This window comes from Carcharodon carcharias (assembly GCF_017639515.1).
Source record: "Carcharodon carcharias isolate sCarCar2 chromosome 35 unlocalized genomic scaffold, sCarCar2.pri SUPER_35_unloc_14, whole genome shotgun sequence".
In the NCBI taxonomy this organism is placed as follows: domain Eukaryota; kingdom Metazoa; phylum Chordata; class Chondrichthyes; order Lamniformes; family Lamnidae; genus Carcharodon; species Carcharodon carcharias.
This window is the reverse complement of record NW_024470706.1, coordinates 150017-205905: the sequence shown is the minus strand read 5'-3', so window position 1 is coordinate 205905 and position 55889 is coordinate 150017. Positions and strand designations below refer to the sequence as shown.

At 49.5% G+C, this 55889-nt stretch overlaps 1 protein-coding gene across 2 annotated transcripts; it reads right to left on the bottom strand.

Annotated features, from left to right (window-relative positions):
* Positions 1 to 19028: 19028 nt before the first annotated feature.
* Positions 19029 to 49760, bottom strand: LOC121274194 (microphthalmia-associated transcription factor-like). 2 transcript variants are annotated; one of them, XM_041181390.1, is made up of 10 exons: positions 49272 to 49760; positions 44959 to 45075; positions 38505 to 38736; positions 33406 to 33630; positions 32811 to 32906; positions 31777 to 31891; positions 28758 to 28814; positions 23508 to 23583; positions 22591 to 22738; positions 19029 to 20891 (listed from the first exon to the last, which is right to left on the bottom strand). In XM_041181390.1, the coding sequence occupies exons 1-10, from the start codon at positions 49367 to 49369 to the stop codon at positions 20490 to 20492; spliced, it is 1566 nt and encodes a 521-aa protein (XP_041037324.1). In that variant the 5' UTR covers positions 49370 to 49760; the 3' UTR covers positions 19029 to 20489. The 2 variants fall into 2 exon arrangements, with proteins under 2 accessions (XP_041037324.1, XP_041037325.1); XM_041181391.1 differs by lacking the exons at positions 44959 to 45075; positions 49272 to 49760 and adding an exon at positions 42624 to 42727.
* Between the last annotated feature and the right edge of the window lie 6129 nt (positions 49761 to 55889).

Sequence of the window (55889 nt, the reverse complement as noted above, 5' to 3'; positions counted from 1 at the left end):
TGGTGTTGATACTAAGGGTGAGGGAGTGGTGTTGATGTTAAGGATGAGGGAGTGGTATTGATGCTGAGGGTGAGGGAGTGGCGTTGATGTTAAGCGTGAGGGAGTGGTGTTGATGTTAAGGATGAGGGAGTGCTGTTGATACTGAGGGTGAGGGAGTGGTGTTATTGTTAAGAATGAGGGAGTGGTGTTGATGTTAAGGATGAGGAAGTGGTGTTGATACTGAGGGTGAGGGAGTGGTGTTGATGTTAAGGATGAGGGACTGGTGTTGATACTGAGGGTGAGGGAGTGGTGTTGATACTGAGGGTGAGGGAGTGTTGTTGATACTGAGGGTGAGGGAGTGGTGTTGATACAGAGGGTGAGGGAGTGGTGTTGATGTTGAGGATGAGGGAGTGGTGTTGATACTGAGGGTGAGGGAGTGGTGTTGATACTGAGGGTGAGGGAGTGCTGTTGATACTGAGGGTGAGGGAGTGGTGTTGATACTGAGGGTGAGGGAGTGGTGTTGATGTTAAGAATGATGGAGTGGTGTTGATGTTAAGGATGAGGGAGTGCTGTTGATACAGAGGGTGAGGGAGTGGTGTTGGTACAGAGGGTGAGGGAGTGGTGTTGATACAGAGGGTGAGGGAGTGGTGTTGATACAGAGGGTGAGGTAGTGGTGTTGATACTGAGGGTGAGGGAGTGGTGTTGATACAGAGGGTGAGGGAGTGGTGTTGATGTTAAGGATGAGGGAGTGGTGTTGATACTGAGGGTGCGGGAGTGTTGTTGATACTGATGTTGAGGGAGTGGTGTTGATGTTAAGAATGAGGGAGTGGTGTTGATACTGAGGGTCAGGGTGTGGTGTTGATGTTAACGATGAGGGAGTGGTGTTGATGTTAAGGATGAGGGAGTGGTGTTGATTTTAAGGATGAGGGAGTGGTGTTCATACAGAGGGTGAGGGAGTGGTGTTGATACTGAGGGTGCGGGAGTGGTGTTGATACTGATGGTGAGGGAGTGGTGTTGATACTGAGGGTGCGGGAGTGGTGTTGATACTGATGGTGAGGGAGTGGTGTTGATGTTAAGGATGAGGGAGTGGTGTTGATGTTAAGGATGAGGGAGTGGTGTTGATGTTAAGGATGAGGGAGTGGTGTTGATGTTAAGGATGAGCGGGTGGTGTTGATGTTAAGGATGAGCGAGTGGTGTTGATACTGAGGGTGAGGGAGTCGTGTGGATGTTAAGGGTGAGGGAGTGGTGTTGATGTTAAGGATGAGGGAGTGCTGTTGATGTTAAGGATGAGGGAGTGGTGTTGATACTGAGGGTGAGGGAGTGGTGTTGATGTTAAGGGTGAGGGAGTGGTGTTGATGTTAATGATGAGGGAGTGGTGTTGATGTTCAGGATGAGGGAGTGGTGTTGATGTTCAGGATGAGGGAGTGGTGTTGATGTTAAGAATGAGGGAGTGGTGTTGATACTGAGGGTGAGGGAGTGGTGTTGATGTTAAGAATGAGGGAGTGGTGTTGATACTGAGGGTGAGGGAGTGGTGTTGATGTTAAGGATGAGGGAGTGGTGTTGATACTGAGCATTAGGGAGTCGTGTTAATGTTAAGAATGAGGGAGTGGTGTTGATGTTAAGGATGAGGGAGTGGTGTTGATGTTAAGGATGAGGGAGTGGTGTTGATACTGAGGGTGAGGGAGTGGTGTTGATACTGAGGGTGAGGGAGTGGTGTTGATGTTAAGGGTGAGGGAGTGGTGTTGATACTGAGGGTGAGGGAGTGGTGTTGATGTTAAGGGCAAGGGAGTGGTGTTGATGTTAAGGGTGAGGGAGTGGTGTTGATACTGAGGGTGAGGGAGAGGTGTTGATGTTAAGGATGAGGGAGTGGTGTTGATGTTAAGAATGAGGGAGTGGTGTTGATTTTAAGGAGGAGGGAGTGGTATTGATGCTGAGGGTGAGGGAGTGGTGTAGATGTTAAGGATGAGGGAGTGCTGTTGATACTGAGGGTGAGGGAGTGGTGTTATTGTTAAGAATGAGGGAGTGGTGTTGATGTTAAGGATGAGGGAGTGGTGTTGATACTGAGGGTGAGGGAGTGGTGTTGATACTGAGGGTGAGGGAGTGCTGTTGATACTGAGGGTGAGGGAGTGGTGTTGATACTGAGGGTGAGGGAGTGGTGTTGATGTTAAGAATGATGGAGTGGTGTTGATGTTAAGGATGAGGGAGTGGTGTTGATACAGAGGGTGAGGGAGTGCTGTTGATACAGAGGGTGAGGGAGTGGTGTTGATACAGAGGGTGAGGGAGTGGTGTTGATACAGAGGGTGAGGTAGTGGTGTTGATACTGAGGGTGAGGGAGTGGTGTTGATACTGAGGGTGAGGGAGTGGTGGTGATACTGAGGGTGAGGGAGTGGTGTTGATGTTAAGAATGAGGGAGTGGTGTTGATTTTAAGAATGAGGGAGTGGTGTTGATTTTAAGGATGAGGGAGTGGTATTGATGCTGAGGGTGAGGGATTGGTGTTGATACTGAGGGTGACGGAGTGGTGTTGACACTGAGGGTGAGGGAGTGGTGTTGAAACTGAGGGTGAGGGAGTGTTGTTGATACAGACGGTGAGGGAGTGGTGTTGATACAGAGGGTGAGGGAGTGGTGTTGATACTGAGCGTGAGGGAGTGGTGTTGATGTTAAGAATGAGGGAGTTGTGTTGATACTGAGGGTGAGTGAGTGGTGTTGATGTTAAGGATGAGGGAGTGGTGCTGATGTTAATGATGAGGGAGTGGTGTTGATGTTAAGGATGAGGGAGTGCTGTTGATACTGAGGGTGAGGGAGTGGTGTTGATGTTAAGGATGAGGGAGTGGTGTTGATGTTAAGGATGAGGGAGTGGTGTTGATACTGAGGGTGAGGGAGTGGTGTTGATACTGAGGGTGAGGGAGTGGTGTTAATGTTAAGAATGTGGGAGTGGTGTTGATTTTAAGGATGAGGGAGTGGTGTTGATACAGAGGGTGAGGGAGTGGTGTTGATACTGAGGGTGCGGGAGTGCTGTTGATACTGAGGTTGAGGGAGTGGTGTTGATGTTAAGAATGAGGGAGTGGTGTTGATACTGATGTTGAGGGAGTGGTGTTGATGTTAAGAATGAGGGAGTGGTGTTGATGTTAAGGGTTAGGGAGTGGTGTTGATGTTAAGGATGAGGGAGTGGTGTTGATACTGAGGGTCAGGGAGTGGTGTTGATGTTAAGGATGAGGGAGTGGTGTTGATGTTAACGATGAGGGAGTGGTGTTGATGTTAAGGATGAGGGAGTGGTGTTCATACAGAGGGTGAGGGAGTGGTGTTGATACTGAGGGTGCGGGAGTGGTGTTGATACTGATGGTGAGGGAGTGGTGTTGATACTGAGGGTGCGGGAGTGGTGTTGATACTGATGGTGAGGGAGTGGTGTTGATGTTAAGGATGAGGGAGTGGCGTTGATGTTAAGGATGAGCGAGTGGTGTTGATACTGAGGGTGAGGGAGTGGTGTGGATGTTAAGGGTGAGGGAGTGGTGTTGATGTTAAGGATGAGGGAGTGCTGTTGATGTTAAGGATGAGGGAGTGGTGTTGATACTGAGGGTGAGGGAGTGGTGTTGATGTTAAGGATGAGGGAGTGGTGTTGATGTTAAGGATGAGGGAGTGGTGTTGATGTTCAGGATGAGTGAGTGGTGTTGATACTGAGCATTAGGGAGTCGTGTTAATGTTAAGAATGAGGGAGTGGTGTTGATGTTAAGGATGAGGGAGTGGTGTTGATACTGAGGGTGAGGGAGAGGTGTTGATGTTAAGGATGAGGGAGTGGTGTTGATGTTAAGAATGAGGGAGTGGTGTTGATTTTAAGGAGGAGGGAGTGGTGTTGATACTAAGGGTGAGGGAGTGGTGTTGATGTTAATGGTGAGGGAGTGGTGTTGATGTTAAGGATGAGGGAGTGGTGTTGATACTGAGGGTGAGGGAGTGGTGTTATTGTTAAGAATGAGGGAGTGGTGTTGATGTTAAGGATGAGGGAGTGGTGTTGATACTGAGGGTGAGGGAGTGGTGTTGATACTGAGGGTGAGGGAGTGGTGTTATTGTTAAGAATGAGGGAGTGGTGTTCATGTTAAGGATGAGGAAGTGGTGTTGATACTGAGGGTGAGGGAGTGGTGTTGATGTTAAGGATGAGGGACTGGTGTTGATACTGAGGGTGAGGGAGTGGTGTTGATACTGAGGGTGAGGGAGTGGTGTTGATACTGAGGGTGAGGGAGTGGTGTTGATACAGAGGGTGAGGGAGTGGTGTTGATGTTGAGGATGAGGGAGTGGTGTTGATACTGAGGGTGAGGGAGTGGTGTTGATACTGAGGGTGAGGGAGTGCTGTTGATACTGAGGGTGAGGGAGTGGTGTTGATACTGAGGGTGAGGGAGTGGTGTTGATGTTAAGAATGAGGGAGTGCTGTTGATACAGAGGGTGAGGGAGTGCTGTTGATACAGAGGGTGAGGGAGTGGTGTTGATACAGAGGGTGAGGGAGTGGTGTTGATACAGAGGGTGAGGTAGTGGTGTTGATACTGAGGGTGAGGGAGTGGTGTTGATACTGAGGGTGAGGGAGTGGTGTTGATACTGAGCATGAGGGAGTGGTGGTGATACTGAGGGTGAGGGAGTGGTGTTGATGTTAAGAATGAGGGAGTGGTGTTGATTTTAAGAATGAGCGAGTGGTGTTGATTTTAAGGATGAGGGAGTGGTATTGATGCTGAGTGTGAGGGATTGGTGTTGATACTGAGGGTGACGGAGTGGTGTTGACACTGAGGGTGAGGGAGTGGTGTTGAAACTGAGGGTGAGGGAGTGTTGTTGATACAGACGGTGAGGGAGTGGTGTTGATACTGAGCGTGAGGGAGTGGTGTTGATGTTAAGAATGAGGGAGTGGTGTTGATACTGAGGGTGAGGGAGTGGTGTTGATGTTAAGGATGAGGGAGTGGTGCTGATGTTAATGATGAGGGAGTGGTGTTGATGTTAAGGGTGAGGGAGTGGTGTTGATGTTAAGGATGAGGGAGTGCTGTTGATACTGAGGGTGAGGGAGTGGTGTTGATGTTAAGGATGAGGGAGTGGTGTTGATGTTAAGGATGAGGGAGTGGTGTTGATACTGAGGGTGAGGGAGTGGTGTTGATGTTAAGGATGAGGGAGTGGTGTTGATGTTAAGGATGAGGGAGTGGTGTTGATACTGAGGGTGAGGGAATGGTGTTGATGTTAAGGATGAGGGAGTGGTGTTGATACTGGGGGTGAGGGAGTGGTGTTGATATTAAGGATGAGGGAGTGGTGTTGATGTTAAGGATGAGGGAGTGGTGTTGATACTGAGGGTGAGGGAGTGGTGTTGATGTTAAGGGTGAGGGAGTGGTGTTGATGTTAAGTATGAGGGAGTGGAGTTGATGTTAAGGATGAGGTAGTGGTGTTGATACAGAGGGTGAGGGAGTGGTGTTAATGTTAATAATGAGGGAGTGGTGTTGATGTTAAGGATGAGGGTGTGGTGTTGATACTGAGGGTGAGGGAGTGGTGTTGATGTTAAAGATGAGGGAGTGGTGTTGATGTTAAGGATGAGGGAGTGGTGTTGATACAGAAGGTGAGGGAGTGGTGTTGATACTGAGGGTGAGGGAGTGGTGTTGATACTGAGGGTGAGGGAGTGGTGTTGATACTGAGCGTGAGGGAGTGGTGTTGATACTGAGCGTGAGGGAGTGGTGTTGATACTGAGCATGACGGATTGATGTTGATACTAAGGGTGAGGGAGTGGTGTTGATACTGAGTGTGAGGGAGTGGTGTTGATACTGTGGGTGAGGGAGTGGTGTTGATACTGAGGCTGAGAGATTTATACTGATTCTGAGGGTGAGGGAGTGGTGAATGCTGAGGGTGAGGGAGTGGTGAATGCTGAGGGTGAGGGAGTGGCATTGATACTGTGGGTGAGGGAGTGGTGTTAATGTTGAGGGTAAGGGAATGGCGTTGATACTGAGGGTGAGGGAGTGGTGTTGATGTTAAGAATGAGGGAGTGGTGTTGATGTTAAGGATGAGGGAGTGGTGTTGATACTGAGGGTGAGGGAGTGGTGTTGATGTTAAGGATGAGGGAGTGGTGTTGATGTTAAGGATGAGGGAGTGGTGTTGATGTTAAGAATGAGGGAGTGGTGTTGATGTTAAGAATGAGGGAGTGGTGTTGATGTTAAGGATGAGGGAGTGGTGTTGATGTTAAGGATGAGGGAGTGGTGTTGATGTTAAGGATGAGGGAGTGGTGTTTATACTGAGGGTGAGGGAGTGGTGTTGATGTTAAGGGTGAGGGAGTGGTGTTGATGTTAAGGATGAGGGAGTTGTGTTGATACAGAGGGTGAGGGAGTGGTGTTGATGTTAAGAATGAGGGAGTGGTGTTGATGTTAAGGATGAGGGAGTGGTGTTGATACAGAGGGTGAGGGAGTGGTGTTAATGTTAAGAATGAGGGAGTGGTGTTGATGTTAAGGATGAGGGAGTGGTGTTGATACTGAGGGTGAGGGAGTGGTGTTGATGTTAAGGATGAGGGATTGGTGTTGATGTTAAGGATGAGGGAGTGGTGTTGATACAGAGGGTGAGGGAGTGGTGTTGATGTTAAGGATGAGGGAGTGGTGTTGATGTTAAGGATGAGGGAGTGGTGTTGATACTGAAGGTGAGGGAGTGGTGTTGATACTGAGCGTGAGGGAATGGTGTTGATCTGAGCATGAGTGATTGGTGTTGATACTAAGGGTGAGGGAGTGGTGTTGATACTGAGGGTGAGGGAGTGGTGTTGATACTGAGCGTGAGGGAGTGGTGTTGATACTGAGGCTGAGAGATTTATACTGATTCTGAGGGTGAGGGAGTGGTGAATGCTGAGGGTGAGGGAGTGGTGAATGCTGAGGGTGAGGGAGTGGTGTTGATACTGTGGGTGAGGGAGTGGTGTTGATACTGTGGGTGCGGGAGTGGTGTTAATGTTGAGGGTAAGGGAAAGGCCGTTGATACTGAGGGTGAGGGAGTGGTGTTGATGTTAAGGATGAGGGAGTGTTGTTGATGTTAAGGATGAGGGAGTGGTGTTGATACTGAGGGTGAGGGAGTGGTGTTGATGTTAAGAATGAGGGAGTGGTGTTGATTTTAAGGATGAGGGAGTGGTGTTGATTTTAAGGATGAGGGAGTGGTGTTGATGTTAAGGATGAGGGAGTGGTGTTGATTTTAAGGATGAGGGAGTGGTGTTGATTTTAAGGATGAGGGAGTGGTGTTGATTTTAAGGATGAGGGAGTGGTGTTGATGTTAAGGATGAGGGAGTGGTGTTGATTTTAAGGATGAGGGAGTGGTGTTGATTTTAAGGATGAGGGAGTGGTGTTGATGTTAAGGATGAGGGAGTGGTGTTGATTTTAAGGATGAGGGAGTGGTGTTGATTTTAAGGATGAGGGAGTGGTGTTGATACTGAGGGTGAGAGATTTATACTGATTCTGAGGGTGAGGGAGTGGTGAATGCTGAGGGTGAGGGAGTGGTGTTGATTCTGAAGGTGTGGTAGATATTGACCTTGCAATTTGTGGCGAGGTTTTGATACTCAGCATGAACGAGGAAGCTTGCTGGTGAGTACATGATAGTTTTTGATAGTGGGACTGAGAGAAGGGTGGTCTGTGATTATCTCTAACCCTGAAACACAGACTGGGTTCATCTTCTGCATTGACATCAAAGCACTGGTAATATTTCACAATCAGGAACACACAGGGCTTGATGAAATTGTCAGAGTTGTTTCGAAACTGTAATAATTTTCATAATGTTATTGTGGTTTATTGTGAAGCATTTTCATGGGGTGATTATGGATGATTCTGTCTGTGTGTGATTTAATTGAATTGGAGTCCGCTGGACCACAAGCTTGAAATTATTAAAAGGAATTGGGTGTTGAAGGGTACTTAAAATGCAAATCAGTAAACATGGATGTGTTCTTAGCATATAAAGGGTGAAGGAATTTTTCATGTTTAGATAAGTGAAGGAGTTGTTTGCATTTTAAAAGGATAGTAGGGTGTTTACAACTGGTAAGATTAGTAAGACCAAGCAGCTTGTTTACTTTTCCCAAAAGGAAGGAGATCATATTGGCAACAAGAAAGATTTTTATTTTATGGGAAATCAAAATTTGCAAAGAAATATGGAACAATAGAATTTACAGGTTAGGGAGAGAGAAACATATATAAGAGGGAGGGGCCAAGTAAGATCTAACAGGAGTATGTGAAACAGGCTTAATGAAGCCTCCAACCATGTTTGCAAAAGTCTGCTATGTGCAGTAACTAAAGTGGGAAAATAGCCTTTGGAATTCCACTGTCGATTGGGTGCTGAGGGAACTTTCTGGCTTGCTTTTTAAATTTAAAATCTAGTTTGAACTGTTGCATTAAAGGGGTGGTGTAGATGGGACTTAAGCTAACTAAGAATTTTGGTATTTGTTGTAGTGCTGAATAACTGTAACCTTGTTTATGTGTTTTTTTGTTAACAAATATTTTAGCTTAATTTTTCAAATCTCTAAAAGTCTAAGTGGACTCATTACTTCTGAATTCAATGCATACATTTTCTCATAATAAATACAAATTGCAAAACCGTTGTGATAGCTTGGCCAAGTTTCCCTTGTGGATTTGGTCCACCTGGCGCACATCACCTGCCATGTTATAACAACATTGCAGCTCTTTGTGGGATTTTTGAAATTCCTTATTGGCTTGGAATTTGTGAATCTTAAGGCTATGAATACGAGGACAACATTGAACTCAGGAGTTGGTGTTGATGGATTTTAAGGTGGTGAGACTGCAAAAATGGCATTATCCATGGGTAAAACCTTTCTGGGAGGAGAAGGCATAACTCTGATTAGTTTACAAATAGTACCTAAGGCTAAGTTAACAGAATTGGTTAACATATAAGTTAACAGAACTTGGAGTTGAGGTTAATTGTAGTGGAAAAAAAAACAGACATGATTGAAGTAATAGCACAGCATTAGATACCTGAAACCAGTGAGTCACTGCCGGAGGTAGGGAGACTACAATTCCAAATGAAGAAGCTTGAACATGAACAATCAATGGAAATGTAAAAACTGGAATTGAAAAGGTTAGAGGCAGAGGAAAGGGAAAGAGAAAGGGCATTTCAAAGGAAGCAAACAGAAAGGCAGGGCAGAGAAAGAAAACAGGAGAGCGAATTGGTGCTGGAGAAATTAACAAGGGGGGAAAGAAAGGAGAGGAAGAGGGAATAATAGATTAAAAAGCTGGAAGTTTAAAAAAAGATCTCAGATGCTGAGGAAGGTTCCATTGTGGAAATGATTACCTCCAGTCCAAAGCCCAGTGGGGAGATGTTTAAATTTGTACAAACTCTTCCAAAGTTTGAAGGTGACTTAGAGGCATTCTTTATTCCATTTGATAAGATAGCTAAGCAGATGAAATAGAAGAACAGTCTAGGTTAGTAGGTAGAGCTCATGGGACTTATGCTTCAGTTTCAGAAGATGTGTCAGTGGATTATGATATGATTTTTAAAAAGGGTGGTTCGAGTGCATACGGGTTGGTTCCTTGGGCATACATGCAGAAATTTAGGAACATAAGGAAACAGCTTGGTCAATCTTACATTGAGTTTGAGAGAGTAAAACAAAGTAATTTTGGATGGATGTGTGCATTAATGGTAGAGACAACATATGCCGCTCTTAGGGAAGTCATTCTTTTGGAAGAATTTGAAGATTCAATCCCTCTGGTAGTGAGAACACATATGGAGGAAAAGAGGGTTAAAACAACAAGACAAACAGTAGAGATAGCTGGTGATTGTGAGTTAGTTCATAGATCTAAATCTTTTCTCCTCACCTTTTTTAAATCAGAGAAGGGTAGAAAGTGGGAAGGTGAAAGGAAGGTGAGTAGGGAAGTGAAGGAGTAGGTGGATATTCCCAGGAAGGTTCTTCTCAGAATGAAAAGGAAGGTGCTGAGGGTAGAAGTGACACTTGAAAACAGAGGTATTTTCATGGTAAAAAGGCTGGGCACACAAAGTCAATGTGTCAGAGGTTGCAGAGAAACTGTTGAAGTAATTGGAAATCAGAAAAGTTCTGGAAATAAGAGTACTGTGGTTCTGATGTCTAGGCACAGGAAAAAAAAACAGTGGTTTGTGTACAGGAAAAGCAGGAAGAATCAGTGATAGTGATGAGGATACCCTCCACTACCACTGTGCTAAATGGGATAGATTTCGAACAGATCCAGCAACTCAAGACTGGGCATCCATGAGGTGCTGTGGGCCATCAGCAGCAGCAGAATTGTACTCGATCACAATCTGTAACCTCATGGCCTGGCATATCCCCCAGTCTACCATTATCACCCAGCCAGGGATCAACCCTGGTTCAATGAAGAGTGCAGGAGGACATGCCAGGAGCAACACCAGGCATACCTAAAATGAGGTGTCAACCTGGTGAAGCTATAACACAGGACTACTTGTGTGCCAAACAGCAAAAGCAGCAAGTGACAGACAGAGATAAGTGATCCCACAATAAACAGATCAGATCTAAGCTCTGCAGTCCTGTCACATCTAATTGTGAATGGTGGTGGAAAATTAAACAACTCACTGGAGCAGGAGGCTCCACAATATCCCCATTCTCAATGATGGGGGAGCCCAGCACATCAGTGCAAAAAATAAGGCTGAAGCATTCGCAACAATCTTCAGCCAGATGTAGTGAGTGAATAATTCATTTCAGCCTCCTCCGGAGGTCCCCAGCAACACAGATGCCAGTCTTCAGCCAATTCGATTCACGACATGTGATATCAAGAAATGGCTGAAAGCACTGGATACAGCAAAGGCTATGGGCCCTGATAATATTCCAGCAGTAGTGCTGAAGACTTGTGCTCCAGAAATCACCACACCCCTAGCCAAGCTGTTCCAGCACAGCTACAACACTGGCATCTACCCGGCTAGGTGGAAAATTGCCCAGAGTGTCCTATACAGTAAATGCAGGACAAATCCAACCCGGCCAATTATACCGCCCCATCTGTCTACTCTCCATCATCAGTAAAGTAATAGAAGGGGTCATCAACAGTGCTATCAAGCAGCATTTGCTTAGCAATAACCTGCTCACTGATGCCCAGGGCCACTCAGCTCCTGACCTCATTACAACCTTGGTTCAAACATGGACAAAAGAGCTGAACTCACGAGGTGAGGTGAGAGGGACTGCCCTTGACATCAAGGCAGCATTTGACCGAGTGTGGCATCAAGGAGCCCCAGCGAAACTGGAGTCAATAGGAATCAGGGGGAAAGCTCTCCGCTGGTTGAAGCATAAAGAAAGATGGCAGTGGTTGTTGGAGGTCAGTCATCTCAGCTCCAGGACATCACTGCAGGAGTTCCTCAGGGTAGTGTCCTCGGCCCAACCATCTTCAGCTGCTTCATCAATGACCTTCCTTCCATCATAAGGTCAGAAGTAGGGATGGTCACTGATGATTGCGCAATGTTCAGCACCATTCACAACTCCTCAGATACTGAAGCAGCCCATATCCAAATGCAGCAAGACCTGGACAATATCCAGACTTGGGCTGACAAGTGGCAAGTAACATTCACGCCACACAAGTGTCAGGCAAAGACCATCTCCAACAAGAGAGAATCCAACCATTGCCCCTTGATGTTCAATGGCATTACCATCACTGAATCCCCCATTATCAACATCCTGGGGGTTACCATTAACCAGAAACTGAACTGGACCAGCCATATAAATATTATGATTACAAGAGCAGGTCAGAGGCTAGGAATCGTGTCAAGAGTAAAGCCCCAAAGCCTGTCCACCATCTATAAGGCACAAGTCAGGAGTATGATGGAATACTCCCCACTTGCCTGGATGAGTGTAGATCCAACAACACTCAAGGAGCTTGTCACCAAAGCCGCCCTGCTTGATTGGCACCCCATCCACAAATAATCACTCCCTAAACCACAGATGCACAGTACCAGCAGTGTGTGTACCATCTACAAGATGCGCTGCAGGAATTAAACAGGACTCCTTCAACAGCACCTTCCAAACCCAGGATACTACCATCTAGAAGGACGAGGGCAGCAGATAGATGGGAATACTACCACCAGGGGGTTCCCTTCCAAGTAACTCCCGAGGTGAGGTGTGAGTGACTGCCCTTGACATCAAGGCAGCATTTGACCAAGTGTGGCATCAAGAAGCCCTAGAAAAACTGGAGTCAATGGGAATCGGGAGAAAGCTCTCCGCTGGTTGGAAATATATCATCATTCCTTCGCTGTCACTGGGTCAAAATCCTAGAACACCCTTCCTAAATGCACTGTGAGTGTACCTACACCACATTGACTGCAACATTTCAAGAAGGCAGCTCACCCCCTTCTCAAGGGCAACAAGGGATGGGCAATAAATGCTGCCCTAGCCAGTTATGCCCACATCCCATAAATGAATTTAAAAAAAGGAAGTGGGGATGTGTTGAAAACTAACACAAGGAATTTTTGAGGAGCAGGTTGTAGAAATATTTAAAGATTTTGAATGGGAAGGTAAAGTTTTTCCATGTGTACAGAGCGGAGCAGGCAAAGATATTAAAATTTTAAGAGACATGGGGGCTAGTCAATCCTTAATGTTATGGGATAGTGATATTTGTTGCTTAGAGGTAGTCTTGCAGGAAAAGGTATTAATAAGTGGGGTTCATGGAGATGCTAAACCTATTCCATAGTGGAAGATGATTTTAAAGAGTAAGTGGAAAACAGGAGAGGTGATTGTTGGAGTAGTGGAAAAATTACCCATTGTAGGGGTTTAATTGAACTTAGGTAATGAATGTAGCTAGGTCACAGATTTGGTGATGCCAGCTGTAGTTTATCAGCATGTGGAACTGCATTCAACAGAGGTGGTGCAGAAAGAGAATCTTGGATTGTTTCCAGATTGTGTAGTAATGGGATCACAAATTCACACGTAAAACAGGAAGAGGAGGAATTTAAAAGGCAGGGAAAAGGTGCTGATAGCTGATACTATCTTTGATAAGATTGTTCAGAGATAGGGATTGGAAGAGAATGAAGATGAAGTGTTTAGATCAAGGCAGTTGGTAGAGTTACAGCAGAAGGATCCATGAATACAGCAGTTATGTCAGACTGCTTATCACAGGAGCAGAGGCAGAATATATTCAGAATGTTATTACCTTAAAGGTAAACGTGTTGATGTGGAAGCGGAGGCTGTATCATATTTCAGCAGATGAAAAATGAATGGAAGTGCATCAGATCTGGATACGCAAATGAGATCTTGGAGTAGCTCATGAAATTCCAATAGGGGGACATTTAGGAATTAAGGAAACTCAGGCAAAAATACAAAAACATTTCTATTGGCCTGGATTACGTGGAGATGTAGTCACATTCTGTGGAACATGTCAAGTCACAGGAAAACCTCAAGCAGTGGTTAAACCGGTACCTTTAATTCAGATTCAAATGCTTGAGCAACCTTTTACTAGGGAACTGAACTTCCCTAAGAGTAAAAGGGAAATCAATACTTGTGGATGGTAATATTTGTCTCTACAAGGTTTCTGGAAGTGATGCCTTTGCGAAATATTTCAGTAAAGAGAATTGTGGAAGAGTTTTTTTTTATATTTGTTCATGGGATGTGAGCATCACTGGCTGCATTTATTTCCCATCCATAACTGCCCTTGTTCAGAGGGCATTTTAATAGTCAACCACATTGCTGTGGGTCTGGAGTCACGGGTAGGTCAGACCAGATAAGGACAGCAGATTTCCTTCCCTAAAGGACATTAGTGAACCAGATGGGCTTTTACAACCACCTAAAATGGTTTCATAGTTATCATCGGACTTCTAATTCCAGATTTTTATTGAATTTAAATTTTATCATTGCTGTGGTTGACACAAATCTTTACAAGATATGGTTTACCTAAAGAAATGCAATCAGATCAAAGTTCAAATTTCATGTTTAAGGAAGTAATGAACAGTTTAGGGATAAAACAATTTAAGTTAACACCTTACCATCCTAAATCATAAGGTGCTCTGGAAAGATGGCATCAAACTTAAAAACTATGATGAAGACTTATAGACAAGACTATTCACATGATTGGGATAGGGGAAATCCATTCTTGTTATTTGCCATTAGGCACGCTCCTAATGCAACGACAGGATTTAGTACTTTTGAATTAGTCAATGGGGTAAGGGGTCCACCTAAGTTGATTCAAGAGAAGCTAATGGATCAGAATTCAGAAACTCCTCCCCTGGATTATGTGACAAACTTCAGAGAAAATTTGAACAGAGCTAAGGAGCATTTAAAGATATCACAGCTGGTGATGAAGGTGAAGGCAGATAAGGGAGCCAAGCTTGTGGTTTTGTTGCTGGGGAAAAAGTGTTAGTTTTGTTAACAGTATAGGGTGAACCATTAAAGGCAAGGTTTAGTGGGCTTTACAGGGTTGAAAAGAAACCGAGTGAAGTAAATTATTTAATAAATACTCCAGGTAGGAGAAAGAAGCAGAGGTTGCGTCATGTAAATATGCTTAAAACATGCTTTAACAAGGAAGATGACCAAAAAGAGGCATGAGTGGTGGTAGATATGGAGAAAGAGGTAGAAATGGAGGATTCTGAAATTGATTTTCCTCTAATCAAATTGAACAATGAGGGAGTACTTAAAAAATTAAATGTAATATTGAGCTACTCCCAGACTAGTGCCAAAGTGATTTGGAGAAGCTATTTCAATCACACAAAGATACTTGTGGAAATAAACTAGGGAGAACAAATTTAGCTACACATGATGTAAATGTGAGTGATGCAGTTTCAATAAGGCAACATCCTTATAGATTAAGTCCAGCAAAATTATCACAAGCACAGAAAGAAATTGAATTCATGCTTCAAAATGACATCATTGCGTCTAGTTGCAGTGACTGGAGTTCACCTATGGTAATGGTATCAAAATTGAATGGAACACAAAGACTGAGTGTGGATCATCGAAAGCTGAATGCAAGGAAGAAAATGGATTTATATCCTGTATCACAGTTTGAAGATTGCATTGACAAAGTGGGACAATCAAAGTTTATCACAAAGATTAACTTGCTGAAAGGATATTGGTAAGCACTGTTATTGGAGAGAGCAAAGGAGACATCAGCTTTTGTAATGCCAGATGGACCATATCACTTTAAAGTTATCCCATTTGGTATGAAAAATGCACCCCCAACATTTCAAAGACTAACAAGCAAAGTAATTGCAGAGCTAAACAATTGTGCTGTTTATATTGATGACTCGATGGTTTTCAGTCAAATGTGCGAGGAGCATGACGTCTCAAACAACTGCTTAATCGACTTCAAGGAGCTAATTTGGTGGTGAACTTGGCCAGAAGTGAATTTGCAAAGGCACAAGTGAAATACCTGGTCCATACCACATCGGGCATGGTGAGGTGGCTTTGAGAGATGTGACAGTAAAAGCCATTGTGAATTTCCCCATGCCTACAACAAAATGAGAAGTCTTGAGATTTCTGGGCATGAGTGGATTTTACCAGAAGTTTGTACCAAATTTTAGCCACGTGGTTGCTCCATTAAAAATGAACAAGACGTTTCAATGGACACATGAGTATCAGAATGCACTTGACCAATTAAAAACTGTACTTACTACGACACCCGTTTTGGCAGCACTCAGTTATGCCAAGCAGTTTAAGTTGGCAGTTGATGCAAGTGACATAGGCAATGGGGCTGTATTGTTGCAAGATGAAACTGGAATTGAGGAACCAACAGGATAATTTTCATGAAAGCTGAATACGCATCGGAGAAGATATTCAACCATTGAGGAGAGGACTCTGGGTCTGGTGTTTGCATTGCAGCATTTCGAGGTTTATGTTTCAAACAATTCAACAGAAATAGTTGTTTATACAGACCACAATCCTTTAAAATTTCGGGATATATTTCGAGACTTAAGTGTGATACTGTTCAGATGGAGGTTATTACTGCAACCATTTCATTTACAGATTATACACATGACTGGATGGGAAAATCTAATTGCAGATGCATTGTCGAAAGTTTAAAGCTTAAAGGAAACTGGACATTTAAAATCTGGACACTGGACAGAAATGACCTCTGTTGATACAAAGAATTTGTATTTCTTGCTATGTTAATGCATGCACCAGATAATGTAATGCTCTGTGGATAGATAAGTAAGCAGTGTACGATGGGTTGAGGAAATGAAACTGTCTGAAAAATTATGACAGTTCATTTTTCTATAAAGATGGATGCATTACAAAACTAAAATAAATTTCATAATGTTATTGTGGGCTATTATAAAATGGGTTTTTAGGGGTGAGTATGGACGATTCTCTATGGGATCTAGAATTGGAGTCAGCTGGACTACAAGCTTGAAATGATCAAAAGGAGTGGCTTGTGACTGAGTACACGATGGGGTTTGATCCTGGGATTGACAGAAAGGGTTTGGTCCTCTGTGATTATCTCTAGCCCTCAAGCACAGACTGGGTCCATCTTCTGCATCGACGTCACAGCATTGGGAATACTTCACAATCTGGAACACACAGGAGCTGGTGAAACCATCAGAGTTGTTACAAAACTGTAATAACTTTCAGAATATTATTTTAGGTTATTGTAAAGTAGGTTCATGGGGTGAGTACAGATGATTCTGTCAGTGTGTGATTTAACTGACTAGACTGCAAGTTATCAAAAGGAGTTGGGTGTTGAAGGGTACTTGAAATGCTAATGAGTAAACATGGATGGGTTCTTAGCATATAATGTGTGAAGGAAATTTGCATTTTTAGATAGTGAAGGAATTGTTTGAATTTCAAAGGGATGTTAGGATGTTTACAACCGGTAAGATAAGCAGGGCCAAGCAGTGTGTTTACTTTTCCCAAAAGGAAAGAAGTCATTTTGGAAACATGAAAGGTTTTCATATTATGGGGAATGAAAATTTGCAAAGAGATAGGGAACAATGGAATTTACAGATTAAAGAGAGAGAAACATATATAATGGGAAATGAAAGACCATGTTGGGGGGCCAAGTAAGATCTAACAGGAGTGTGTGAAGGAGCCTCCAACCATTTTTGCAAAAGTCTGCTGTGTCCAGTGACTGAAGTTAGAGAAAGCCATTTGGAATTCCACTGTCGAGTGGGTGCTGTGGTAACTTGCTGGCTTATTTTTTAAATTTAAAATCTATTTTGGTCTGTTGCCTTAAAAGGGGCATGTATTTCAGAGTTAATTAAGAATTTTAGGATTTGCTGTAGTATTGAATATCTGTAATTTTATGTCCATGCTTGAAATCTTTTCTTTTGTTAATATTTTACTTTAATTTTTCAAATCGCGAAAAGGTCTTTGTGGGCTCATTACTTATGAATTAAGTGCACACATCTCCTTGTAATAAATACAAATTACAAAGCCATTGTGATAGCGTGGCCAAGTTTCCCTTGTGGATTTGGTCCAGCTGGCGCACATCACCTGCCACATTATAACAGAGTGCATAAAGCTTTCTTCAGGCCCCTGCTAAAATGAGACAAGGGCACACAGACACATGGCAACATGATATCATTGCTATAACAGAAACTTGCCTCAGGCGGGTCAAAAATGGCAGCGCAACATCCCTGGATGTAAAATTTTCAGACTGGGTAGGGAGGGGGATACAAAAAGCTGAGGGTGTAGCATTATGGGCTAAAGAATCAATTACAGCTGGGAGGAGGGGTGATATTCTAAATGAGGCATCAAATAAGGCCATGTGGGTTAAGCTGAGAAACAAACACACTGCTCGGAATGTACTATAGACCCGCAAATAGTGGAAGCGAGTTAGAAGAGCAAATATGCAGGCAGATTTCTGAGTGCAAAAACAATAGGACAGTAATCGTTGGGGACTTCAACTACCTGAATATCAATTGGGATATGGAGAGTGTGAAGGGCACAGCGGGTGCAAAATTCTTGAACTGCATTCAAGAGAACTTTTTTAGCCAGCAAGTAAAAAGCCCAATGAGAGGTGGTACAATTCTAGATTTAGTCTTAGGAAATGAAAGTGGGCAAGTGGATGAAGTACCATTTTGAAGATAGTGACCATAATAGTCAGATTTAGCATCATTATGGAAAAACACAAAAATAAAACAGGAGTGAAAGTAGCTGAGGGGCCAATTTACTAGGGGGCATAGATTTAAGGGGATTGGTAAAAGGATTAGAGAAAACATGAGGAAAAACTTTTTCACCCAGAGGGTGGTGGGCATCTGGAATTCACTGTCTAAATGCTCAACTCATTGAAAAGGTACTTGGATCTACATCTGAAGCACTGTAACCTGCAAGGCTACAGACCAGGTGCTGGAAAGCGTGATTAAAATGAGCGGCTAGTTTCTTTTTCGGGCCTGGACAGACATGATGGGCTGAATGGCCTCTTTCGGCACCGTAACTTTTCTATGGTTCTAAACATCATCACAGGGTGGGGCTGCATTGGGGCGAGGCTAACCTATAGTTGGGTCCCTGATAAAAATTCTTGTGCTGTGCTGCCTCTCTGCCCCATGTCAGTAACTAGTTAGCTTTAATAACAGGGTAATGAAATACAAAAGCCAGCACATTCTGCTAAACCTTTAGAAAACACTGGTTAGGTCCCAGCTGGAGTACTTAACGCATATAGGTAGGATGTCAGAAACATGATAAATGACTATAATAGGAATGTTTAAAACTGATTTTGGGAAAGGCCAGTGGAAGGGCCTTTTAAAAAGCATTTACAGCAAAACTCACAGGCCATTCTGCCCAACTGCTCTATGCTCCTGGTTTCTGCTCCACACTGACCTCCTTCCACCCCGACTCCATCTCGCCCATCACCATATCCTTCTATTTCTTTCTCCCTCATGCTTATCCAGCTTCCCTTTAAATGCATCTATACCATTCACATCAACCAATCCCTATGGTAGCCAGTTGCAAATTCTCACCATTCTCTGGATATAGTTTCTCCTGAAATCCTGATTGCATCTATTAGTGATCATCATATGATGCTGGACAGACTGAGCAAGTGGCTGCTGAGAGGGGACACGCAAGTGTGTACAGGCTTCCAGTGGATTAGTTTCCTCTCCTGCTTCAGTTACCCAGGAGTTACATTCCGCCTCTGCCTGCCTCCAACCAACCACAAGGGATCAGTAAGACTACAGGTTTTGGTTCGAGTATAAAAGTTTATTAAACGGATCTAGCTGAATAAACGTCATATTCAGGCATTGACATAATGAAAATGATTCTTTGCTCGTTAAAAGTAGAAATCCTCACTTACAGTCACTATATAATCCCCGCATCACTCATGCTGGTATAGCTGCAGTCCATGGGTCCAGTTGGTTAGTAAACACCGGTGGGGGGGAGGGGCAGGGAAAGGTTAGCAGACTTTTTCTGCCCCTCCCCCCACCACTCTAAAGCTGGGATACAAATTTCACTCACTCACCCGTGTGTCTCGTCTTCACGCCTAAGCCCCATTGAGTTCCAGGGTAAACAGGCACATTTTGGTCTCCTTACTTAGTGAGGGACATGCTTGCATTGGAAGCAATCCAGAGAAGATTCACTCAGCTGATTCCTGGAATGAATGGCTTGTCTTACGAAGAAAGTAAGTTGACCTTATGCCCAGTGGAATTTAGATGAGAGGTGACCTTATTGAATCATAGAAGATTCTGAGGGGACTGGATAGGGTGGATGCTGAGAGGTTGTTTCCCCACATGGGGCTATCTAGAACCAGGGGAGCAGAGTTTCAGAATAAGGGGTCTCCCACTGAAAACGCAGATGAGGAGGAATTTCTTCTTGGAGGGTCATTAGTCTGTGGAATTCTCTTCCTCAGGAAGCAGTGAAGGCTGGGTTATTGAAGGCTGAGTTAGGCAGACTTTTAATCAACATGGGAGTCGAGGGTTACTGCTGGCAGGCAGGGAAAGTGGAGTCGAAGTCACCATAGATCAGCCATGACTTAATTACTGAATAGCGGTTGGAGAGGGTTCAAGAGACTGAGTGGCCTAATCCTGCTCCTATTTCTTAAACTCTTATGACTTGAAGAGAAATCACAGCCCAGCCAGGACGTTCACTGGACACGGTTAAGAAGCAGGGACCCGGGGTGGTTGGGGTTCAGGAGAGACTGGTTGAGATCAGCTAACAGGCTGGGGGTGGAGCTGGTCCTTGCTGCTTCAGAATGTGTGGAGGAGGAGGAGCAGTTGGGTGGGTGGATGGGGGGCAGCTGGGAAGTTGCATGGTCAAGAAAGGGCCAGGCAGCCACCAAATGAAACCCTGCCGTGGGACGAGAGGATGGTCGCAGTGACGACATCGATCCAGAGTCACCCATCCCCAAACAGCACCAGCCAAAAAAATCATCATCATCAAGCACACTTTCCCTTTGAAAGATCATCTTAAGAGAGATCCTCTGTTTGTTTGACTTCGGGTTCGATTCCCGGTCTCTCCACAGATTCAAGTTCACTAGAATAAAAGTAAGATAAACAGGGGGAAAAAAAGCATTTTTAAAAAATAAAACCATTGAAAGGAGAGAAAAAGGTTGATGTTTTTATAAGTTTCTAGAAGGTCACTGAAAGCTCTGGAAGTCTCTAGAAGGTTGCTGACATGTCTGGAAGTTTCTAGAAGGTGGTCTCTTTAACATCCCGGTTCCTCCTCCATGCTGAAGCTGCTGCGACGACTACTGCCCTTCGAAGCACCGGGTGAGACCGAGGAGAGCAGCGGATCAGCGGCTCCCACTGGGGACAGCGAGTCGTCCATCAGGATGTCACCCAGGCCAGAGTCCAGCTTCAACGGGAAAGGCAAGTCAGCCAGGGAGTCAAAGGCAAGTGACTGGTCAATCAGCCCCAGGTCCAGGCCAAGGCCAAGGCCCAAGTTCGGGCCTGCTGCTTGGGGGAGGCTGGGCAGCTGCGAGGGCTCTCCACTCTGCAGGCTGGGCTGGGGCTCCTGTTTGATGACCTGGGCTGCCAGCTGGGCAGTGTTGAGGCCCGAGGGGGAACTAAGCGACAGGCCATGAACCCGGGCCTGGATCTCCAATTCCTGCCAGGAAAGGGGAGAAGAGAGGAAATGTTTACTGCTGTCAACACAAATGCTGAGAGATAGAGAGAATGGTTTCAAGTAGTGCGGAGTGCACAACCAGTTTTACTCAATTGACACATGAAGCAGCCAATGAAAGAACAGTTTCAGGTCATGTGCTGAAACCTCCTGAATTTTTTTCTTCTCTCATGGGGTGTGGGCTTCACTGGCTGGGCCCAGCATTTATTGCCCATCCCTAATTGCCCCTTGAGAAGGTGGTGGTGAGCTGCTTTCTTGAACCGCTGCAGTCCATGTGGTGTAGGTACACCCACTGTGCTGTTAGGGAGAGATCTCAGAATCTCTCAGTGCAGGGTCTGCACCGACACGTGAGAAACACCTGACCTACCTACCTAATCCCATTTACCAGCACTTGGCCCATAGCCTTGAATGTTATGATGTGCCAAGTGCTCATCCAGGTACTTTTTAAAGGATGTGAGGCAACCCGCCTCCACCACCCTCCCAGGCAGTACATTCCAGACCCTCACCATCCTCTGGGTAAACAGGTTTTCCCTCACATCCCCCCTAAACCTCCTGCCCCAGGATTCTGACCCAGCGACAGTGCAGGAACAGTGATATATTTCCAAGTCAGGATGCTGAGTGACTGGGAGGGGAACGTCCAGGTGCTGGTGTCCCCATGTGTCTGCTGCCCTTGTCCCTTTATGTGGCAGCTGTCACGGATTTGGAAGCTGCTGTTGAAGGAACCTTTGTGAGTTGCTGCAAGTGCATCTTGTAGATGGTACACACTGCTGCTACTGTGGCGGTGGTGGAGGGAGTGAATGTTTAAAGTGGTAGTTGGGGTACTAATCAAGCAGAATATTTTGCCCTGGATGGTTTTGAGCTTCAGGCATTGTTGGTGCCGCACTGATTCAGGCAAGTGGCAAGTATTCCATCATATATCACATCCTGGGGGTTACCATTGACCAGAAACTGAACTGAACCAGCCAAATAAACACTGTGGCTGCAAGAGCAGCTCAGAGGTTGGGAATCCTGCAGCAAGTAACTCACCTCCTGACTCTCCAAAGCCTGTCCACAAGGCACAAGTCAGGAGTGTGCTGGAATACTCTCCACTTGCACGGATGAGTGCAGCGCCCACAACACTCAAGAAGCTCAACACCGTCCAGGGCAAAGCAGCCTGTTTGACTGGCACCCCATCCACAAACATTCACTCCCTCCACCACTGACGCACAGTAACAGCAGTGTGGGCACCATCTACAAGATACACTGCAGGAACTCACCAAGGCTCCTCAGACAGCACTTTCCAAACCCACGACCACCACCATCTAGAAGGACAAGGGCAGCAGATACATGGGGACACCACCACCTGGAAGTTCCCCGCCAAGCCACTCACCATCCTGACTTGGAAATATATCGGCCGTTCCTTCATTGTCGCTGGGTCAAAATCCTGGAACTCTCTCCCTAACAGCACTGGGGGTGTACCTACACCACATGGACTGCAGCGGTTCAAAAAGGCAGCTCACCACCACCATCTTCTCAAGGGGCAATTAGGGATGGGCAATAAATGCTGGTCTAGCCAGCAAAGCCCACATTCCATGAATGAATTTAAAAAAAACACAGCCCAGCGAGAGGTTCCGATCCCAGTTGTGCCCAGTAACATGCAGCGCACTGTGCATGGATTCTGGGAGCAGGCCCCATAGGTTCACACCTGTATCCGCAGCAGTAAGTTCCGGTTCGCATGCTCCAATTTCTTCTGCCGGATCTCCAGTTCCTTTGAACGGTTGCTCTCCTTCTGCAGCTTCCGGATGTAGTCGACGGAAGCCTTCAGTATTGTGCCCTTGTTCCAGCGAGCCTCACTGGAAGAGGAAGGCAGAGCAAGTCAGCAAGACTCAGAGCAACCAGCTCACACTCTGTGGCTAAATCAAACTCCCCAAAAACAGCCGTCAAGGTGAAAGCGTTAAAAATAGAGGGATGTCCAGTCCTCACTGGTGGAAAAGTGACAACATGAACTCCTCCCTGGGACGATCTCACTCCTCGTGACCGAGGCCCTCCTCCTCCCACCCTTTCATGAGCACGGCCCATTCCCCAGCACCTACTTGAATAGAGCTGCACCTGTCCTGGGAGTGTTTGATGGAGACAGTGTAGAGGGAGCTTTACTCTGTATCTAACCCCGTGATGTACCTGTCCTGGGAGTGTTTGATGGGGACGGTGTAGAGGGAGCTTTACTCTGTATCTAACCCAATGCTGTAGCTGCCCTGGGAGGGTTTGATGGGGACAGTGTAGAGAGAGCTTTACTCTGTATCTAACCCCGTGCTGTACCTGTCCTGGGAGTGTTTGATGGAGACAGTGTAGATGAAGCTTTACTCTGTATCTAACCCCGTGCTGTACCTGTCCTGGGAGTGTTTGATGGGGACAGTGTAGGGTGTGATTTACTCTGTATCTAACCCCGTGCTGTACCTGTCCTCGGAGTGTTTGTTGGGGACAATGTAGAGCGTGTTAACTGTAGAACTGGCCTACCTTGAGCTAGTTAACTGACATTGCACAAGACCAGCTCCATGACGGGCCTCAGCACCCTAATTCCCAGAGTGTAGGTTGGCAGCCTCTGTCATTAATAAGGGAACTTACGGGTCATTGGATTTTGGTATCATGGCCCCCAGCTCTTTGATCCGATCATTGATATTGAATCTTCGTCTTCGCTCAACTAGTAAAGAAAAAAGAGAAAACCAGTGAGCACTAGACAGTCATATATCACCACAGAATTAGACCTGAGATTGGATTGGCCGCTCAGAGCAACAGAGCCCCACCACTCACTCAGTGACTGGGGCCTCCTCCTCTGTCCCCAGTGACCCCACCTCATTCTCTCCCTCCCCAATGACCCCACCTCACTCCCTGCCACCCCAGTGACAATCCCCCTCACTCCCTCCCACTTCAGTGACCCCACCTCGCTCGCTCCCTCCCTCCCTCCCCAGTGACCCCACCTCGCTCCCTCACACCCCCCCAGTGACACCCCCCTCATTCCCCCCAGTGACACCCCCCTCACTCCCCCCAGTGACACACCCTCACTCCCCCCAGTGACACCCCACTCACTCCCCATAGAGAATGCCCCTCACTCCCCACAGAGATCCCCCTCACTCCCCACAGAGACCCCCTCACTCCCCACAGATCCCTCTCACTCCCCACAGAGATCCCCCTCACTCCCCACAGAGACCCCCTCACTCCCCACAGAGACCCCCCTCACTCCACACAGAGATCCCCCTCACTCCCCACAGAGATCCCCCTCACTCCCCACAGAGATCACCCTCACTCCCCACAGAGATCCCCCTCACTCCCCACAGATCCCTCTCACTCCCCACAGAGATCCCCCTCACTCCCCACAGAGACCCCCCCTCACTCCCCACAGAGACCCCCCTCAGTCCCCACAGAGATCCCCCTCACTCCCCACAGAGATCCCCCTCACTCCCCACAGTGACCCTCCTCACTCCCCACAGAGACCCCCCTCAGTCCCCACAGAGACCCCTCTCACTCCCCACAGAGATCCCCCTCACTCCCCACAGAGATCCCCCTCACTCCCCACAGAGATCCCCCTCACTCCCCACAGAGATCCCCCTCACTGCCCACAGTGACCCCCCTCACTCCCCAGTGACCTCCCACACTCCCCACAGTGACCTCCCTCACTCCCCACAGAGACCCCCCTCAGTCCCCACAGTGACCCCTCTCACTCCCCACAGAGATCCCCCTCACTCCCCACAGATCCCTCTCACTCCCCACAGAGATCCCCCTCACTCCCCACAGATCCCTCTCACTCCCCACAGAGATCCCCCTCACTCCCCACAGATCCCTCTCACTCCCCACAGATCCCTCTCACTCCCCACAGAGATCCCCCTCACTCCCCACAGATCCCTCTCACTCCCCACAGAGATCCCCCTCACTCCCCACAGAGACCCCCCTCAGTCCCCACAGTGACCCCTCTCACTCCCCACAGAGATCCCCCTCACTCCCCACAGAGACCCCCCTCAGTCCCCACAGTGACCCCTCTCACTCCCCACAGAGATCCCCCTCACTCCCCACAGATCCCTCTCACTCCCCACAGAGATCCCCCTCACTCCCCACAGATCCCTCTCACTCCCCACAGATCCCTCTCACTCCCCACAGAGACCCCCCTCACTCCCCACAGAGATCCCCCTCACTCCCCACAGTGACCCCCCTCACTCCCCACAGAGATCCCCCTCACTCCCCACAGAGACCCCCCTCACTCCCCACAGTGACCCCCCTCACTCCCCAGTGACCTCCCACACTCCCCACAGTGACCTCCCTCACTCCCCAGTTACCTCCCACACTCCCCACAGTGACCTCCCTCACTCCCCACAGAGACCCCACCTCACTCCCCACAGAGACCCCCCTCACTCCCCACAGAGACCCCACCTCACTCCCCACAGAGACCCCCCTCACTCCCCACAGAGACCCCACCTCACTCCCCACAGAGATCCCCCTCACTCCCCACAGAGACCCCACCTCACTCCCCACAGAGATCCCCCTCACTCCCCACAGAGACCCCACCTCACTCCCCACAGAGACCCCACCTCACTCCCCACAGAGATCCCCCTCACTCCCCACAGAGACCCCACCTCACTCCCCACAGAGACCCCACCTCACTCCCCACAGAGATCCCCCTCACTCCCCACAGAGATCCCCCTCACTCCCCACAGAGATCCCCCTCACTCCCCACAGAGATCCCCCTCACTCCCCACAGAGATCCCCCTCACTCCCCACAGAGATCCCCCTCACTCCCCACAGATCCCCCTCACTCCCCACAGAGATCCCCCTCACTCCCCACAGAGATCCCCCTCACTCCCCACAGAGACCCCCCCTCACTCCCCACAGAGACCCCCCTCACTCCCCACAGAGATCCCCCTCACTCCCCACAGTGACCCTCCTCACTCCCCACAGTGACCCTCCTCACTCCCCACAGAGACCCCCCTCAGTCCCCACAGAGATCCCCCTCACTCCCCACAGAGATCCCCCTCACTCCCCACAGTGACCCTCCTCACTCCCCACAGAGACCCCCCTCAGTCCCCACAGAGACCCCTCTCACTCCCCACAGAGATCCCCCTCACTCCCCACAGAGATCCCCCTCACTCCCCACAGAGATCCCCCTCACTCCCCACAGAGATCCCCCTCACTCCCCACAGAGATCCCCCTCACTCCCCACAGAGATCCCCCTCACTCCCCACAGTGACCCCCCTCACTCCCCAGTGACCTCCCACACTCCCCACAGTGACCTCCCTCACTCCCCAGTTACCTCCCACACTCCCCACAGTGACCTCCCTCACTCCCCACAGAGACCCCCCTCAGTCCCCACAGTGACCCCTCTCACTCCCCACAGAGATCCCCCTCACTCCCCACAGAGATCCCCCTCACTCCCCACAGATCCCTCTCACTCCCCACAGAGATCCCCCTCACTCCCCAGTGACCTCCCACACTCCCCACAGTGACCCCCCTCACTCCCCACAGAGACCACCCTCACTCCCCACAGAGACCACCCTCACTCCCCACAGAGACCCCCCTCACTCCCCACAGAGACCCCCCCTCACTCCCCACAGAGATCCCCCTCACTCCTCACAGAGACCCCCCTCACTCCCCACAGAGATCCCCCTCACTCCCCACAGTGACCCCCCTCACTCCCCAGTGACCTCCCACACTCCCCACAGTGACCTCCCTCACTCCCCAGTTACCTCCCACACTCCCCACAGTGACCTCCCTCACTCCCCACAGAGACCCCACCTCACTCCCCACAGAGACCCCCCTCACTCCCCACAGAGACCCCACCTCACTCCCCACAGAGACCCCCCTCACTCCCCACAGAGACCCCACCTCACTCCCCACAGAGATCCCCCTCACTCCCCACAGAGACCCCACCTCACTCCCCACAGAGATCCCCCTCACTCCCCACAGAGACCTCCTCACTCCCCACAGAGATCCCCCTCACTCCCCACAGAGACCCCCTCACTCCCCACAGAGATCCCCCTCACTCCCCACAGAGACCCCCCCTCACTCCCCACAGAGATCCCCCTCACTCCCCACAGAGACCCCCCTCACTCCCCACAGTGACCCCCCTCACTCCCCAGTGACCTCCCACACTCCCCACAGTGACCTCCCTCACTCCCCAGTTACCTCCCACACTCCCCACAGTGACCTCCCTCACTCCCCACAGAGACCCCACCTCACTCCCCACAGAGACCCCCCTCACTCCCCACAGAGACCCCACCTCACTCCCCACAGAGATCCCCCTCACTCCCCACAGAGACCCCACCTCACTCCCCACAGAGACCCTCTCACTCCCCACAGAGATCCCCCTCACTCCCCACAGAGACCCCCTCACTCCCCACAGAGATCCCCCTCACTCCCCACAGAGATCCCCCTCACTCCCCACAGATCCCTCTCACTCCCCACAGAGACCCCCCTCACTCCCCAGTGACCTCCCACACTCCCCACAGTGACCTCCCTCACTCCCCACAGAGACCCCACCTCACTCCCCACAGAGACCCCCCTCACTCCCCACAGAGACCCCACCTCACTCCCCACAGAGATCCCCCTCACTCCCCACAGAGACCCCACCTCACTCCCCACAGAGACCCCCCTCACTCCCCACAGAGATCCCCCTCACTCCCCACAGTGACCCCCCTCACTCCCCAGTGACCTCCCACACTCCCCACAGTGACCTCCCTCACTCCCCACAGAGACCCCACCTCACTCCCCACAGAGACCCCCCTCACTCCCCACAGAGACCCCACCTCACTCCCCACAGAGATCCCCCTCACTCCCCACAGAGACCCTCTCACTCTCCACAGAGACCCCACCTCACTCCCCACAGAGATCCCCCTCACTTCCCACAGAGATCCCCCTCACTCCCCACAGAGACCCCACCTCACTCCCCACAGTGACCTCCCTCACTCCCCAGAGACCCCACCTCACTCCCCACAGAGACCCTCTCACTCCCCACAGAGACCCCACCTCACTCCCCACAGAGACCCCCTCCCTCTCCACAGAGATCCCCCTCACTCCCCACAGAGATCCCCCTCACTCCCCACAGAGACACCCCCCTCACTCCGTACAGGGCCTCCCCCCCGCCAACTCCCTTCTCCGCCTTGTGCCAAGGCAGAAGATCCTGGAATCTTTGTGTCACTGTCACTCGGAACCACACACACCCTCTGCCCTGGGGACTGACATCCTTCAACCCACGTGCCTGCCAGTCGACATTCTTCGTTGAACCCTGCCCATTCACCACAACCCTCCCCCGCAATGTGCTTTCTCTGGTAATCGGGGGGACTTGTTCACAACTCAAAGATCATTCATCCCCTCACGCATGCCATCTCAGAGTGTCCCAGGCCAGCCGCCGACTCCCCACCTTCACCTCTCACTGCCAGACCGGCTAGAGGGCATAGCTTGTTCCCCAAACCTGTTCTCTTAAATCCTCTGCACTTTCGTCTCTCGTTACTCATTAAGCTCCCACACCATACTGGAATCGAAACCCACTGAACCATCTCACACTCTATCCCCAAGAAACCTCAGAATCTACAGGACTCCGCCCTATTCTCAGCCCCACCAACATCTGACCGGTAACTTTCCCATCCTGAGCTTAGGGTCAACAAACCGACACCTCCAAGACCATTTCCCTCACTTTCCAAAATGGCTAAAAAAGATCCCTGCAAATTTGGGCTCTGTCTCTCTTGGGCTAGGCTACCCTGTGCCCCAGAAATATGCCAATCAAATGCCAACCACCAAACGTGGTGGGGAGGAGGTTATATTTAAATGCGGAAATGGGAATGAAGGAGGGACAGGAATGAGGGAGGAGCTGCAGCCCTGTTCAAAACTTACTGAGATTGTGATTGTCTTTCTTCTGTCGTTCTTTAATTAAAGCTTTGACATCAACATCTGTAACAGAGCAAGAGACAGACTGAGACACAATATGGGTAACAGGCTGACAGTTACTGCATGTCCTCCCACCAAAACACAATATCTCTGTTCTATTCATGCAGAATCTAATCCCCCCAGAAAGGAGACAAACAGCAAAGGTAACACCTCCTGGGTCCTGGACTTGGTCAAACAGAGGTAAGCGGCAGGAAATTACTCCTCCAAGCTGGCAACAAGGTCTGTAAGTAAGTTTAGACATCTCGCAGTTTCCAAGTGGCAAAACCTACAGTATCCTCACTCCATCACAGTCAGACCGGACCAGCGCAGGAGGCAATGAATTGAAGCTGCAATAGGACCAATGTCAAAGGATTGTTACTCTGTATCTAACCCCGTGCTGTACCTGTCCTGGGAGTGTTTGATGGGGATAGTGTAGAGGGAGCTTTACTCTGTATCTAACCCCGTGCTGTACCTGTCCTGGGAGTGTTTGATGGGGACAGTTTAGTGTGACCTTTACTCTGTATCTAACCCCGTACTGTACCTGTCCTGGGAGTGTTTGATGGGGATAGTGTAGAGGGAGCTTTACTCTGTATCTAACCCCGTGCTGTACCTGTCCTGGGAGTGTTTGATGGGGACGGTGTAGAGGGAGCTTTACTCTGTATCTAACCCCGTGCTGTACCTGTCCTGGGAGTGTTTGATGGGGATAGTGTAGAGGGAGCTTTACTCTGTATCTAACCCCGTGCTGTACCTGTCCTGGGAGTGTTTGATGGGGACGGTGTAGAGGGAGCTTTACTCTGTATCTAACCCCGTGCTGTACCTGTCCTGGGAGTGTTTGATGGGGACAGTGTAGAGGGAGCTTTACTCTGTATCTAACCCCGTGCTGTACCTGTCCTGGGAGTGTTTGATGCAGACAGTGTAGAGGGAGCTTTACTCTGTATCTAATCCCGTGCTGTACCTGTCCTGGGAGTGTTTGATGGGGACAGTGTAGAGGGAGGTTTACTCTGTATCTAACCCCATGCTGTACCTGTCCTGGGAGTGTTTGATGGGGACAGTGTAGAGGGAGGTTTACTCTGTATCTAACCCCATGCTGTACCTGTCCTGGGAGTGCTTGATGGGGACAGTGTAGAGGGAGCTTTACCAATTTGGGGAGGGTGGGGTTGGATATTGGGGAGAGGCCTTGCATTTCTTAAACACTTTTCACAGCTACACCATGCCCTAAAGCACTTCCCATCCAATGAAGTAAGCGTACTCACTGTTGTAATATATGCAGTCAATTTACATGCAGCAATGTGATAATAACGAGGTCATCTGTTTTTACAATGGTAACAGTGATAAATATTGGCTCCAGGTCACTGGAGATAAGACTCCTGCTTCTCTACAAAATAGGCCCATGGGATATTTTACATCCAGCAGGTCAGGCAGGTTGGGCCTCCATTTAAAATTTCAGCTGAAAGATGCCTCCTCTGACAGTGCATCAGTCTCTCACTCGAGTGTCAGCTTTGAGAGAGAGAGAGGGACAGAGAGGAGAGGGAAGGGGGAGGGAGAAGGTGAGGAGGAGGGGGGAGATGGTGAGGGAGGAGGGGGGGGAGATGGTGAGGGAGGAGGGGGGGAGAAGGTGAAGAGGAGGGGGGAGAAGGTGAGGGTGAGAGGTGAGGGAGGGGAGGGAAGGTGAGGGAGGGGAGGGAAGGTGAGGGAGGGGAGGGAAGGTGAGGGAGGGGAGGGAAGGTGAGGGAGGGGAGGGAAGGTGAGGGAGGGGAGGGAAGGTGAGGGAGGGGAGGGAAGGTAAGGGAGGGGAGGGAAGGTGAGGGAGGGGAGGGAAGGTGAGGGAGGTGAGGGAGGGGAGGGAGGGGAGGGAAGGGGAACGTGAGGGAGGGGGGAAGGTGAGGGAGGGGGGAAGGTGAGGGAGTGGGAAGATGAGGGAGTGGGAAGATGAGGGAGTGGGAAGATGAGGGAGTGGGAAGGTGAGGGAGTGGGAAGGTGAGGGAGTGGGAAGGTGAGGGAGTGGGAAGGTGAGCGGGTGGGAAGGTGAGGGAGTGGGAAGGTGAGGGAGTGGGAAGGTAAGGGAGTGGGAAGGTGAGGGAGTGGGAAGGTGAGGGAGTGGGAAGGTGAGGGAGTGGGAAGGTGAGGGAGGGGAGGGAAGGTGAGGGAGTGGGAAGGTGAGGGAGTGGGAAGGTGAGGGAGTGGGAAGGTGAGGGAGTGGGAAGGTGAGGGAGTGGGAAGGTGAGGGAGTGGGAAGGTGAGGGAGTGGGAAGGTGAGGGAGTGGGAAGGTGAGGGAGTGGGAGGGAAGGTGAGGGAGTGGGAGGGAAGGTGAGGGAGGGGAGGGAAGGTGAGGGAGTGGGAAGGTGAGGGAGTGAGAAGGTGAGGGAGTGGGAAGGTGAGGGAGTGGGAAGGTGAGGGAGTGGGAAGGTGAGGGAGTGGGAAGGTGAGGGAGGGGAGGGAAGTTGAGGGAGTGGGAAGGTGAGGGAGGGGAGGGAAGGTGAGGGAGTGGGAAGGTGAGGGAGTGGGAAGGTGAGGGAGTGGGAAGGTGAGGGAGTGGGAAGGTGAGGGAGGGGAGGGAAGGTGAGGGAGTGGGAAGGTGAGGGAGTGGGAAGGTGAGGGAGTTGGAAGGTGAGGGAGTCGGAAGGTGAGGGAGTGGGAAGGTGAGGGAGGGGGGAAGGTGAGGGAGTGGGAAGGTGAGAGAGTGGGAAGGTGAGGGAAGGTGAGGGAGTGGGAAGGTGAGGAAGTGGGAAGGTGAGGGAGTGGGAAGGTGAGGGAGTGGGAAGGTGAGGTGAGATGGTGAGGAGAGAGACGTCACTGAGCCACAGCTGCAACAATCCTTTGGTGGTGGGGGTGGGGCAGAAGAGCAAAGAGAGCGGGGTGTGAGAGGGAGAGAGAGAGAGAGACAGGCAGATCCTGAGTCGATAGATGGAGAGAGAAGTGGAACAAGAGATCACAAAATGGGAGGAGCTGTAACATGGGTTGTCTGAGCACCCTTGTGCCTGGTACCTGAGCTTTCTTTTCTGTTGGGCAGGTTGGCCGGACACGAGTTGCTGATGGTGACTGTCGCGTTAGTCAGATTTTGTGTAGTGTAGACGTTCAGCAAGTTCCCCGACACCGGTAACTGTGGAGGCAGAAGAAAGGTGGGCAAGGGGAAACAGATTGTTAGACTTTTGTCACCTAGTACAGAGATAGTGGAAGAGATACAGGAAACCAGGCAAAGTATCCGAGGTGCCATGTCATTCAGCAACTCAGTCAGGGTCAAAAGTAACATGAGTCAATGAGTAAAGTGAAGGCACAGATTCTGTTCAAAGAACAACCCAGTCTCAACAGCAGAAATCTCTCAGGCTTTCTGTCAATAAAGCCATACTTTCTGCTGGCATCTTGTGATCAAATTCATATGCATGTTGCGAGATAATGTGAACTGCTTTAATAAACCAATCTCCCAGCTTGTCATGGGAGAGACTGCAGTAACTCCATACTCTCACCGGCAGCAATGTTACAAACACTACATCCCATCAAGGGCTACAGCTTCAATATCTTCCTGTAACTGAGGCTGCAGCACAGCCCACCCCTCCCACCAGGGGGCGGCACCACAAGCCCATCCCTCCCACCAGGGGGCGGCACCACAGACCCATCCCTCCCGCCAGGGGGCAGCACCACAAGCCCATCCCTCCCACCAGGGGGCGGCACCACAGACCCATCCCTCCCGCCAGGGGGCAGCACCACAAGCCCATCCCTCCCGCCAGGGGGCGGCACTACAGACCCACCCCTCCCACCAGGTGGTGGCACCACAGGCCCACACCCACACCGCCAGGGGGGGCGATACCACAGTCCCCCCACCCCCACACCGCCAGGGTGCGGCACCACGCATTCATGTGTGTGTGAGAGAGGCTCAGCATTACATCATGTGAGGCCAGCTCATGACCAATCATCTCAGCAAGGACCAGCCTATTATTCCATGGCTTCCGGGCTTGCTCAGCCCATTAAAACACTCTCCACCGCAGTGGTAACAGTGAAGAAACAGGGGGAGGGAGACTCACGGTATTGGGCATCTGGAGGACCGAGTCGACCAATCCCATCATGTCATCATTGTAGCTCGATTCCAAGCTGATGATCTCATCAATGACATCATCCATCTGTGGACAGACACACAGCACGTTCTGTCACATCCGATTGGATAACAGCCGCAATTCATAAACGCCAGCCAAGCCCCTTGTGAAATATCCCTCAAAACCAAGACATGCTCTGAACCCACACTGAAATATCCCACAATACCCCAAGCCCTCAAACACCCCAAAATTGAATAATTACCACTTGAGCCCATAAAATACACCCCAAAACCTCACCCCCACCCGGTCTCTTCCAAAATACCCCCAGAACCTTGTAAATACTGAGTAAATACAGTTAATCCTCTTTAAATAACCTCTGAACCATTAAATAATTGAATAAATGCCCCCCAAAACCTCCTGAAATAACCCCTTGAATACCCCCGAAAGCCTGAGTAAATATCAGCAATTAAATCACCCGGATCTGGTCCTTTAATTCTCCCAAACCGCATCTCCCAACTAAATACCTCTCACCCACCTTCCCCCCTCCCCCCCCCCACCAAACTCAAACCACGCCAAAGGATCTCACCTCCTTCTCTGGGTTGGAGCCGATTTTGAGCAGTGCCATGGGACTGTTTGGGGTACTGCCCGCTGCACGAGGCACTGCCTGCTCCCCAGGCCCTGGGGAGTGCGACCCAGCCAGAGCCTGGCTGGCAGCCTTGCCTCCCATAGTGGTCGATAGGTACTGTTTCACCTGTTGCCGCTGAGACTGCTGGATGTGGTACTTGGTAGGGTTCTCCAAATGGGTCTGCACCTGCCGGAAGAAATTCAGCCAGGTCAGCTTCACTTTACAAATGGGCTTTTGGATGAGGCATTAAACCACAGCCCCGTCTGCACTCTCTCAGCTGAGTGTAAAACGTCCCACAGTCACTATAAAGCCAATGTTTTTTTACTCCTTACAAGTAAACAGGAGATGTGTGACATCTTCAACGCAGTTAAGAAAATCTTACAAGATATAATGAGCACAAACATGTTTTGACCATCAATTCAAAAAATTATTTCAACTGAGCATTCACGTGGGGTAATCTTGGGACTTTAACACCACCAAGGCCATATCTGTGGAAAGAGTGTGGATACAGTGATAAGAAAGTAGAGGAAAGCTTTGTTGAGTCATCGCTCTGTAACTGTGTCCAGTTTAATGATTTAATTAATGCTTCAGAGCATAAAGAGAAAACATAACAAATTAAAACAGAAAACACTGGAAATACTCAGGTCAGGTAGGGTCTGTGGGGCGATAAACAGAGATAATATTTCAAGTCCGTGACCTTTGCTCAGGACAGTTCTGATGAAAGCTCACTGATCTGAAACGTGAACTCTGCTTCCCTCTCCACACACACACTTTGACCCGCTGAGGATTTCCAGTATTTTCCATTTTTATTTCAGATTTCCAATTTTGCATTTTGCTTTGGAAGCAAGAATAAAGTTTGGCAAACTACACTCAATAATATTAAAGTTATTACTAAGGGAAGCAAAATGCCATGGATGCTGGAGATCTGAAATGAAAACAGAAAGTGCTGAAAAATCTCAGCATCCACAGGGAAAGAAGCAGAGTTAACGTTTTGAGTCCAGTATGAAGGGCGGGTTTGCAAAGGAGATTGGGAAACTACATTACTTTTAATGAGGGTAGACGAGCAATGGCTAGCATTTGAATTAATATATAATTTACAAAAAATCCCTTTAAGACAAAAAATTCCTACTTAAAAAGTGGTCCAACTGAACCTAAAAAGAGGGACAAAGGTAGTATTTGATCAAAGGAAGAGGTGTTGACAAAAACATAGCAAGCCTAAGGATTGGGAGGATTTTAGAATTCAGCAAAGGAAGGCCAAGAAATTGATAAGGAAAGAAAGTAGACTAGCAAAGAACATAAAAACAGATTCTAAACATTTTTACAGGTATGCAGATAGAAAGAGATTGGTGAAGGTAAATGTGGGCCCAATAGCGACAGGTAAAAGCATAACAGGGAACAAGAAAATGGCGCAGATATTAAACAAATTCCTTGTATCTGTCTTCACGGTAGAAAACATTCTTAAAAATCCAGAATAAAAGGGGGTTAAAGGGTCTAGCGAGAAGGAGCAACTTGAAGAAATCATGTCTGTAAAGAATTAATACTGGGGAAATTAATGGTACGAAAGGGCAACAAATCCCCGGAACTGATAACCTGCATCCTCAGGTATAAAAGAGGTGGTTGTGGAGATAGTGGGTGCATTCATTTTGATCTTTCAGAATTCCTTAGACTCAAACAGTTTCCAAGGATTGGAAGATAGCAAACATAACCCTACTCTTAAAGAAAGGAGGAACATGAGTATTGCTTATAAAAAAGAGACATATGTAAATTTTTCATCTTACACTCAGAGCACTTCGCAAGAATACCAATATAAGGGAAAACAACAATTTATACTGTATGTGAAGAGAGTGCTGATTGGTTAGCAAATGGCATTGCCATGAAGAATGCACCAGTTAACTGCCAAGCATTGTTTGAAATTTAATCCAAACAGTTTGACCCTAATTAGTCAAGGAATTGTCCTAAGGAATGAGTCAGCGAATGGCTGTCACTTATTTTGTTTTGCAATGAGTGTACATGTTCTTTCTGTCTGCAAAGAACAAGGCCCTGTGTATTAACATACGTAGCTTCCAGTACACGCAAATGCGCCACATTGGGAGCCCAACTGACAATCTTAAAATAGTTGTCAGCGTAATTGTTAGCATACTGAGGATTATTTAGCAAATGTTGTCCAATTGCGGAATCACATCTAATGTTGGATACTATGTTTTGAGTTTTGCGAGCACGGGGCTTGTTGGATACGGTCTGTACCTTGTCCTTTGCGAGCAACGGCTGGGACATGCTGTTTGATATGGTCCACCAGTCTTTGGGACATACAGCCTATATACCTAGCATTGGAAAATTGCTAAAATCTATAATTAGAGACATGCTAACAGGGCACTTAGAAAATCATGCACTGATTAAGCAGAGTCCACATGGCTTTATGAGAGAGAAATGGTGCTTGACACCAGAGTTTTTTTTTGAAGATGTAACTAGTGAGATAGATAAGCAGGAAACAATGGGTGTAATCTATTTGGATTTTCAAAAAGCATTCAATGTGATGCCACACTTGAGGTTATTACAGAAAATTAGGACTCATGGGACTGAGGGTAATGTATTAGCATGAATAGAGGGCAGAAAAGAGAAAGGAGGAATAAACAGGATATTTTCAGGTTGGCAGGTTGTAAACAGTGGGGTACGACAAGGATCTGTACTTAGGCCTCAGCTATTTACAATCCATATTAATGAACAAAGGGACAGACTGTAACCTCAGGGTATGCTAACAATACAAAGTTATGTGAGAAAATAAGCAGTGAGCAAGCCAAAGAAGCTGGAGAGGGATTTTGTGTAGTTGGGTAAGTAGGCAAGAACTCAATGGATGGAATATATCATGGCAAAGTGTGACATTATCCACTTTGATTGGAAGAACAGGAGAACAGAATATTTTCCAAATGGTGAAAGACTGGGAAATGTTTGCATGCAGAGGGAGCAGGGTGTCCTCATACCTGAATCACTAAGTTCACATGCAGGTATGGCAAGCAATTAGGAAGGCAAATATGTTACAAAAAGGTTAGCGCATAAGAGCAAAGCATGCTCACTACAACTATACAGGCCATTGATGAGGCCACACCTGGAGTATTGTGTACAGTTTTGGTCTCCTTACCTAAGGAAGGATACATTTGCCCTAAAGAGAGTGTAACAGTTCACTAGGCTGTTCACTGGATATCCAATGAGGAGAGCCTGGGTAATCTAGGCCTATATTCCCTGGAGGTTAGAAACATGAGCGGCGATCTCATTTAAACATGTATACTCTTAAGAGGCTTAACAGGATGGATGCTGAGAAAATGGCTGTGGAATCTATAACACACATCTACTGATAGATTTTTGGGTACTAAGGAAATTAATCGAAATGGAGCAGGAAAATAGACTTGCAGCAGATCAGCCATTTTTATAACTTGGATATTGAATAGAATAAATTTCAAAATTTGCTGATGATACCAACCTTGGAGGTGTGGCAAACAGTGAAGACGATACCAGTCGACGGTAACAGGACATGGACAGGCTAGCAGAATGGGCAGACAAGTGACAGATGGAATTTAATGCAGACAAGTGTGAGGTTATGATGAACTTATATAGGGCACTGGTTAGAACTCAGATGGAGTAGCGTGTACTGTTCTGGGCACCAAACTATAGGACGTGAACACATTGGAGAGAGTGCAGAAGAGGTTTACAAGAATGGTTCTGGGATGAGACACTTCAGTTATGAGGAAAGATTGGAGAAGTTGGGACTGTTTTCCTGGGAGAGGAGAAGGCTAAGAGGAGGCTTCACAGAAGTTTTCAAAATCATGAGGGGTCTGGACAGAGTAGATAAGGAGAAACTGTTCCCGCTCGTAAACAGATTGAGAACCAGAGGGCACAGTTTTAAAGTGTTTTGTAAAAGAAGCAACTGCGAGGTGAGAAAAAAGCTTTCACACAGCAAGTAGTTAGGGTTTGGAATGCACTGTCTGGAAGTGTGGTGGAGGCAGGTTCATCTGAGGCATTCAAGAGGGCATTGGATGATTATTTAAACAGAAGCACAGTGCAGGGTTACAGGAAAGGGCAGGAGATTGGCACTAAGCTAGAATGCTCAGACAGCCAGGGCAGACACGATGGGCCAAATGGCCTCCTTCTACACCGTAATAATTCTGTGATTCTGATTCTCTGTGATGTATTTTGGCAGAAGAGATAGAAAGAGACAATAAAGACTCAATGGCACAGTTATAAGGAATGTGCAAGAACAGAGTGCACAGGACTTTGAAGGTGGCAGGACATATTAAGGGAGTGGTTAGCAAGGCATACAGGACCTTCCAAGCTTCATAAACAGGAGCATTGTGTTCAAAAGCAGGGAAGTTATGCTGAACCTTTATAAAGCTCTGGTTAGACTGCAATTAGAGTATTGCGTGCAGTTCTGGTCACCACACTTTATTATCCATGTGAGGGGTCCTTGAGAGAGTGCAGAAGAGCTTTACCAGAATGGTTCCAGGAATGAGGTAATTTAGCTACAAGGTTAGGATGGAGAAGTTGAGGTTGTTCTCCTTGGAACAAAGGGAATTGAGGGGAGAATTGATGGAGGATTACAAGATTATAAAAGCGAAATACTGCAGATTCTGAAACAAAAACAAAAAATGCTGGAAAAACTCAGGTCTGGCAGCATCTGTGGAGGAAGGAACAGAATTGAAGCTTCAAATCCAATACTCCTCTTCTTCATAAGAGGAACATAAGATACAAGATTATGACAGGTTTGGATAAGGTAGACAAGGGAAGTCACTTCCCATTAGCTGATTGCACAAAGACTAGAGGGCACAGGTTTAAGGTTTGAGCAAGATATGCAGAAGGGATGCGAGGAGGAACTTTGTTTTTTTTTACATCAGCAAGTGACAACGAACATGAACTCGCTGCTCACGAGGGTGGTGCAGGCAGAGACGATGGATGATTTCAAAAGGAAATTGGTTGGGCACTGCATTTAACTCGGAGGTGAAAGGTCAACATCAGACCCACAATCCCTCCAGCTATATCTTGCCGTTATGACAAGCGAGGCCCTTACTCACCTTCAGGATCTCCATCGGGACTTGTGCCTTGGCGGGAAGCCCCAGGGGTCCATTTACGTTGATGGCACGGGACTGGTTGGCAGAGGCCCGCTCTTGCATGAGCTGGGCAGCCGCCTGCTGCTCCTTCCTCTCCTGTTCCTGTGTCTGCTCTCGCATCAGCTGTTGCCGCAGCAGCACCCGGGACGTCATGGTGGGAGCAACCTGTTTCACCTTGTCCGGTTGAGAGGAGGAACTGTTACAGAGGGAGAGAAAGTTCAGAATAAAAGGGCATGCAGGGTAGAAAGGTGGGTCTTTGATAGGTACATTAACATTAAAACAGTTGTCACAGGAGGATTGAGGCCATTTGGTAGAGGCAGAAAGCATGGCTAGAGCTGCTAAAGAATTTTCACATTTGTGTTCTCCAAGCAAAATGACGACGCCAAAGTAACGCTACATGTTGCCATGATACTGGATGAGATAAAAATAGATGGAGGAGTAGGAGCCAAGGGGCAGAGCGGCAGGAGCTGGGCGGGGCTGGAAGATGTCTTGAATTTAAAACTCTTTTTCTTGTTTGTAAATCCCTCATGGTCGCACCCCCTCCCTAACTCTGCAAACTCCACTGTCCTCTATGATCTCTGCACTTCTCCAATTCTGTCCTCTCCAGCAATCCCCAATTCCATCACTGCGCCTGGACTCTAAGCTCTGGAATTCCTTCCCTAAAACTCTCCACCTCTCTCTCTTCCTTTAAGATGTTCTTTAAACCCTCGCTCTTTGATGTGCTTCTGGTTGCCTGTTCTAGTACCTTGTCCTTTATTTGGTTTGCTGTCAAATTTTGTTTGATAACACCTTCAAAATTGCTTACAACCTTTTACTATGTTAAAAGATGCGATATTCCTGTAAGCTTCTCATGTTATCCAGGAGCAAATATGGACAGTCAGTTTTCAAAAAACCTTCTTGTCACAAACATGAGCTCTAAACCATTTCCAACGGTCACCTTGGAGAACCCATTCCAAATCCGTGGTCAGGCCTTTGTTAGAGTGTCATGGCCAATACTGAGCACCACACTTACGAAACGATGTCAAGGCTTTGCAGATGAGATTTACTGGGATGGTTCCATAATGAAGGATTAAAGTTACACAGGGAGACTGCAGAAGCTGGGATTGTTCTCCACTGACCAGAGGAGATTGGGTAGGACAGAGATGGTCAAGATCATGATGGGTTTTCTTTCTAGAGTCAAGAAGAGAAAATTGTTTCTCGTGGTAGGAGGCTTAGTAACCAGAGGGGGACAGATTAAAGAGGATAATCAGAAGAATCAGCAAGGGCGATGAGGAGAATTCTTATAATTTGGAATGCGCAGCCTGAAAGGGTGGTGAAAGCTGATTCAATATTTAATTTCCAAAGAGAACTGAGTAAAAACTACAGAGGGGAAAGGGGAAGGGAAGGGGAAAGAGGAAAGGGGAAAGAGGAAAGGGGAGAGGGGAGAGGGGGAAGCGGAAGGGGGAAGCGGAAGGGGGAAGCGGAAGGGGGAAGCGGAAGGGGGAAGCGGAAGGGGGAAGCGGAAGGGGGAAGCGGAAGGGGGAAGCGGAAGGGGGAAGCGGAAGGGGGAAGCGGAAGGGGAAAGAGGAAGGGGAAAGAGGAAGGGGAAAGAGGAAGGGGAAAGAGGAAAGGGGAAGTGGAAAGGGGAAGTGGAAAGGGGAAGTGGAAAGGGGAAAGAGAAAGGGAAAGGGAAAAGGGCAAAGGGGAAAGGGAAAGGGGAAAGAGGAAGGGGAAAGAGGAAGGGGAAAGGGGAAAGTGGGAAGGGGGAAGAGGAAAGGGGCAGAGGAAAGGGGAAGAGGAAAGGGGAAGAGGAAAGGGGAAGAGGAAAGGGGAATGGGGAAGGCAGAAAGGCGAAAGGGGAAGTGAAAAGGGGAAAGGGAAAGGGGAAAGGGGAAGGGGACGGGGAAAGGAAAGGGAAAGGGGGAAGGGGGATAGGGGAAAGTGGAAGGGCAAAGGGAAAGGGCAAAGGGAAGGGGGATAGGGGAAAGTGGAAGGGCAAAGGGGAAGGGGAAAAGGGAAGGGGAAAAGGGAAGGGGAAAAGGGAAGGGGAAAAGGGAAGGGGAAAAGGGAAGGGGAAAAGGGAAGGGGAAAAGGGAAGGGGAAAAGGGAAGGGGAAAAGGGAAGGGGAAAAGGGAAGGGGAAAGGGAAGGGGAAAGGGAAGGGGAGAGGGAAGGGGAAAGGGAAGGGGAAAAGGGAAGGGGAAAAGGGAAGGGGAAAAGGGAAGGGGAAAAGGGAAGGGAAAAGGGGAAAGGGAAAGGAGAAAGGGAAAGGAGAAAGGGAAAGGGGAAAGAGAAAGGGGAAGGGGAATAGCGAAGGGGAAAAGGGAAGGGGAAAAGGGAAGGGGGAAGGGGAAGGGGGAAAGGAAGGGAAGGGGAAAAGGAAGGGAAGGGGAAAAGGAAGGGAAGGGGAAAAGGGAAGGGGAAAAGGGAAGGGGAAAAGGGAAGGGGAAAGGGGAAGGGGGAAAGGGAAGGGAAAAGGGAAGGGGAAAGGGAAAGGGAAGGGGAAATGGAAGGGGAAATGGAAGGGGAAATGGAAGGGGAAATGGAAGGGGAAAGGGAAGGGGAAAGGGAAGGGGAAAGGGAAGGGGAAAGGGAAGGGGAAAGGGAAGGGGAAAGGGAAGGGGAAAGGGAAGGGGAAAGGGAAGGGGAAAGGGAAGGGGAAAGGGAAGGGGAAAGGGAAGGGGAAAGGGAAGGGGAAAGGGGAAGGGGGAAGGGGGAAAGGAAGGGGAAAGAGTAAGTGGAAAGGGGAAAGAGGAAGGGGAAGGGAAAGGGGAAAGGAAGGGGAAAGGGGAAAGGAAGGGGAAGGGGAAAGGAAGGGGAAGGGGAAGGGAAAGGGGAAAGAGGAAGGGGAAGGGGAAAGGGGAAGGGGGAAAGGAAGGGGAAAGAGTAAGTGGAAAGGGGAAAGAGGAAGGGGAAGGGAAAGGGGAAAGGAAGGGGAAAGGGGAAAGGAAGGGGAAGGGGAAGGGGGAAGGGGAAGGGAAAGGGGAAAGAGGAAGGGGAAGGGAAAGGGGAAAGGAAGGGGAAAGGGGAAAGGAAGGGGAAGGGGAAGGGGAAAGGGGAAAGGGGAAGGGAAAGGGGGAAGGGAAAGGGGGAAGGGAAAGGGGGAAGGGAAAGGGGGAAGGGAAAGAGGAAGGGGAAAGGGAAAAGGAGTAGGGTTACAGGGAAAGAAAAAGAGCAATGACGTGTTAATTAGGTATCTCTTTCAATGATATAACATAAGCACTGCCTTCTAGTGCGACCCCATCCCACACTCAACATCCCATCCCCCCTCCCTAACCTCCCTGCATTCCCCTCCCTTGCCTTCTGTAACCCAGACAATCTCTTCAGACCCTCTCCCTCCACCTGGCCCTCCCACCCCTTCACTATCACTCCCGCCCCCTAGTCCCCATGGCCCCCTCCCTCTGGCCCTCCTTCCATCCCTCCCTCTCCCGACCACTCCTTCCCTCTGGCCCTCCCTCCCCCACCCGACTACTCCCTCCCCTGGCCCTGGTGCTCCCACCCCCTCCCGTCCCCTCCTGATGTTGCACATGGCCACCTTGCCCCCTCCCGACGACTTCGTCTCTCTCGATCACAAGCTCCCACTGGCCAACCCTCTCCCAAGCCCTCCTGCCCCCTCCCCGGCCCTCCCACACCCCTCCTAACCCTCTCCCTAACTCTGCCCTCCCTCCTCACGCCCCTCTCCCCCCCACCCCTCCTTCCCCTCTTCCCCACCCCTCTCCCTGCCCCTTCCCCTTCCTCTCCCTCTGCCTCATCCCCCCTCCTTCCCCCTTCCCCTCCTCTCTTCCCCCTCCTGCCCCTCTCCCTTCCCTGGCAACTCACCTACCTTTCCTTCCTGTCCCTCCCCTATCTCTCCCTTTCCCCCCTTTCCCCACCACCCTCCCCACCCTTCTCACTGAACATCCCTCCCCCTGCACTGCCCCTCCCACCTCCCCACACACTGCCCCCCCCACCCCTCCTGGGTGCACTGCCCCTCCCACACGCACTGCCCCTCCCGTGCACACCATGCCCCTCCCCCTCTGGCTCCACCCTTCTCCCTTCTTCTCAGCCCACCCCTCTCCCTATTCTCCCCACCACTCACCTTCTCTCTGTATGTTAAATAACTCACTGTAAAGCTGATGAAGAAAACTAATATCAGCACATTCCTGCTCTGCTCCCACCCCCTCACCACCCGGCCTCACTCGAAACTGGATACAGGAAGTCTCTTTGCACACAATCCTTGTTTGCACTCCATAGCTTCTGCTGATTCATCACAGTTCAACTTCTTCCACAGCCTCTCCCTCTGCTGTGAACTGGCTGGCCTCCCACTTCCTCTCTCTGAACACAAGGAGAGCACAGCCAGTCTTCAACTGCATCAGCCACTTGTAAAGCCCCTCCAAAGCCAAGCTTCATGCACAGGATACAGCTAACGTGCTCCGGCTCAACAGGCTGCAAGAGATCAGGGCAGCAGATACCAAGAAAAATGTGGCCTGTGTAGAGTTACTGGGGAGAGGTGGCTAATAGCTCAAAGAGATTGCTTATAATCACGGGCTTAAAGGAGGGGTGAGAAAGGGTTTGGGGTGGGGCAGAGAGGTTTATGGAGAGAATTCCAGCACTTTGGGTGCCAGGCAGCCGAAGACACATCCACCAACGTTGCAGCGATGGAAAATGGGGTTGTTCAGTTTGACCTCAGTGACAGGGAAACATCTGAAAACAATAGTTCGGGATAAAATCAACAGTCACTTAGACAAGTGCAGGGTAATTAAGGAAAGCCAGCATGGATTCATTAAGGGAAAAGCATTTTCACTAATTTGGAGTTTTTTGAGGAGGTAACAAATAAGGTTGATAAGGGAAACGCTGCTGATGTGGTGTATATGGATTTTCAAAAGGCATTTGATATAGTGCACCACAACAGACTTGTGAGCAAAATTCTAGGTCATGGACTGAAAGGGGAAGCAGACAAGAAATTGGCTGAATGACAACAAACAGAGCAGTGATAAATGGTTGTTTTGTAGATTGGAGGAAGGTTTGTAGTGGAGTTCCCCAGGGGTCAGTGTCTGGATCCTTACTCTTCCTGATATATACTACTGACCTAGGCTGTGGTGTGCAGGGCATGATTTCAAAATTTGCAGACGATACGAAGCTTAGAAATGTTGTCAACTGTGATGAGGATAGGCTTGAACTTCAAAAGGACATAGACATGTTGGTAGGTTGGGCAGGGAAATGACAGGTGACGTTCAGTGCAGAGAAGTGTGAGGTGATCCATTTTGGCAGGAAGAATATGGTGAGACAATATAAAATAAAGGGAGAGCCTCTAACGAAGGTGCAGGAACAGATGGACCCCTGTGTAGATGTACATAGGTCATTGAAGATGGCAGGGGATGTTGAGCAAGCCTTTAATAAAGCATATAGTATCTTAGACTTTATTAATACAGTCATTGAGTACAAGAGTAAGGAGGTCATGTTCTACTTGTATAAGATACTAGTTAGGTCTCATCTGGAGTACTGCATCCAGATCTGGGTGCCATGCTTGAGGAAGGATGTGAAGGCATTGGTGAGAGTACAAAGAAGATTCACAAGAATGATTCCCGGGATAAAGAACTGTAACTATGAGGATAGATTGGAGAGGTTGGGCCTCTTTTCTTTCAAGAAAAGGTGGCTGAAAGGAGGCTTGATAAGAGATATTCAAGATCCTGAGGGATATGGACAGTGTAAATAGCGAGAAACCAATCTCACTCAAGAGAACATTAAGAACTAGAGGGCACAGGTTCAAAATAATTGGTGAAAAGAGTAAATGTGATTCGAGGAAAAGCTTTTTCACCCAGAGGTTGGTTGGAGCCTGGAACAAACTTCCTGAGAGGGTGGTGGAGGCAGGTTCGATCGAGGTATTCAAAATGGGAATTGGATTGCTACCCGTAGAGAAATAAGGTGCGGGGTTAGGGGGACAAGGCAGGGGAGTGGAATGCTCTTTCAAAGAGCCAGTGTAGACTCGATGGCCTCCTTCTGCACTACACTGTAAAGTTCCTGTGATTCATGAGGCCAGAATTGGAGGTGAACTGAGATTTCGAAAGAGGGAGGGCTGAAGAAGATTAAAACAAAGTGAGGTGTCAAGGGATTTGAACAGAACGCTAGGCATTTTCATTATAAGAGTTGAGGAATTGCAGAACTGGTAGCTGAGAAGTCAGCGAGCATGAGGGTGACAGGTGGATGATACCAGTGAGGGTACAGGCAGCAGTGATTTGGATTTTGCTTTAGTTTACAGAAGATGGAAGACAGGAGGTGGACTGGACGGTTTTGGAATAATTCAGTCTTGGGGAGACTCATAAGCACATTCCCTGTGTGTGTGTAAAATACAGGAAGATGGTCAGTGGCAGGAAGTCTCGTAGAGAGACGGTTGGGAGGTGGGGAGTGGGGTGAGGGAAGGGAACAGTGCACGTTGAGGACCTGAGAAAGATTGGACAAACCTGTTGCTGATAGGCTGGCTTTTCAATTTGTAGAAATTTTCAGAACTTTTAGGGTACAGAAATTCACTGACGTCAATGTCAGCAACAATTCCCGATTCCGGCTGCACCGAGTTCACACTAGAATACAGAGAAACATTGCATTATCCAATGGAGACTTGTACATTATCCCCACTGACTCAAGACTGTTACAGAGAAGGGAAAGAAATGGAGGCCGAGGGCACGAGAGGGAGGGGGCTGGGAGCCAAAGAAGCAGGAGCTCCTGAGGATGACAAAGGCTCTATAGAAATACGGCTCTTGAACTTGATCGGTTTGTTCCATTTCAGAAAAAAATCCAAATAATTCACCCCACTCACCGACTCCCACACACCCTCACTGGCACCCGCCCCCCCGCCCCACATTCACGTGTTTGCCACCCCTTCATCAAACTGTTCCTCCCCTCCCGGATTCTCACCTCAGCCCCATGCCAACTCCCTGCCCCTGGCTTGTCACATCTACCTAGGTACGAATGCCCTGTATGTGACATGGACAGGATGCTCCCAGCTGTTAATTACAGCCCTTTATCCCATTCATCCACACCTCTGATGGCACAAACACACACTGCCCATGTTTCACAGTCACTTGACAGCATCAACCTGCCCCTTCAGCATGGAGTGGTGGCGAATGGCAGCTGAGCACAATGCTGCCCTCAAACCGCGTACACACTCAGGTTAATCATCAGGATGTGCTTTCATGGGCTGTGTATCACGCCGGGTGTGATCAGCTACCACATCATGGCCGGGGATATAGAAAAAGGGTGATCATTTTTACAATGATGATAGTTTTTACAACGAGGGCGATCGCTTTTACAACGAGGGCGATCGCTTTTACAATGAGGACGATCGCTTTTACAACGAGGACGATCACTTTTACAGTGAGTGTGATCGCTTTTACAACGAGGACGATCGCTTTTACAGTGACTGTGATCGCTTTTACAACGAGGGCGATCGCTTTTACAGTGAGTGTGATCGCATTTACAGTGAGGACGATCGCTTTTACAGTGAGTGTGATCGCTTTAACAGTGAGGGCGATCGCCTTTACAGTGAGGGCGATCATTTTTACAGTGAGGGCGATCGCCTTTACAGTGAGGACGATCGCTTTTACAGTGAGGACGATCGCTTTTACAGTGTGTGTGATCGCTTTTACAGTGAGTGTGATCGCTTTTACAGTGAGGGCGATCGCCTTTACAGTGAGGGCGATCGCCTTTACAGTGAGGGCGATCGCCTTTACAGTGAGGGCGATCGCCTTTACAGTGAGGGCGATCGCCTTTACAGTGAGGGCGATCGCCTTTACAGTGAGGACGATCGCTTTTACAGTGAGGGCGATCGCTTTTACAATGAGGGCGATCGCTTTTACAGTGAGTGTGATCGCCTTTACAGTGAGGACGATCGCTTTTACAATGAGGACGACCGCTTTTACAATGAGGGCGATCACTTTTACAGTGAGGACGATCGCTTTTACAGTGAGGACGATCGCTTTTACAGTGAGGACGATCGCTTTTACAATGAGGGCGATCACTTTTACAGTGAGTGTGATCGCTTTTACAGTGAGGGCGATCGCCTTTACAGTGAGGACGATCGCTTTTACAGTGAGTGTGATCGCTTTTACAACGAGGGTGATCGCTTTTAAAGTGAGTGTGATCGCTTTTACAACGAGGACGATCGCTTTTACAGTGAGTGTGATCGCTTTTACAACGAGGGCGATCGCTTTTACAACGAGGACGATCGCTTTTACAGTGAGTGTGATCGCTTTTACAGTGAGGGCGATCGCCTTTACAGTGAGGACGATCGCCTTTACAGTGAGGACGATCGCTTTTACAGTGAGGACGATCGCTTTTACAATGAGGGCTATCGCTTTTACAATGTGGACGATCGCTTTTACAATGTGGAGGATCGATTTTACAACGAGGGCGATCGCTTTTACAGTGAGTGTGATCGCTTTTACAACGAGGGCGATCGCTTTTACAGTGAGTGTGATCGCTTTTACAACGAGGACGATCGCTTTTACAGTGAGTGTGATCGCTTTTACAATGAGGGCGATCGCTTTTACAATGAGGGCGATCGCTTTTACAATGAGGGCGATCGCTTTTACAATGAGGGCGATCGCTTTTACAATGAGGGCGATCGCTTTTACAATGTGGACGATCGCTTTTACAATGTGGACGATCGCTTTTACAATGTGGAGGATAGATTTTACAATGAGGGCGATCGCTTTTACAGTGAGGGCAATCGCTTTTACAGTGAGGGCAATCACTTTTACAGTGAGGGCAATCACTTTTACAGTGAGGGCAATCACTTTTACAGTGAGGGTGATCACTTTTACAATGATGATCACTTTTACAGAGGAGGGCCGTCGCCTTGACAGCCCGGGGCGCAGCTTTGACAGCCAGGGCCGTCGTCTTGACAGCGAAGGTCGTCGCTTTTACAGCCAGGGCCGTCGCCTTGACAGCCAGGGCCGTCACCTTGACAGCGAGAGCCGTCGCTTTTACAGCCAGGGCCGTCGCCTTGACAGCCAGGGCCGTCGCTTTTACAGCCAGGGCCGTCGCCTTGACAGCCAGGGCCGTCGCTTTTACAGCCAGGGCCGTCACCTTGACAGCGAGGGCCGTCGCTTTTACAGCCAGGGCCGTCGCCTTGACAGCCAGGGCCGTCGCTTTTACAGCCAGGGCCGTCGCCTTGACAGCGAGGGCCGTCGCTTTTACAGCCAGGGCCGTCGCTTTGACAGCCAGGGCCGTCGCCTTGACAGCCAGGGCTGTCGCCTTGACAGCCAGGGCCGTCGCTTTTACAGCCAGGGCCGTTGCCTTGACAGCCAGGGCCGTCGCTTTTACAGCCAGGGCCGTCGCCTTGACAGCCAGGGCCGTCGCTTTTACAGCCAGGGCCGTCGCCTTGACAGGGCCGTCGCTTTTACAGCCAGGGCTGTCGCCTTGACAGCCAGGGCCGTCGCCTTGACAGCCAGGGCCGTCGCCTTGACAGCCAGGGCCGTCGCTTTTACAGCCAGGGCCGTCGCCTTGACAGCCAGGGCCGTCGCCTTGACAGCCAGGGCAGTCGCCTTGACAGCGAGACCCGTCGCTTTTACAGCCAGGGCCGTCGCCTTGACAGCCAGGGCCGTCGCCTTGACAGCCAGGGCCGTCGCCTTGACAGCCAGGGCCGTCGCCTTGACAGCCAGGGTCGTCACCTTGACAGTCAGGGCCGTCGCCTTGACAGCCAGGGCAGTCGCCTTGACAGCCAGGGCAGTCGCCTTGACAGCGAGAGCCGTCGCTTTTACAGCCAGGGCCGTTGCCTTGACAGCCAGGGCCGTCGCCTTGACAGCCAGGGCAGTCGCCTTGACAGCCAGGGCAGTCGCCTTGACAGCGAGAGCCGTCGCTTTTACAGCCAGGGCCGTCGCCTTGACAGCCAGGGCCGTCGCTTTTACAGCGAGGGCGATCATTTTTACAATGATGAACACTTTTAGAATGAGAGCGATCACTGTTGCAATGATGATAATTTTTAAAGTGAGGGTGACCATTTTTACAACAATGATCACTTTTACAAGGAGGGCGATAGTATTTGCAATGGGGGTCACTGCCCTCGCTACGGCGGCCACCGCCCTCGCAATGTGGCCAATCACTGCACAGTGAGGACGATCGCTTGCACAGCGGGGACGGTCCCTCGCACAGCGGGGACGGTCCCTCGCACAGCGGGGACGGTCCCTCGCACAGCGGGGACGGTCCCTCGCACAGCGGGGACGGTCCCTCGCACAGCGGGGACGATCGCTCGCACAGCGGGGACGATCCCTTGCACAGCGGGGACGATCCCTTGCACAGCGGGGACGATCGCTCCCACAGCGAGGACGATCCCTTGCACAGCGAGGACGATTGCTCGCACAGCGGGGACGATCCCTTGCACAGCGGGGACGATCCCTTGCACAGCGAGGACGATCCCTTGCACAGCGAGGACGATCGCTCGCACAGCGGGGACGATCCCTTGCACAGCGGGGACGATCCCTTGCACAGCGAGGACGATCCCTTGCACAGCGAGGACGATCGCTTGCACAACTGGGCGATCATTTTCACAGTGAGGGCGATCATTTTTACAACGAGGGCGATCGTTTTTATGAGGGCGCTGAGTTTTGCAATGATCGTTTATACGCTGTTCCCCCCCCCCCCATTCCTCAACCCCGCCCCCTGCTGCCCCCCACTGCTCAGCCCCGCCTCCTCGTCCCCCCTCCTCAAATATGCCTCACATTGGCCCTGCCCTTCCCCAGTCTCTCAGTGCCCCTCCTCAGGCCCAGACTGCCCTCACCTCAGCAGATTGAGGAGATCCGAGTTGCAGTCCACGATCACGTACAGATTCTCCGAATTGGGCCCGGGTTCCACTGCAGGCGGCCCGGCATCCGACATCTCCGCTCAGGCTGAGGGAGACGGGCTGTCAAATCTGCTTTAGCCGAGGGTGGGCGAGGCCGAGGCGGGTGGAGGGTGAGGGAGTGACTCCCTCCCTATCAGCCGATTGAGGGAGAGGCGGGTGGAGGGTGAGGGAGTGACTCCCTCCCTATCAGCCGGAAGAGGGAGAGGCGGATGGAGGGTGAGGGAGTGACTCCCTCCCTATCAGCCGAGTGAGGGAGAGACCGAGGCGGGTGGAGGGTGAGGGAGTGACTCCCTCCTCGGAGAATGAGAGCAGGCGGGTGTCTGGCCGCGCGTACACCGGCTGGAAAGGGCGGAAAGCCCCGCAATAAATCCCGATCCAGGGATAATCTCAGGCCCGGGACCCGAGCAGGAAAAACTAAAATAAACAATGATTCAGTGCGCAGCCGGGGAATTCCCCAGCGGAAATAGGAGGAGCCAATCAGAACGGACAGCCTGTGATTGACAGGGAGACTGACCAATCGGGACCAGCGGGGATCAGACCAATCAGCTTCGGGGAGTTTGATTCTGGGGCGGGAGTTGTAACCGAATCCTCCAAATCCCCCAACAACGAGGGGATTGGAGGGAGGGGATTCCTCACCCTGCCCCTGGATCAACCCAAAATTCCCCAACAACGAGGGGATTGGAGGGAGGGGATTCCTCACCCTGCCCCTGGATCAACCCAAAATTCCCCAACAACGAGGGGATTGGAGGGAGGGGATTCCTCACCCTGCCCCTGGATCAACCCAAAATTCCCCAACAACGAGGGGATTGGAGGGAGGGGATTCCTCACCCTGCCCCTGGATCAACCCAAAATTCCCCAACAACGAGGGGATTGGAGGGAGGGGATTCCTCACCCTGCCCCTGGATCAACCCAAAATCCCCCAACAACGAGGGGAATGGAGGGAGGGGATTCCTCACCCTGCCCCTGGATCAACCCAAAATTCCCCAACAACGAGGGGATTGGAGGGAGGGGATTCCTCACCCTGCCCCTGGATCAACCCAAAATTCCCCAACAAGAGTATTGAGTCACAGAATTCTTACGGCGCAGAAGGAGGCCATTCAGCCCATCGTGACGGCACCAGCTCTCTGGTAACTTAGTCCCATTCTCCGTACCCCTCCCATTGTTTCCATTCAAACAATCATCTAATATCCTCTTGAGTGCCTCGATTGAACTTACCTCCACCACACTTGCAGGCAGTGCATTCCAGACCCCATCCACTCGCTGTGTTAAAAAGTGTTTTCTCATATCACATTTGTTTCTTTTGCAAATCACTTTAAATCTGCCCTCTCATTTTGAATCCTTTTACCAGAGGGAACTGTTTCTCCCTATCTACTCCATCCAGTTCCCTCATGATTTTGACTGCCTCTCAAATCTCCGCTAGTCTTCTCCTCTCCAAGGGGTACAGTCCCAACCTCTCCAATCTATCTTCGCAACCGAAGTTTCTCATCCCTGGAACCATTCTTGTAAACCTCTTCTGCACCCTCTCCAATGTGTTCACATCCTTCCTATAGTGTGGCGCCCAGAACTGTACATAATACTCCAGCTGAGGTCTAATGAGTGTCTTATATAAGCTCGGCATAAACTCCCTGCTCTTGTACTCTATGCCCCTATTAATAAAGCCCAGGATACTATACGCTTTATTAGCTGCTCTCTCCACCTGTCCTGCCACCTTCAATGATCTATTCACATATACACCCAGGTGGCTCTGCTCCTGTACCCCCCCTTAAGAATTGTACCCCTTATTTTATATTGTCTCTCCATGTTCATACTACCAAAATGCATCACCTCACACGTCTCCACATTGAACTTCATTTGCCACCTATCTGCCCACTCCACCAACTTGTCTATGTCCTTTGAAGCTCTACACTGTCCTCCTCACGGTTTACAATGCTTCCAAGTTCCATATTATCTGGAAACTTTGAAATTGTCCCCTGTACACCAAGATCTAAATCACTAATATATAGCAGGAAAAGTAAGGTCCCAAGACTGACCTCTGGGGAACTCCATTACAAACTTTCCTCCAGCCTGAAAAATATCCATTGATCATTACTCTCTGCTTTCTATTACTCAGCCAATTTTGTATCCACATTGCTACTGTCCCTTTTATTCCATGAACTATAACTTTTCTCACAAGTCTGTTGTGTGGCACTGTACCTAATACTTTTTAAAATTCTATGTACATCACATCAACAGCATTACCCTCATCCACCCTCTCTGTTACCTCTTCAAAAAATTCCATCAAATTAGTTAATCACAATTTCCACTTTAGAAATCCATGCTGGCTCTTCCTAATCAACTCACATTTTTCCACATGACTACTAATTCTGTCCCGAATAATTGTTCCTAGAATCTTGCCCACCACCGAAGTTAAACTGACTGGTCTGTAATTGCTGGGCTTATCCTTACAACCTTTTTTGAACAAGGGCGTAATGTTTTCAATTCTCCAGTTCTCTGACACCACCCCTGAGTCTAGGGAAGACCGGAAAATTGTGCCCTGCAAGTTCTACTCACTTTGTTCAATATCGTTGGATGCATCTCATCCGGTCCCGGTACCTTGTCAACTTTAAGTACCAGCAGTTTCTCCAACACGTCCTCCTTATCAATTTTCAGCCCTTCTCATGAGTTTCCTCCTCTGTCACCATGGCCTTGGTAGCATCTGCTTCCTTGGTAAAGACAGATGCAAAGTATTCATTTAACACCTCAGCCATGCCCCCTGTCTCCATGTATAAATCCCCTTTTTGATCCCTAATCGGCTCTACTCTTCCTTTTGCCACCCTCTCACAATTTGTGTGCCATTAAAAGACTTTGGGATTCCCCTTATGTTGGCTGCCAGTCTTTTCTCACCATCCCTCTTTGCTTCTCTAATATGATTTTTCAGCTCTCCTCTGAACCTTCTGTTTTCAGCCTGGTTCTCAATTGTATTTTCTACCTGACACTTCTTTATCTTAATTTCTATCTCCTTTTACATCCAGGGAGCTCTTGATTTGTTCCACCTTTCCCCTTTGAGGGAATATACCTTGACTGTGTCTGAAGGTAGCCCATTGTTCATATACAGATTTTCCCACCAACCTTTCATTCCAATCTATCTGGCCCATATCCATTCTTGCCCCATTAAAGTCAGCTCTTCCCACTGTTAATTATTCTTACTCTGGATTGCCTATCATTCTTTTCTACTGTCATCCTAAACCTTACAATACAATTATCACTGTATCCCAAATTTTCCCCCACTGACATTTGATCTACTTGGCCCACCTCATTTCCAAGAACCAGGTCCAACAGTGCAAACTTTCTTGCTGGACTGGACACATACTGCAATTCTCATGAACAAAATCTAAGAGCTTTTACCCTTCTACGCCCTTTATATTATCACTGTCCCAGTCTACAAACAGATAATTAAAGTCCCTCATTATAATTACTCTATAATGACTGCATCTCTCTGTAATTTCCCTGCAGATTTGTTCCTCTACATCCTTCCCACCAGTTGGCGGTATATAGATTACACCAAGCATTGTAATGCACCCTTTTTGTTCCTGCCAAATTGATTCTGTCCTTGAGCCCTCTAAGCCTTCTCCAGCATTGCAATGCTCTCCTCAAGCAATGCAGCCACCCCTCTTCCTTCTCTTCCTGCCCTATCTTTTCTGAACACCTTGTACCCAGAAATATTTAACACCCAAATCATACCCTTCCTTAAGCCAAGTCTCCTGTTATCACCACAACATGGCAATCTGCACCTGTAACTCCCCATTCTTATTGACTATACTTCGTAGTATTCACATACAAGCACAGTAACCCTGATTTAGAATTCATGACTTTCTCCCTTACTCCGACTCCACCTATTAACTTACTATTCTCTATACAAGTGCTTTCTGTCTCTCTCAGTATTTTGTGCACCCTGCTATTCCTCTCTAATATTCTCTCCTGGTCCCCACACCCTGCTGAGCTAGTTTAAAGCCCTCCCAACAGCACTAGCATGGAACTCAGTCCTGGCTCTGTTCAGGTGCAAACCATCTGGCTTGTACAGGTGCCATCTCCCCCAGAGCCAGACCCAGTGTCTCAGGAATCTAAAGCCCCCCTTCCTGCACCATCTTTCCAGCCATGCATTCCTATGCCTTATCCTCCTATTTCTGTACCCACTTGCACCCGGTACTGGGAGACATCCAGAGATTGCTACATTTGAGGTCCTGCTTGATCATTTTCGACCTGTCTCCCTAAATTCGGATCGCAGGACCACATCACCCTTCCTACCTAAGTCATTGGTGCCAATGTGGACCACGACCTCTGGCTGATCACCCTCCCCCAGAAGAATGTCCTGCAGCCACTCTGTGATAGCCTTGACCCTGGCACCAGGGAGGCAACATACCATCCTGGAGTCACGTCTCTGGCTGCAGAAATGCTTGTCTGTTCGCCTAACAAATGAATCCCCTATCATTATTGCTCTTCCTCTATTTTTGCTCCCCTGCTGTACAACAGAGCCACCCATTGTGCCACAGATGTGGCTCTGACTGCTGTCCTCTGAGGAACAAGTGCCCTGACCAGCTTCCAAAACGGAAAACTGATTGGCGAGCGGGACCTCAGGGGACTCCTGCACTACCTTCCTAGCTCTCTTGGACTGCCTGGTGGTCATCCATTCTCTTTCTGCCTCCAGGCTCCTAAGCTGCGATGTGACCCCCTTTGTGAACATGCTATCCCTACAGCTTTCAGCCTCAAAGATGCAGCACAGTGACTCCAGGCACCCCTCGAGCTCTGAAAACCAGTGATCACTTCCTGTCTCAGACACCACGGGCCTCCATGACTTCCCACATATTACAGGGCACACATTCCACTTGACCAAGCTGCCCTGCCATGTCTTAACTTTACTTTGCATTATTTATATTACTTTATTATACTGGCCCTGACTTTCTCTTACTCCTGGTTTTTCTCACTTGAATACAAGTAGAGCCATTTGTTTAAAAATAATGGACTTTTATAATTTACAGCAATTTAAAGACAATCTCTAATAGGAGTTTCTTACCACCCTATGAACTTACAGTTTTCCTATGACGCCGCTATTTGTTTCGCTCACTCTCCTTTCAAACTCAGCACGGGCTGGCAGTGAGCAGCTGAAAGGTGTGCCTCTCTGACTCCCAAGGTAATGGCAGACCTCAATCTTCGGTCCCAATTTATATTCTCCCACTCTGGGCTGCTTCCACATCTCCGACTCCCAGATAAGTGGAGGGGGGCGGGGGAGGGGGCGTTCCTAACTCTGGATCAACCCAAAATTCCTAACAACAAGAAGGTTGGGGGACGGGGGTTCTGAATCTTGCCCCAAGAACAAGAAGATAGGAGGGAGGGATGTTCTGGGGATCCAAAAGTCGCTGCCTTTCCACGATTCACACTCATCCCAACTTCAACCTCACATCCACAAACTGTTCTTCCAGAGTGTTCACAGCAGGAAGCAGAGGGAGGAGCTGGAGGCTCATTGGGGTAGGAGACTGGGAGGGGAGAAGCAGGAGGGGAGAAGTGGGGATGTAACTGGGGAGATATGCAGGTAATTGAGGGTGAAGTGTGAGATAATTAGAAGTAGTGGGTAATTGGGAATGAGTGGGGTAATTCGAGGAGGAGTGAGGGGCAATGAGGAAGGGCAGCATTGAGGGGGAACAGCGGAGAGGGAGGAGTAAGGGGGAGGGGAGGAGTGAGGGGGAACGGGGAAGAGGGTGGATTGAGGGGGAACGGGAGAGGGGGTGGAGTGAGGGGGAGTGGTGGAGGGGACGGGGGAGAGGGGAGGGGGGAGGGGAGGGGCGGGGAGGGGGAAACGGGGTGGGGGCGGGGAGAGGGAACGGGGAAGGGGACGGGGAGGGGGTGGGGAGGGGGAATGGAGGCGGGGGTGGAGAGGTAACGGGGGCAAGGAGGAGAGGGAATGGGGGGAGAGGGAACGGGGGCGGGGAGGAGAGGGAATGGGGGGGAGAGGGAACGGGGGCGGTGGGGGAGAGGGAACGGGGGAGAGAGGGAACGGGGGCGGGGGGGGAGAGGGAACGGGGGAGAGAGGGAACGGGGGCGGGGGGGAGAGGGAACGGGGGCGGGGGGGAGAGGGAACGGGGGAGAGAGGGAACGGGGGCGGGGGGGGAGAGGGAACGGGGGCGGTGGGGAGCGGGAACAGGGGCGGTGGGGGAGTGGGAATGGGGGGGAGAGGGAATGGGGGGGAGAGGGAACGGGGGCGGGGGGGGAGAGGGAACGTGGGGGAAAGGGAACGGGGGAGAGAGGGAACGGGGGCGGGGGGGAGTGGGAACGGGGGTGGTGGGGGAGAGGGAACGGGGGGGAGAGGGAACGGGGGCGGTGGGGGAGAGGGAACGGGGGGGAGAGGGAACGGGGGCGGTGGGGGAGAGGGAACGGGGGAGAGAGGGAACGGGGGCGGTGGGGGAGAGGGAACGGGGGCGGTGGGGAGAGGGAACGGGGGAGAGAGGGAACGGGGGCGGTGGGGAGAGGGAACGGGGGTGGTGGGGGAGAGGGAACGGGGACGGTGGGGAGAGGGAACGGGGG

What these genes read in the sequence shown, in the direction of transcription:
- LOC121274194 (XM_041181390.1), bottom strand. Translation starts at nt 49,369, where the DNA reads ATGTCGGATGCCGGGCCGCCTGCAGTGGAACCCGGGCCCAATTCGGAG. An exon ending in AGCCAGCCTATCAGCAACAG is followed by an intron (nt 38,737 to 44,958) that starts GTTTGTCCAATC and finishes CCTCTGTAACAG; the next exon opens with TTCCTCCTCTCAACCGGACA. An exon ending in GAAAGACAATCACAATCTCA is followed by an intron (nt 23,584 to 28,757) that starts GTAAGTTTTGAA and finishes TTTCTTTACTAG; the next exon opens with TTGAGCGAAGACGAAGATTC.